The sequence below is a fragment of the Triticum dicoccoides genome, chromosome 3B (genome assembly GCF_002162155.2).
Source record: "Triticum dicoccoides isolate Atlit2015 ecotype Zavitan chromosome 3B, WEW_v2.0, whole genome shotgun sequence".
NCBI classification, from domain to species: Eukaryota; Viridiplantae; Streptophyta; class Magnoliopsida; order Poales; family Poaceae; genus Triticum; species Triticum dicoccoides.
In genome coordinates, this window is record NC_041385.1 from 842,766,828 (window position 1) to 842,830,456 (window position 63,629).

The following is a 63,629-nucleotide window of genomic DNA, read 5'->3' on the forward strand; positions in this document are numbered from 1 at the left end:
ACGATCCCCACATCTCTCTCCCCTTCCCCGATCCAGATCGGGATCGGGGGAATGAACCTCCCCACGGCAACCCGACCCCGTCGACCATCCCGGCCGCCTCGACGCCGCGCGGAACCGCCCCGCCTCCTCCCCGACGCGCTCCACCGCCTCGACGCCGCGCGGAACCGCCCCGCCTCCTCCCCGACGCGCTCCACCGACCTCGACGCCGCCACGAACCGTCGTCGCCGAGCGCCATTCGCCGGAGCTACTCCGTCGTCGCCGGAACGCCGTCCCCGTCCTCCTCCTCGACCCCCACTGCCCTGTGCCCTACGTTGCTCGGTGAGGCCCCCAGCCTCTTCTCTTTCCCTCGTCACCGACGCACGCGCTCCGTCGAACCCCCGCGACCGAGCTCGCGCTCGCCCTACCCGAAGTTGCGCCTGCTGTAGCCCGCGCGCGCCTTCACCTCCCCCTGCCCCTGCTCGCCGGCCAACGTCGTCAACTGCGGCCCCGCACCAGCCTGCTCGTCGCCGTCGCCCGGTCCGGTTCCCACCTCCGGCCGCGTCCGGTGCCGCTTAGCCGCCTCCCGCTGCCGCTCCGGCCATCCCGAGCTGCTCTCTGGCCGCGTACTTGCGGCCCTGGCCATGCCCCCTGTCGCCGGCCGGCGCCTTACGCCCCTCCGTGGCCTCGCCGTGGCCACGAACCACCACCGCATCCTGCTCCGGCCGGCGCCCCATGGCCCCGTGCCCCGGCGGCCTCGTCCCGCCCTGCGGGCGAGTGCTCGCTCGGGTGCGCCCGCACCCGCTGGACCAAACCTGCCAAGGCCCCTGGGGCCTATGACAGATGGGCCCCACGGCCCCAAAACGTTTAAAAAAAAGAATATCAAAATAAATAAATAATAATAATAATAATAAAATTAATTAATTAATTAATCAATTAAGGAATTAATTAAGTTAATTAATTATAATTAGGTTAACCTAATCACTAATTAACCTAATTAACTGTTAGTTAACTAAAACAGTGTATGACATGCGGGACCCACACGTCAGATTGACCCAGTCAACTCCCTGTTGACTGCTGACGTCATGCTGACGTCATGCTGATGACGTCAGCATGCACTATTCTGGATAATGTTAGAATTGAATAGTTAAATAAATTCTAAAAATTAATAAAATCTTTAGAAAATCATATCTTTTAATCCGTAACTCGGATTAAAATATTTTCAACATGAAAGTTGCTCAGAACGACGAGACGAATCCGGATACGCAGTCCGTTCGTCCGCCACACACCCCTAACCTATCGAACTCACAACTTTCCCCCTCCGGCTCCTCTGCCCGAAAACGCGAAACACCGGGAATACTTTCCCGGATGTTTCCCCCCTTAACCGGTACCACCTCATACCACGTTAGGGCACACCTAGCACCGCTCATTGTCACGTCACGCATCGTCGTGTTTATGTTTGCATTGTATTCATTGTTTCTTCCCCCTCTTATCTCCGGTAGACTACGAGACCAACGCTGATGCCACCGAGTACGACTACGTCACCGACGACCCCTCCTTGTCTGAGCAACCAGGCAAGCCCCCCCTTTGATCACCAGATATCGCCTACTCTTCTCTATACTGCTTGCATTAGAGTAGTGTAGCATGTTACTGCTTTCCGTTAATCCTATTCTGATGCATAGCCTGTCATTGCTGCTACAGTCATTGATACCTTACCCGCAATCCTAAATGCTTAGTATAGGATGCTAGTGTTCCATCAGTGGCCCTACACTCTTGTCCGTCTGCCATGCTATACTACTGGGCTGTGATCACTTCGGGAGGTGATCACGGGCATATACTATATACTTTACACTGTTACACTACCTGTGATACTGTTCGGAGTTGGGGGCTGAAAGGACAGGTGGCTCCATCCCGGTAGAGGTGGGCCTGGGTTCCCGACTGTCCCCGACGGTTACTTTGTGGCGGAGCGACAGGGCAGGTTGAGACCACCTAGGAGACAGGTGGGCCTGGCCTTGTTCGGCATTCGCGGATACTTAACACGCTTAACGAGATCTTGGTATTTGATCTGAGTCTGGCTACTGGCCTATACGCACTAACCATCTACACGTGAGTAGTTATGGGTATCCCAGCGTCGTGGTATCAGCCGAAGCACTTCACACGTCAGCGACGCAGCGGCGCGCGCCGGATTGGAACGTAAGCCTGCTCTTGTATTAAGGGGGCTAGTTCTGCTTCCGGCCGCCCTCGCAACGTGCAGGTGTGCTATGGGCGATGGGCCCAGACCCCTGTGCGCTTAGGTTTAGACCGGCGTGCTGGCCTCTCTGTTTTGCCTAGGTGGGGCTGCGACGTGTTGATCTTCCGAGGCCGGGCATGACCCAGGAAAGTGTGTCCGGCCAAATGGGATCGAGCGTGTTGGGCTATGTGGTGCACCCCTGCAGGGAAGTTAATCTATTCGAATAGCCGTGATCTTCGGTAACAGGACGACTTGGAGTTGTACCTTGACCTTATGACAACTAGAACCGGATACTTAATAAAACACACCCTTCCAAGTTCCACAGACAACCCGGTGATCGCTTTTCCGCAGGGCGACGAGGAGAGGATCGCCGGGTAGGGTTATGCTATGCGATGCTACTGGAGATGCTACTTGGAGATGCTATTTGGAGATGCTACTTGGAGATGCTACTTGGAGGACTTCAATCTACCCTCTTCTACATGCTGTAAGGCGGAGGCTGCCAGAAGCGTAGTCTTCGGCAGGATTAGCTATCCTCCTCTTATTCTGGCATTCTGCAGTTCAGTCCACTGATATGGCCTCCTTACACATATACCCATGCATATGTAGTGTAGCTCCTTGCTTGCGAGTACTTTGGATGAGTACTCACGGTTGCTTTTCTCCCTCTTTTCCCCCTTTCCCTTCTACCTGGTTGTCGCAACCAGATGCTGGAGCCCTGGAGCCAGACGCCACCATCGACGACGACCCCCTACTACACCGGAGGTGACTACTACTACGTGCAGCCCGCTGACGACGACCAGGAGTAGTTAGGAGGATCCCAGGCAGGAGGCCTGCGCCTCTTTCGATCTGTATCCCAGTTTGTGCTAGCCTTCTTAAGGCAAACTTGTTTAACTTATGTCTGTACTCAGATATTGTTGCTTCCGCTGACTCGTCTATGATCGAGCACTTGTATTCGAGCCCTCGAGGCCCCTGGCTTGTATTATGATGCTTGTATGACTTATTTTATTTGTAGAGTTGTGTTGTGATATCTTCCCGTGAGTCCCTGATCTTGATCGTACACATTTGCGTGCATGATTAGTGTACGATTGAATCGGGGGCGTCACATAAGTGCTTCATTAAAATCTCCGAGAACAATCCATGGACGATCGTCTTGTCTTCGGAGGTAACGGAGTGCTTCCCAGGATTTAGATCTTAGCTCCATTATAGGCTCCCCATAGAATCCAGTGATCCTATAGGATCGGCCTTCGAACTCCACCGCTGCATCAATGAAATATTGGCACCAAGGCGAACCGTCACTTGCACATTATCCCTCCACCATAGAGCCGTGCCACCACTTCTCCCCTTACAATCCATAGCCACTCCCTCTCTGAAACCAAGACTCCATTTTAGTTTCTCCATAGCCCGAGCCTTCTTTTTCGTTTCGTTCAAGAAAACCACCGCTGGGTTGTGGGACCGTATCAGGTCATGGAGTTCGCCTACTATCGATTCCAACCCCAGTCCTCGATAGTTCCAGGCAGGGAGATTCATTGCTCCCGGCGGGCCCGGCTGTCCGGGTCCGCCGATCCATCATTCTCAATGATGCGGTCAAACACTGAAGACGTCTTGCGCCTTGTATCACGAATGAACATATCACTGCCCCCCTGCTTGTCATAGTCCCCCTTTGCTACCCATAATTGCTTTGGCCTTCTTTTCCTATTGTTTGCATCCGACCTTTGCTGAGACGAGCTGCCATGTAAGTATTCAGTCTCCATACGGTGCTTCCTTACATAGTGGCCCTTTTGACGTCTCCTCTCCCCATGCATATCGGATCTACCATGCATAGCGGGTGCACCCATGCTGTCATAGTCGTGAACCCGGTAGCTCTGGTGCCTCTTGTCGTAATTTTCAGGTTGCTGGGCATAGAGGTGGCCCTTTCCCCTCCTGTCATAGCTATCCTCTCTATCAGCTCCTCTATACCGCCCCCTATTCTACTCGATCAGTTTCTCTCTGAGATCTCGCTCTTTTTTGTGCTCCAGCCCCTGCCTCAAGTCACCCTGCTGCAAATATGCATATCCAGCCTCCCTAGGGTTCTCTTCGATGCCTCTTCCCTCTTCTTGTCTGTTGCAGCCGCCAGTGCGGACTACAGCACAGGAAGTAAAATCAGTTGCCAGATTCCGCTTGGTAGGAAGATCTCTCACCCGCGAATAACCTTTCGTGGTAGCGTGCCCTTTTGCTTCCCGCGAGCTCGCAAAACTGTTACTGCTCCTGGCCGCTCCACTTGTCACACCATCCTTCACGGGGTAAGGTTTCCCCGGTGAGGCACGCAGCCATTCCCCCCAATGAACAGAGGTGTCATTCGGAGGGGTACAGACACCCCCCGCATGAACAAGTCTTCCACAATCAAAACAGAAATGAGGGATCTTCTCGTAGTGGAAATCATACCATGTGCCTTCCGTATCTTCCTTAGACTTCTTCAGGTTGAAGCAGCAAATCAGAGGATCGAAGACAGAGATTGAAGTACGAACTCTGAGATTCTGTCCCCTGCAATACTGTCAGCATCAACATCCACTTTTACCACTTTCCCCAGCCAATTTCCTAGTGCTCTCCCAAACTTCTCCGTCCTTTTGTCTGGCGGTAAGTCACACACCCGAACCCAGATATCAATCCTATCGAACACCATCTCCGATGGCCTCACCTCACGCCACCCTCATAGTCTTTCATGATTAGTACAGAGAAATCAAACTGCCAGGGCCCGTTGTGAAGAACATGTCTCCAGTCGCCCTCTGACCCAAAGTGAACTACAAAAATATTGGAACCCATGTCTCTGAACTTCGCCGCCTTGTGTAGGCCCAAGGCTCCGGGCATGGTTCTCTCCAACACAGATTTCTTCAATGGCTTTAGCGAGCATACCTTCCCGACCGCCGACCATCTTGGTGTTGGGGAACGTAGTAATTTCAAAAAAATTCCTACGCACACGCAAGATCATGGTGATGGCATAGCAACGAGAGGGGAGAGTGTTCGTCCACATACCCTCATAGACCGTAAGCGGAAGCGTTATCACAACGCGGTTGATGTAGTCGTACGTCTTCACGATCCGACCGATCCAAGCACCGAACGTACGGAGCCTCCGAGTTCAGCACACGTTCAGCTCGATGACGATCTCCGACCTCCGATCCAGTCGAGCTCCGGAGATGAGTTCCGTCAGTACGACGGCGTGGTGAAGAAGATGATGTTCTACCGGCGTAGGGCTTCGCCTAAACTCCGCGACAATATGACCGAGGTGGAATATGATGGAAGGGGGCACCGCACACGGCTAAGGAACGATCCGTAGATCAACTTGTGTATCTATGGGGTGCCCCCTGCCCCTGTATGTAAAGGAGGGAGGGGGAGGCTGGCCGGCCCCTTTGGGCGCGCCAAGGGAGGAGGAATCCTCCTCCTAGTAGGAGTAGGATTCCTCCTTTCCTACTCCTACTAGGAGGGGAAAGGAAGGGGGAGAGGGGGGAAGGAAAGGGGGGCGCCGCCCCCCCTCCTAGTCCAATTCGGACCAGAGGGAGAGGGGGCGCGCGGCCCACCCTGGCCGCCCCTCTCTCTTCCCACCTAGGCCCATGTGGCCCATTAACTCTCCCGGGGGGTTCCGGTAACCCCCCCGACACTCCGGTTTTCTCCGAAATCACCCGGAACCTTTCCGGTGTCCGAATATAGTCGTCCAATATATCAATCTTTATGTCTCTAACATTTCGAGACTCCTCGTCATGTCCGTGATCACATCCGAGACTCCGAACAAACTTCGGTACATCAAAACTTATAAACTCATAATAAAACAGTCATCGAAACGTTAAGCGTGCGGACCCTACGGGTTCGAGAACTATGTAGACATGACCTAAAACCATTCTCGGTCAATAACCAATAGAGGGACCTGGATGCCCATATTGGTTCCTACATATTCTACGAAGATCTTTATCGGTCAAACCGCATAACAACATACGTTGTTCCCTTTGTCATCGGTATGTTACTTGCCCGAGATTTGATCGTCGGTATCCAATACCTAGTTCAATCTCGTTACCGGCAAGTCTCTTTACTCATTCCGTAATACATCATCTCACAACTAACTCATTAGTTACATGCTTGCAAGGCTTAGGTGATGAGTATTACCGAGAGGGCCCAGAGATACCTCTCCGACAATCGGAGTGACAAATCCTAATCTCGAATTATGCCAACCCAACATGTACCTTCGGAAACACCTGTAGAGCACCTTTATAATCACCCAGTTACGTTGTGACGTTTGGTAGCACACAAAGTGTTCTTCCGGTAAACGGGAGTTGCACAATCTCATAGTTGCAGGAACTTTGTACAAGTCATGAAGAAAGCAATAACAGTATACTAAACGATCAAGTGCTAGGCTAACGGAATGGGTCATGTCAATCACATCATTCTTCCAATGATGTGATCCCGTTCATCAAATAACAACTCTTTGTCCATGGTTAGGAAACATAACCATCTTTGATTAACAAGCTAGTCAAGTAGAGGCATACTAGTGACACTCTGTTTGTCTATATATTCACACATGTATTATGTTTCCGGTTAATACAATTCTAGCATGAATAATAAACATTTATCATGATATGAGGAAATAAATAATAACTTTATTATTGCCTCTAGGGCATATTTCCTTCAGTCTCCCACTTGCACTAGAGTCAATAATCTAGATTACATAGTAATGATTCTAACACCCATGGAGTCTTGGTGCTGATCATGTTTTGCTCGTGAGAGAGGCTTAGTCAAGGGTCTGCGACATTCAGATCCGTATGTATCTTGCAAATCTCTATGTCTCCCACTTGGACTTGGTCCCGAATGGAATTGAAGCGTCTCTTGATGTGCTTGGTCCTCTTGTGAAATCTGGATTCCTTTGCTAAAGCAATTGCACCAGTATTGTCAAAGAAGATCTTCATTGGTCCTGATGCACTAGGTATGACACCTAGATCGGAAATGAACTCCTTCATCCAGACTCCTTCATTTGCTGCTTCAAAAGCAGCTATGTACTCCGCTTCACATGTAGATCCCGCCACGACGCTTTGTTTAGAACTGCACCAACTTACAGCTCCACCGTTTAATATAAACACTTATCCGGTTTGCGATTTAGAATCGTCCGGATCAGTGTCAAAGCTTGCATCGACGTAACCATTTACGACTAGCTCTTTGTCACCTCCATATACGAGAAACATATCCTTAGTCCTTTTCAGGTATTTCAGGATGTTCTTGACCGCTGTCCAGTGATCCACTCCTGGATTACTTTGGTACCTTCCTGCCAAGCTTATTGCTAAGCATACGTCAGGTCTGGTACACAGCATTGCATACATGATAGAGCCTATGGCTGAAGCATAGGGAACATTTTTCATTTTCTCTCTATCTTCTGCTGTGGTCGGGCATTGAGTTTGACTCAACTTCACACCTTGTAGCACAGGCAAGAATCCTTTCTTTGCCTGATCCATTTTGAACTTTTTCAAAATTTTGTCAAGGTATGTGCTTTGTGAAAGTCCTATTAAGCGTCTTGATCTATCTCTATAGATTTTGATGCCCAATATGTAAGCAGCTTCACCGAGGTCTTTCATTGAAAAACTTTTATTCAAGTATCCCTTTATGTTATCCAGAAATTCTATATCATTTCCAATTAATAATATGTCATCAACATATAAAACTAGAAATGCTATAGAGCTCCCACTCACTTTCTTGTAAATACAGGCTTCTCCAAAAGTCTGTATAAAACCATATGCTTTGATCACACTATCAAAGCGTTTATTCCAACTCCGAGATGCTTGCACCAGTCCATAAATGGAACGCTGGAGCTTGCACACTTTGTCAACACTTTTTGGATCAACAAAACCTTCCGGCTGCATCATATACAACTCTTCTTCTAGAAATCCATTCAAGAATGCAGTCTTGACATCCATTTGCCAAATTTCATAATCATGAAATGCAGCAATAGCCAACATGATTCGGACAGACTTAAGCATCGCTACGGGTGAGAAAGTCTCATCGTAGTCAACCCCTTGAACTTGTCGAAAACCTTTCGCAACAAGTCGTGCTTTATAGACAGTAACATTACCATCAACGTCAGTCTTCTTCTTAAAGATCCATTTATTCTCAATGGCTTTCCGATCATCGGGCAAGTCAACCAAAGTCCATACTTTGTTTTCATACATGGATCCCATCTCAGATTTCATGGCCTCTAGCCATTTTGCGGAATCTGGGCTCATCATCGCTTCCTCATAGTTCGTAGGTTCATCATGGTCAAGTAACATGACTTCCAGAATAGGATTACCATACCACTCTGGTGCAGATCTTACTCTAGTAGACCTATGAGGTTCAACAGAAACTTGATCTGAAGTTTCATGATCAATATCATTAGCTTCCTCACTAATTGGTGTAGTTGTCACGGGAACCGGTTCTCATGATGAACTACCTTCCAATAAGGGAGTAGATACAGTTATCTCATCAAGTTCTACTTTCCTCCCACTCACTTCTTTCGAGAGAAACTCCTTCTCTAGAATGGATCCATTCTTAGCAACGAATGTCTTGCCTTCGGATCTGTGATAGAAGGTGTACCCAACAGTCTCTTTTGGGTATCCTATGAAGACACATTTCTCCGATTTGGGTTCGAGCTTATCTGGTTGAAGTTTCTTCACATAAGCATCGCAGCCCCAAACTTTAAGAAACGACAACTTTGGTTTCTTGCCAAACCACAGTTCATAAGGCGTCGTCTCAACGGATTTTGATGGTGCCCTATTTAACGTGAATGCGGCCGTCTCTAAAGCATAACCCCAAAATGATAGCGGTAAATCGGTAAGAGACATCATAGATCGCACCATATCAAGTAAAGTACGATTACGACGTTCGGACACACCATTTCGTTGTGGTGTTCCAGGTGGCGTGAGTTGCGAAACTATTCCGCATTGTTTCAAATGTAAACCAAACTCGTAACTCAAATATTCTCCTCCACGATCAGATCGTAGAAACTTTATTTTCTTGTTACGATGATTTTCTACTTCACTCTGAAATTCTTTGAACTTTTCAAATGTTTCAGACTTGTGCTTCATTAAGTAGATATACCCATATCTGCTCAAATCATCTGTGAAGGTGAGAAAATAACGATATCCGCTACGAGCCTCAACATTCATTGGACCACATACATCTGTATGTATGATTTCCAACAAATCTGTTGCTCTCTCCATAGTTCCGGAGAACGGTGTTTTAGTCATCTTGCCCATGAGGCACGGTTCGCAAGTACCAAGTGATTCATAATCAAGTGATTCCAGAAGTCCATCAGTATGGAGTTTCTTCATGCGTTTTACACCAATATGACCTAAACGGCAGTGCCACAAATAAGTTGCACTATCATTATCAACTCTGCATCTTTTGGCTTCAACATTATGAATATGTGTATCACTACTATCGAGATTCAGTAAAAATAGACCACTCTTCAAGGGTGCATGACCATAAAATATATTACTCATATAAATAGAACAATCATTATTCTCTGATTTAAATGAATAACCGTCTCGCATCAAACAAGATCCAGATATAATGTTCATGCTCAACTCTGGCACCAAATAACAATTATTCGGGTCTAAAACTAATCCCGAAGGTAGATGTAGAGGTAGCGTGCCGACCGCGATCACATCGACTTTGGAACCGTTTCCCACGCGCATCGTCACCTCGTCCTTGGCCAGTGCTCGCTTATTCCGTAGTACCTGTTTCGAGTTACAAATATTAGCAACAGAACCAGTATGAAATACCCAGGTGCTACTACGAGCTCTAGTTAGGTACACATCAATAACATGTATATCACATATACCTTTGTTCACTTTGCCATCCTTCTTATCCGCCAAATACTTGGGGAAGTTCCGCTTCCAGTGTTCAGTCTGCTTGCAGTAGAAGCACTCAGTTTCAAGCTTAGGACCAGACTTGGGTTTCTTCTCTTGAGCAGCAACTTGCTTGCCGTTCTTCTTGAAGTTCCCCTTCTTCTTCCCTTTGCCCTTCTTCTTGAAACTAGTGGTCTTGTTGACCATCAACACTTGATGCTCCTTCTTGATTTCTACCTCCGCGGCTTTTAGCATCGCGAAGAGCTCGGGAATAGTCTTGTTCATCCCTTGCATATTGTAGTTCATCACGAAGCTCTTGTAGCTTGGTGGCAGTGATTGGAGAATTCTGTCAATGACACTATCATCAGGAAGATTAACTCCCAGTTGAATCAAGTGATTATTATACCCAGACATTCTGAGTATGTGTTCACTGACAGAACTATTCTCCTCCATCTTGCAGCTATAGAACTTATTGGAGACTTCATATCTCTCAATCCGGGCATTTGCTTGAAATATTAACTTCAACTCCTGGAACATCTCATATGCTCCATGACGTTCAAAACGTCGTTGAAGACCCGGTTCTAGGCCGTAAAGCATGGCACACTGAACTATAGAGTAGTCATCAGCTTTGCTCTGCCAGACGTTCTTAACGTCGTCAGTTGCATCAGCAGCAGGCCTAGCACCCAGCGGTGCTTCCAGGACGTAACTCTTCTGTGCAGCAATGAGGATAATCCTCAGGTTACGGACCCAGTCCGTGTAATTGCTACCATCATCTTTCAACTTTGCTTTCTCAAGGAACGCATTAAAATTCAACGGAACAACAGCACGAGCCATCTATCTACAAACAAACATAGACAAGCAAGATACTATCAGGTACTAAGTTCATGATAAATTTAAGTTCAATTAATCATATAACTTAAGAACTCCCACTTAGACAGACATCTCTCTAGTCATCTAAGTGATCACGTGATCCAAATCAACTAAACCATAACCGATCATTACGTGAGATGGAGTAGTTTTCAATGGTGAACATCATTATGTTGATCATATCTACTATATGATTCACGCTCGACCTTTCGGTCTCCGTGTTCCGAGGCCATATCTGCATATGCTAGGCTCGTCATGTTTAACCTGAGTATTCTACGTGTGCAAAACTGGCTTGCACCCGTTGTAGATGAACGTAGAGCTTATCACACCCGATCATCACGTGGTGTCTCGGCACGACGAACTTTGGCAACGGTGCATACTCAGGGAGAACACTACTTGATAGTTTTAGTGAGAGATCATCTTAAAATGCTACCGTCAATCAAAGCAAGATAAGATGCATAAAGGATAAATATCACATGCAATCAATATAAGTGATATGATATGGCCATCATCATCTTGTGCTTGTGATCTCCATCTCCGAAGCACCGTCGTGATCACCATCGTCACCGGCGCGACACCTTGATCTCCATCATAGCATCGTTGTCGTTCACGCCATCTATTTCTTCTACGACTATCGCTACCGCTTAGTGATAAAGTAAAGCAATTACAGGGCGTTTGCATTTCATACAATAAAGCGACAACCATATGGCTCCTGCCAGTTGCCGATAACTTCGGTTACAAAACATGATCATCTCATACAATAAAATATAGCATCACGTCTTGACCATATCACATCACAACATGCCCTGCAAAAACAAGTTAGACGTCCTCTACTTTGTTGTTGCAAATTTTACGTGGCTGCTACGGGCTTAGCAAGAACCGTTCTTACCTACGCATCAAAAACCACAACGATAGTTCGTCAAGTTGGTGCTGTTTTAACCTTCGCAAGGACCGGGCGTAGCCACACTCGATTCAGCTAAAGTGAGAGAGACAGACACCCGCCAGTCACCTTTAAGCACGAGTGCTCGTAACGGTGAAACCAGTCTGGCGTAAGCGTACGCGTAATGTCGGTCCGGGCCGCTTCATCTCACAATACCGCCGAACCAAAGTATGACATGCTGGTAAGCAGTATGACTTGTATCGCCCACAACTCACTTGTGTTCTACTCGTGCATATAACATCAACGCATAAAACCTAGGCTCGGATGCCACTGTTGGGGAACGTAGTAATTTCAAAAAATTTCCTACGCACACGCAAGATCATGGTGATGGCATAGCAACGAGAGGGGAGAGTGTTCGTCCATGTACCCTCGTAGACCGTAAGCGGAAGCGTTATCACAACGCAGTTGATGTAGTCGTACGTCTTCACGATCCGACCGATCCAAGCACCGAACGTACGGAGCCTCCGAGTTCAGCACACGTTCAGCTCGATGACGATCTCCGGCCTGCGATCCAGCCGAGCTCCGGAGATGAGTTCCATCAGCACGACGGCGTGGTGACGAAGATGATGTTCTACCGGCGCAGGGCTTCGCCTAAACTCCGCGACGATGTGACCGAGGTGGAATATGGTGGAAGGGGGCACCGCACACGGCTAAGGAACGATCCGTTGATCAACTTGTGTATCTATGGGGTGCCCCCTGCCCCCGTATATAAAGGAGGGAGGGGGGAGGCCGGCTGGCCACTTTGGGCGCGCCAAGGGAGGAGGAATCCTCCTCCTAGTAGGAGTAGGATTCCTCCTTTCCTACTCCTACTAGGAGGGGGAAGGAAGGGGGAGAGGGGGGAAGGAAAGGGGGGCGCCGCTGCCCCCTCCTATTCCAATTCGGACAAGAGGGAGAGGGGGCGCGCGGCCCACCCTGGCCGCCCCTCTCTCTTCCCACCTAGGCCCATGTGGCCCATTAACTCTCCCGGGGGTTTCCGGTAACCCCCCCGGCACTCCGGTTTTCTCCGAAATCACCCGGAACCTTTCCGGTGTCTGAATATAGTCGTCCAATATATCAATCTTTATGTCTCGACCATTTCGAGACTCCTCGTCATGTCCGTGATCACATCCAGGACTCCGAACAAACTTCGGTACATCAAAACTTATAAACTCATAATAAAACAGTCATCGAAACGTTAAGCGTGCGGACCCTATGGGTTCGAGAACTATGTAGACATGACCTAAAACCATTCTCGGTCAATAACCAATAGCGGGACCTGGATGCCCATATTGGTTCCTACATATTCTACAAAGATCTTTATCGGTCAAACCGCATAACAACATACGTTGTTCCCTTTGTCACCGGTATGTTACTTGCCCGAGATTTGATCGTCGGTATCCAATACCTAGTTCAATCTCGTTACCGGTAAGTCTCTTTACTCGTTCCGTAATACATCATCTCACAACTAAATCATTAGTTACATGCTTGCAAGGCTTAGGTGATGAGTATTACCGAGAGGGCCCAGAGATACCTCTCCGACAATCGGAGTGACAAATCCTAATCTCGAATTATGCCAACCCAACATGTACCTTCGGAAACACCTGTAGAGCACCTTTATAATCACCCAGTTACGTTGTGACGTTTGGTAGCACACAAAGTGTTCTTCCGGTAAACGGGAGTTGCACAATCTCATAGCTGCAGGAACTTTGTACAAGTCATGAAGAAAGCAATAGCAGTATACTAAACGATCAAGTGCTAGGCTAACGGAATGGGTCATGTCAATCACATCATTCTTCCAATGATGTGATCCCACTAATCAAATGACAACACATGTCTATGGTTAGGAAACATAACCATCTTTGATTAATGAGCTAGTCAAGTAGAGGCATACTAGTGACTATAGTTTTGTCTATGTATTCACACATGTATCATGTTTCCGGTTAATACAATTCTAACATGAATAATAAACATTTATCATGATATGAGGAAATAAATAATAACTTTATTATTGCCTCTAGGGCATATTTCCTTCACTTGGAGCCTTGGGAAGAGATTGATTTGTCTCCTCAAAGACCAGTCCGTCGGCTTCCTTGTCAAGAAGAACCATCCCACCCATCCTTGCAGAGAGGCTTGCCACCGGGTCCGGGGTCTTGCACTCGGCCGGGGACTTGGACGCTCCCCGGCTTGCAGATGTCCCGATCTTCTTCGTTGGAGTGGCCTCCACCACCGCCGTCGCCGAGTCCCGGGTTGCCTGGTCCCCCTTGGCGGCCGCAGCCCCCTCACGCACCCTCTCCTTCATCAGCTCCGCCCCTGGCAGAAGACCGCGTCGCCGACCCGCTCCTAGGATGCGCCGTCGCTGGCCCAGTCGCCATCGGAACCGCTTCACCCCCAACAGAAAAACCCTAAACCTAGCGCTGGAGCACGATCGCCTTGCGGTCGCCTCCAACAGCCTTAGCGCTTTCCCTATGGTGGACCCCCGGCTCTACGGCTGCTTTTGTTTGTTTCCACTTCTTTCTTCTTTGGAAGGCGTGATTTGAGTGGCTGGACCGTCAAGTAGGGTGTGCCTATTTGAGTGTTTGGAGCGTCAAATAGGGTCTGCCTTCCGCTCCTCCTTTGGAAGGTGCGATTCGTACCGACAAATGTGGCGTTCGGTCAACATTTCCTTATTTTATGGCTTAAGGCTTTTTGGAAAAGAAAAGAAAATTCCCGACCGCCCTCGACACCCATGCCGCTACACAAGAAAGAAACACTTCAAGACCGCCCTCGACACATGCTTTCTGGAACTGAACCAGAAAAACAACAAGAGCGCATACACATCGAGCCACATGACGAGGAAAGCAGTCCAACACGTAGCACTGGCCGTTGAATAATGCTGCCACCTAGAACTATCTTTGTGCTGTTGCTAGTCTATCTTCTTGTTGTAGGGCAATTGCCTTCTTCGAGATGCCACGACGCGTGCGTCACTGCGTACGTACTAGCTCATACTATATAGTCTATAATGACCGGAGTCCTCCGTTGTAATGCAAGCAACCAAGGCTTCGAGCCTGTGTTATACCTATACGTGAGCTTCAGTGTCGAGTGAGCCGTAGTAGCCTAGCTAGCTGACTCCCGCGATGAGCTGGTGGTGGGCAGGCGCGGTGGGCGCCGTCAAGAAGAGCCAGGACGAGCGCGCGGCATCGTCCTTCCAGAGCGTCGCCCTCGTCGTCGGATCCACCGGCATCATCGGCACCTCGCTCGTCGACATACTCCCGCGCCATGACACCCCCGGCGGCCCCTGGAAGGTGTACGCCGTCTCTCGTCGCCCGCTCCCTCCGTGGTCCCCGCCGCCCTCACCTGCCGTCACGCACCTGCACCTCGACCTGGCCGACCCTGTCGCCGTAGTGGAGGCCCTCACGCCGCTCACCGACATCACCCACGTCTTCTACGCCGCGTGGTCGAGCCACCCGACGGAGGCTCAGAACCGGGAGGCCAACTCCGCCATGCTCCGCAACGTGCTCTCCGTCGTCGTCCCTGGCTGCCCCGCGCTCGCCCACGTCTGCCTCCAGACCGGCCGCAAGCACTACATCGGCCCGTACGAGGCTATCGGCAAGATCCCCGTCCCAGACCCGCCGTACACCGAGGATATGCCCCGCCTGGATTACCCCAACTTCTACTACGACCAGGAGGACGTCTTCTTTGAGGAGGTCTCCCACCGCGACGGCGCCGTCAGCTGGTCTGTGCACCGTCCCTCCGTGGTCTTTGGGTTCTCTCCCCGGAGCGCCATGAACGTCGTGGCCAGCCTGTGCGTCTATGCTGCCATCTGCCGCAAGGAGGGCGCCACGCTGAGGTGGCCTGGGACCAGGGTTGCCTGGGAGGGCTTCAGCGACGCCTCCGACGCGGATCTCGTCGCCGAGCAGGAGATCTGGGCAGCCGTCGATCCGTTGGCAAAGAACGAGCCTTTCAATTGCAGCAATGGAGATTTATACAAGTGGAAGCAGCTCTGGCCGATGGTGGCTGACCGATTCGGGGTGGAGTGGACGGGGTACGAGGGAGAGGACAGCCGGTTCATGCTCGCCGACGCCATGGCCGGGAAGGAGGCGGTGTGGGCAGAGATCCTCCAAGAGAACGAGCTTGTCACGACAGAGCTCCAAGAGATCGCCAATTGGTGGTTCCTTGATGCCGTGTTCAATGTCAAGAGTGAGCATCTGGATAGCATGAACAAGAGCAAGGAGCATGGATTCCTCGGATTCCGTAACACGGCTAAGTCCTTCAACGCATGGATTGATAAGATGAAGGCTTTGAAGATTGTTCCGTGATGTCTTTATTGTCCATATCTACTCCCTCCTTTCGGAATTACTTGTCACAAAAATGGATAAAAATGGATGTATCTACAACTAAAATACATCTAGATACATTCATTTCTTGGACAAGTAATTCCGAACGGAGGGAGTATTACTGTATTTACAGCATGCATGCTGCCGCATCCCATTTTCATTCTTTGAAGTTAGTTTCATTACATCATTTCTGCGTTTGGGTTTGGGAAGATGGTATAATGTAAAATGTTATAATCTAGAATAAAGTATGACGACCAAATAAATCTCCGCGTGAATGAATAATTCGTTCTCATCATGTGTTCAATACGATTTTGAACGTCAAAATCATTATTTTCCATACAATTGTTCATTCTTGTAAGGCACTAGTACTCGTGTCTGTTGCTTTTGACTTCAGAATTGAGATAGCCCCCGAAAGCCGGCACATCTGGTTGATTGTTCTAATTGATTGCTGATGTTGGCATGTTTGACAACTGTCACCAGTTTGCGTATCAAAATCCGACTTGGAATTGTGTTTTCTGACTCTAGTTTTGAGATGGATGTGATGCCCTAAAAGCTGAACCACTACTTTTCCATCACAAAAAGACTCCAATGGCGACAACAGAGCCTTGTTCTCAATTTGCAGTCTCTTCCTCATGACATCACATGTAGTCGCTTTCTCATGGCACCACAAAGTAAGCCCTATGAAGACGACTAGTGGTTGGGGGCCGTCACTCTGGGCCGCTTGAGAGAAATGTGTGTGTGTGTGTGTGTGTGTGTGTGTGTGTGTGTGTGTGTTTCTCCATCTTAAAGAAAAATGAAACAAAACCTCACCTTCACCTCAAAACTCGAAAAAAAAATCTCGTATCACGCGGACATCACATCCATATCAAAAAGAAAAAAAATAGAAAAACTTCTCTCAAAAAGAATAAGGGAAAATGTCACACTTACATGTTCCCCCAAAAAATCAAAAAAATTCTCATCGCGGTCAACCAGCATGCACCGTGTAGCATAGCTGGCGGGCCGGCGTTTCACTCTGCCTAATGTGTTTGATGATGGGCACCATCATTGCCATTGTGTAATGTGTTAATTGTACACTAGCGACGGCATCAACTAATGTAACTGTAATATGAGATTGCCCTTTATGCAGAGTAGTTCCAGATGTTATTGTCAAGATGTGCATAATTATACTGTAATCCATGAAGATGAAAGAAATGCTCACCTGTGAATGGGGCACAGTTTCGACTGCCAACTAATGCATGCCTCTTTATATAAAACTAGCAAAACAGCCCGCTCTACCCGTGGGCCACATCTTTTTATCCCTCCCTCGTAAATTGTGCAAATGACCCTATATAAACCACATGGTCCGAGGAATTATCTTTCTTTAGAAAAGGAGGATGACCCCCGGCCTCTGCATCTGGGAGATGCATACGGCCACTTTATTGATTATTCTCGAGGACCTTACAAAGTATTACAACAATAAGTCTGAATCCACCATCTTGACAACACATGTCACTACTCCTATCCAAAATGATGAAGGGGTGCTAGCTGGGCCACTACCCAAACCACTCACCTAAGCCTAACATCAAAAAGCCGGAAACCGAAACATATTCGGAAGCCCCGGCCGAGCCACATACCGGGTCTGGGGCAGAATCCGGTCAGACGCACTCGTGTGTCGTCGCCACCATCTTCCGCAGGTCCGTCTTCAGATCATATTGAGGCTTCTACCTTGTCTGGCCACTCTGCCATCGACGTCACCATGACGCCAGACAACAACCTCCTCCTGCGCGAGTCCATCTCCGCGCATCGGACGGCGAACCTCCACAGCGCCATGCGCCGATCCTCGCCGCCATCAATGAGTGAGATGAAGTACCGCTCCACCACGGCAAGTACAGGGTGGGAAAGGGCGAGGTCCCCATCGGAGACACGGTCGGAAGGGCCGCCACCAGGAACCAGACAAGCTCGCAATACACACCCAGCATCCCCATTCCCAAGTCGGCGCCTTCAAGAAGGTGACGACGCTGTGGTGCCGCCGCCGCTTAGCCACCGGGGCTAGGGTTTTCACCCGGGCGCAGGGGAAGGGGGGAGGCAGGGGATGTTTAGCCTCGGCGCCGCCGCCAAGGAGGGAATGACGTCCGGGACGCCATCGACGCCGTGACCGCCACCGGCGGCCAAGGGTTTCCCCCGGCCAAGCACCCTGCCGCCACCTCCGAGCCAGCCACCACATCCGTAGGCGCGAGTACGCCAGAGATCCAGGCCGGCCGGAGGTCATGCATCACGAGCGGATCAGGATCGCCTCCGATCTAACGCGGGGAGCCCGGGGCCTCCATGCGCCAAGACCTTCGCCCACCGGGACCTCGCTGCCCGCGCAGCCGAGGGGAACCAGCCTACCTCACCGACGAACACTCCCCGCCGCCGGGGGAGCGCTGTCCACACCAGCGAGGCCGCCGCCTCAGATCTGGACACCACCGAAAGGGAGCGGTCTCCGCCGCCACCATTCCGGGGCATCCCCGCAGCCGTGGCCGCGCCCAACCCCATCGGCGCGCAGCCAAGGGCGTGCGCAGCAGGCGTCGGACGAGCACGCAGCCAGGCGCACAGATCCCAGACTCCAGAGGGTGCCGGCGGGTCAACCCTCACGACGCGCCAGACTGGCCAGGGATAGCGCCCCGCCGCCGCCTTCCTCGGGGCCGGCCCGGGCTTCGCCGGTGGGCGCCCTCTGGCGGCGGCGAGACATGTGAGGGAGGGGGCGAGGACTGTGGCGGCGCTAGGGTTTCTACCCCCGTGTCGCCAGAGCTAGGCGACGCGGGGGTCGGGGGCCGGCTTAGAATAATTAGCTGCTCCTTTGACTCTCTCCGCCAGGTGCTCCGGGTAGTCGTACCGGAGAGGACCGAGCCACCGCGCTCCGAGGAATTATCTAGAATGAGTCACATGAACATAAGGAATTTCTTGACTCAACATTGAAAAGACAATGCACGTAATTGGCTTGTAAAGTACTCCCTCCGTCCCGAAAAACATGTCGCGGGGGTAGTACATTTGATTTTTTGCATTTTAGTCCTTCCACTTTCAAAACCCTAGAAATTAAGCCCCCATCTCCCTCCTCCCGTCGCCCGCGTCGCCACGGCCAGCCGTCTCCAATCGCCACGGCCGGCCGCCGCAGTTCCTGAGACACCGACGAGCCCACCCACGAACAAGACCTCCGCTGCCCACGAGGAGGATCTCCGCCGCCCGCCCACGAGGACTCCGCCGCCCGCCCAGGAGGAGGATCTCCGCCGGCCACCGACGAGCGGGTCCTCCGGCGCCCACCGACGAGCGGTTCCTCCGGCACCCACCGACGGGCGGGTCCTCCGGCGCCCACCGACGAGCGGCCTCCACCACCGACCGCCGCGCGCTGGTCCACTCCGCCCACGACTCCGCCGCTCACTGCCGCCGCGCTGGTCGCCGTGCTGGTCCACTTTGGCTCGCCGGCTGGTTGAGGTGGTGGTGGCAGGCGATGCCTCTGCTGCCGTCGCCCTCCGATCCCCGCCCCCGACCCCCGAGGCCTCCGGCTCTACCTCTGCTACTCCGCTCTGATCCTGCAGCGGATACAGAGTGAAATTGATCCATAGCTCGCTTGTCAGTGCTCCTCTGTTGATACAGAGTGAAATTGATCCGCAGCTCGATATTCGTGTTGACCAGCAGCAGCAGAGCTCTAGTAGCAGCTGCCCTATGCTCCTCTGGCCTGCTCCTTGTGTTCCCGCCAGAGCTCGTGTTCCTAAGGAAGGAAGAAGGTAAAATTCAGTTTAAATGTCAGGTTTTAGTAAAATTTACTATCAATTTTCATGGTGAAACTGGTAGTCATGTGAAATTGAATGTTTGTCTAGATCAATTATTGCTAGCATTGTGGAATTAGAGCAGATAAGCCAATTTTGAACATACGCAATCACTATACTTTGCTAACTGTCAAACTGTTATGTCAATGAGCATATGCAGTCACTAATCATATGCAAATTTGGAGTACTGCTGGAATTACTCTAGTTTGGAGTACTCTAGAAATCAAATTTGGAGTACTGTTGGAACATGTTTGCACTTTTTGTTTAATCTCTCTGCAGGACATGTGTAGGCAAGTGCCCTATTTTACTCACTGTCAAAAAGTGCCCTATTTTACTCACTGCAAAGCAAGTAATCCTTCTGCCCTGTTTTACTCACTAGAGCAGATCTTCTCAGCTGAGGTCCCAAAGAATACCCAGCATGGATGTTCTGCTGCCATGACCTGTGTTTGCAAATGTTTTAGTACACATGATACTCCCTAGAATTCAGTTAAACTACTGCACAAAAAATTCAGTTATGAGCCTATTTGTGTAAATACATTCACAGGAATCTAGCTCACCTTGTGGGAAAATCTAGCCAACCTTGAGTAAAATCCACACCAAAATAAGCAAGCAAGCAAGAAAGGATCAAGACATGGTCAAAATTCAGTTAAGATTCAGTTAAGATACATACAGTAAAATCTAAGTTGGATATTGACACAGTACAACTGAGTTGATCCAGACTCAAATCTGGGTTTTTAAATGCAAAATATGGATGAACATTGGTGATTACCACTACACTACATCCAATTGTATTGTGTTTAGAGCAAAGTGTTTGGCTACAAAAAATGGCTTATGGTTATGGTTAGAGCAAAGTGTTTGGCTGCCATGGCAGCATTCCTTGTTTGGCTACCGTGGCAACCAAACTAGAAATGGTGCCATGGCACCTATTTCTTGTTTGACTTGCATACTCATTTTGTGTGTGTATATTCTCGTTATGGTACCATGGTGTACTCATCTTTTGTCATTGATGGCAGGAAACATAACTACGGATTTGAACTTGATGCCTCAAAAGGAAGAACATGAAACTATTGATTTGAACTTGATGCCTCAAGAGGAAGACGATGAAGGTATTAATTTGAATTGGATCCCTGAACAGGAGGAAACTCAAGTGGCAGAGAGTGGAACTATGGATTTGAACTTGATGCCTCGAGAGGAAGACGATGAAGCTATGAATTGGATGCCTCCAGAAGATGAAGGGAAAGAGGGCGAAGCTCGAGAGGAAGAGGATGAAGATATGAATTGGATACTTCAAGAGAAGAGAAGAGAATTGTCAGATAAGGAGAGGCATGGTGTTTACTTCGCTTTGCTGGTAATCGAGCTCAGAGATGGGTCTGTTCAACCAGACGACAAGCTGCTAGTATCAAACCTGTTGGACATAAGTGTACGATCTGTTGAAAGAATCTGGGAAGAAGCCAAAAAGCAAATTGCCGATGGCAAAGAAGTAGATGTCTCAAGCAAGAAGCCAGGAAGATCTGGCCGAAAGAGAAAGGAGCTGGATCTAGAGAGGACCTCAACAATCCCACTAAATAAAAGAAGGACAATTCGATCTCTGGCACGGTCTCTAGGTGTGGCCCGATCGACCCTACATAAGAGGTTCCAGTTGAATTAGCTCAACCGCATCACAAGCACCATGAAGCCTCACCTCAAGCTAGAGAACAAGCTTGCGAGATTGAAATTTTGTATGTCCATGGTCGATGACAATTCAATCTCAACTTCTACGGCTATGTTTAAACCAATGACGAATATGGTTCACATCGATGAGAAGTGGTTTGACATGACGAGAGTGAAGAATAGTTACTATGTACTTCCAGGAGAACCTGAGCCGAAGCGCACCGTGTCAAACACTCACAGCATTGGGAAGGTGATGTTCCTAACAGCTGTTGCCAGGCCTCGATATAACAATGAGGGGGAGCTAACATTCGACGGGAAGATTGGCATTTGGGCATTCGTTGAAGAGACTGAGGCGAAGCGGACAAGTCATAATAGAACAAAGGGAACAAAAGTGTTGACATCAGTGAAAGTAACAAGGCCTGTGTGCAGAGATTATCTAATCAATAAGGTTATCCCGGCAATTCAGGATAAGTGGCCTGACGATGACGAGGGAGCAACAATATTCATCCAACAGGATAATGCAAAGCCCCATGTCCTTCCCAATGATGTAGCTTTTCGAGAAGCTGTAGAACAAACTGATCTTGACATCCGATTGCTACAACAGCCCCCAAATAGCCCTGAGTTAAATTGTTTGGACCTCTGCTTCCATACCTCTCTCCAGTCTCTAACCGACTGCAGGTCACCTGCAAACATCCAGGAACTGGTACAGGGTGTGCAAGAGGAATTCGAGAACTACGATCCCGACAAGTTGCACAGAAGCTTTATCACATTAGAAGCAGTTATGTTTGAAGTTATGAAAGACAAAGGAGGAAATCAATATAAGTTGCCCCACTTGCACAAGGATCGCGTTCAGAATGCTGGAATGGAAATAACCGGTGCATATTGCGATAGTCGGGTAGTTGTTGATACTAGGGCCATTATAGAAGAAATGGAAATTGCAATTGGAAAAGAAAATGAAAGGAAAGAATTAGCTAGAGAAGGGAAAATAAAGAAAAGTAAAGGGAAGGGAAGGGAAGAAGTGGCCAGAGAAAGGAAAAGAATGTAGTCAAGAGGGGACAAAGAGGCCCTTATGTCATGTAGTCAGGTGCTCCTTTTGTATGTCTTGTGTAATCTTGTGTCAAGAGGGGACAAAGAGGCCCTTATGTCATGTGTAATCTTGTGTCAAGAGGGGACAAAGAGGTCATGCCCTTGTGTATGCCTTGTCTAATCCTTGTATATAAACTCCTTGTTGGAATTTATTGGAATTTGGGTTATTTGGAATTTGAATTGATTTGGATTAATTTTAGTTATTTAAATTAATTTAAAATATTTGGATTAATTTGAATAATTTGGATTAAAACTGAATATTTGTGCTAACATAATGTTTTCCATTTTAGAAATGCACTAATTAAATTTCTAAAATGAAGCCATAGATATATAGTGTTCTATTCTGACGGTAGCTAGGTAATGTAGATAGGATAGTTGAAGTTTCAAAACTGAGGAGAAGGAAGAAGTAGGAGTATCTTTACGTTGCAATCCTTGGGTTTACAAAGGAGCAAATGGGACTTGAAGAGCACTTGCAGTAAGGGAAATTCAGTTAAAAAAGGCCTTGAGTAAATTCAGTTAAAGATGCATTAACAACAAGGCCTTGAGTAAACTTAGACTTCCTAACAGCATGTTTTGATCCACTAAGAGCAAGTCTAAGCTTTTTCCTACACCACACACACACACACAACACAGGATGTCAAGATGACCCAACTTTTTTTCATGTCATGGCTTTGATGAATGATGCCCCCACATTTCATGATCAATCTGTGAGAATAAAACCATTAGTCTGTGGAGGTCCAGTAAAAAAGAAAATGTGGAGGTCCCATGCCCAAACTGAATGAAACTAAAGGAAGGCTGCTCTAGGAAAGGGGGAGGCATTCTCATCTTATCATCTTGGCAGAATTCAGAGTAGTTCAAACAAGATCCACTCTACTGTAAAAATCAGATAACTACTGATTCTTGTGTACACCATTTAAAATGAGTGTATTGACTGAATTCAGTGAAATTTGTCAAACTGAAAATGGAAAATACACTTCTGTTGTACTACAGTTTTGCAAACTGAAAATGCTCCAAGCAGATCTTAGTTTCAAAATGGAAAATATTCCAAGCAGGAGTACTCCAGGAGTACACTTCTCAGTTTTGTCAGTTAGTGATCAGGTATGAACCTAAGTTTTGTTAAATGGACAGTTTGTTACAGTTTGATTAACTAAATTTTGATAGCTAGGGATCAGTTATGAACCTAACTTCTGTTAAATGGACAATTTGGCTGAATCTCTGGATCAAACTATAAATGCTCACATCAAGGAGAAAATTGACAGTTTTGACAGTAACTTTAGTCTGAATCTTAGCATCAAGTAGTTTCAGTACTCATCTCTGAATCTGAAATCTTGACACAGGGTGGACGGCGTCTTCTACCTACTTGAAGAAGCCAATTGTCCTGTATAGAAAACAAAACCGAAATCAAAATCAATGCATGAATATGCTGTCAGTTATCAAAATCAAAATGTACTCCAGTTTAAAGTGTACAAATGCACTAATTAAATTTCTAAGATGAAGCTAGTGTGGAATGTGCTGCTCGGAATTTACACTGAATGCATTTCGCACTGAATCTGTGAGTATTTACACTGAATGCATTTACACTAAATCTGTGAGAATTTACACTGAATATGCTGCTCGGAATTTACACTAAATTTGTGAGAATTTACACTGAATGCATTTCTCTGAATGCATTGCTCGGAATTCAAATCTAGTCTGACTTTACACTGAAAAAAAGATTTATAGAAACCTTGTATGGAGTTAACTGAACCAAATTTCTAGCTGAGACTAGTTCACTGAAACCTGGGCACTTTGAAAGGTTTGCACATGATCTTGGGACACTGGGTGGCCGGTACTTGTTTGTGATCAAAAATGATTCCCAAGAAGAAGTTAAAGCAAGATCATTAAGAATTTAATCTAGCACTTCCTTGATTTAGTTCAGATATGATGACACTGTAGAATCCTTTAGGAAAAAACAGAGCACTTGATCTGCTTTTGCTTAACTTCACAAGGAAGATATAGCTGCATCACAACAACCAGTACCTAGGATATTTTCCTAGTACCAGGAAATAAAGCCTCTATTTAAACCGGGATTCAACTCTCCGAACCAAATTTAGACCAAAACTATTACTGGTGATAGGAGATGACCACAGAGGCTTTATGTCAAATATCTCAATTCAAAAAGGGAAAACCATGACTTGTTGCACTATTAGGGCCTGATGTGCAGATGCCCAAAAAACAAACATACATGACCTTTGAAGAAGCACCAAATCAGTTAGACTCTGACATAGCTAGTTCAGATCAAAACATCTCAAACATCTTTCAGAGTATTTTGTCAAGTTGTTGTAACCTAGCTAGTTCAGATCAAAACATCTCACATTCATTAAAATTCAGTAGATCTTCAGTGTTATAAGCATGATTCAGCTTCATACATGCTGATACACAAATTTGCAGTTAAAATTTAATTTCATTTTCACATATACTGGTAGGAAGAACAGCAGAAAGAAGAGCTTTCTCAGAACATTACTCCTGTCCCAGCCTGCTTGCAGTTTGTTGACAGCAAGTCTTGGGCGGCAGAGTTTGGCCGAGCAGGCGAGCAGCACCAGGATTGGCCGGAGCAAAGGGCCAGAGCCGGCGCGGCAGGCGGCGGCCCCGGGCTGGAGCAGGCGCGGAGCAGCACGTCCCTGGCGACCAGGCAGAGGGCCGGGGACGGCCGAGGAGCGCCGAAGCAGAGGGGCTAGGCGCAGTCCTTGCGGAGGGCATTCACCGGCGGCGGACGCGGCGTACTGGCAGGACCAGTTGCAGGGGGCAGGAGATGGGGTTGGTCGCTGGAGGCTGTGGAGATTGGCAGGGGCGCCGACCTTGGTTCCCTCCTCCTCTGGTGGCGCGTGGGTCATCGAGCTTAAGCTGGGGAAATCGAAGATTTTTATGAGGAAGGGGGGAGCTTGGGGAGGCAGGCGAGCGGAAGCTGCGGTGCCGGAGCAGGAGGCAGCTGCGGCGAGGGAGCGGGGGAGCCGTGGCGGCCGGGAGCAGCGCAGCTGCAGTGGGGGAGCGGGGAAGCGACGGCAGCGGGGAGCAGCGCAGCTGGGGATTCTGTCGGAGGAGGACGAGGAGGAGTGCGAGTTTGGGGAGAAACTGAAGGTTTTTTTTGTAAAATTGCCCTCGCGACATGTTTTTCGGGACGGAGGGAGTACATCTTAACACACGAGTTCAAAATAAACTTGGAATATATTACTATGCCGGGCGTGCTATGCGTCAGCGGGCTGATCTTTTGAATAGATCGGATGGGTTGCAAGCTATAAGATCTGACGCCATTGAGCGGCTGACCGGTTCCCTCCACCATTGCAAAAGAGCTAATGTTGCAGAAACCTTTGCAACAAATGTTGTGTTACATTTTTTTGCAACGGAAATCATGTTCCAGGAATTGTTGTTGCAGCGGTACCATGCGCGCCAGTGCCCCTCTAGGATGGCGATACTCATGAACATAATAGACTTTGCCTCCTAGTTGTTTAAGCAATATAAAAAACTTCTATCTTGAGCCAGTGGGCTACTTTAGGCACCTGAAGATATCTTGGGAACAGAGCCAATCGCGTACACTCGGACACCTACGCCATCCATGATCTTTCAGAGCTCAGCATCTTTGAGGTCACAAATTGTGCTGAGGATGACACCATATGAACACCTTGATTATTCCACAATGCATTCTAGGCAGGTGGACATCATTTCATATGGAGTTGTGGTTGAGAAGACCGTGTCTCGAAACCAGAGTGGTGTAGATCTCCAGTGGCATATTCAGTTGCGAGCGTCTGAATTTAGATAACAATATTCTCAACTGTTGAGTGACGTATGTGAGGATGCATCTGCATTATTAGGAAACTAAGAAATATAAATATGTGAGTCTAGATTATAATTAATGTTATTGTGATTGCCGTCTGTTGTAGTACATGTTTACAAAACGTATATGAGGATGCATGTGCGTTACTAGGAAGCTCTTTTTACTTTGATTTGTCTACTCCATCTCAATGGTGGTCACTCTATATATAATCTTACATGCAGTTGCACTCGACTCCATGTGCTATCTATATTTATTTTATGACTCATCCTTGGCTCTTGCATTTAGTAGAAATGTTCTATATTCCCTTTCAACAGATTCTTGCTCTATTTTATTTTTTTGATTTCTTGATTGTTTGCTTACCCTTTATTTCCAAATTTAGTTGCACCATAGGATATGCTTCTAGGTTCCCGCTACTCGTTGCCGAAATGCAAGCGACTATCTTTTTTATAGTTTTGCTCGGTTTATGAGTTGTTCGATTCTGCCAAAAATATATACTTCAATCATCAATTCAATGATTTCGGACTGGCCCATTATTCCAATGACAAGTTATGGCTTTTAGCACAGCACCTCAGTTGAGGGAGGTCAGCCCACTTGTATGCATCTCTAATGCCTTACATTGATGTGAGCTAAAGTAGTATATATCTTAATTTCTCTATTTCCATAAAGAAACATTAATTATGTTTGTGTATTAAGAATTTTGCAAAGTAAATGCTAAAAAAGCATTGCTATAAGTTGATCATTTAACTACACAAGTTGTTCCAACAGGTCATCAAAATTTGTTTCATGGAAGCGAACTTTTTTGGTTGACAACCATATGGCTTTCGGAAATGTGCCACCAAATAAAGAAAACAATTCCAGTTACTGACTTATCCATCTCACATCAGGAAATGTAATGCTAGTTCAAGGAAAATGTTCACCAATCTCAATAGAATTGTAAACATGCCATTAAAAATTGTGCTGCAAGTTCAACAAAAAAGTCCCAGCTATCCATCCAGCATCATGGAAATGTCTAAGAAATATTTTATAACTATTTAAGACACATCCAAAAGCATTCTACAAATATATGGAACGTGAAAGTCAATTTTTTTGCTCGAGGGCCCTATGGAGCAAAAACAAATCGAAAATTCAAAAATGAACTTTCTAAATTAAAAACCAAATCTGAAAATAAATGCACAAGTTCTTGTAGATGTATACAAGATGCGTGTGAAATTTTATCATGAAATATCTTTCGATGTGATCTGTACAAAAAAACAAAATCATGTACTTTTATAGTGAATAGTACATGTGCTAGAAATACATGATTTTGTCTTTTCTGTAGCTCACTAGAAAAATATTTCGCCATGGACTTTGCAAAAAAATGCTGTATACATCCATATTGTGCTTGGATTTTTTTTCATAATTTTTTAAAACCTATTTTTTTACTTTTCCAAAAAGGGCTTCATGCAGCTCGAGCTCTTTTAGTAATTTCTTCTGGAACATCACATAAAAGAAAAGACATGACTCAACAGCGACAAAATAATAATAAAATAAAAATGCATGCATCTAGACGATTATGTTCTTACATTAGTGCAGTGTCATGAATCTTCATGATTCCCCTAAATTTATATGTCACCTCTCCATCTAATGCGATGGCTTCCTACTGTATACTCAACTAACTCAACATTTTATTTTACTCGCTTGAAGAATAGTTGTCTTTTAATATTGTGCCATCCATGTTCTTCACATCATCTTACATTTAATACTTCAACTTATTAGTGCTATGGTGGAATTTTTCTCGGTTGCCAGATATTATATGTTAATGAATGGAATATCAATTTGCTAGTTTCTAAATATTTGCAAAGTTTGAGCAAGTTTATAGAAAAAATTATGAATGACTACAAACTAAAAATATCTAATATGATTTCTTTTATTATGTATTTAATGGTACTAATTTGGTATGTAGTTATTGATACTTCTTCAACTTTGCACAATTTGACTTCAGATTAAATAATTATAGATCTTATTTTTAAGCAAGATGAAGTGTGTTATAACTCTAATAATGTAACATAAATAATATTATGTGCTAAATGAAATTATGCAGAAGTTGGCAGAAATGTATTAAGCAATATGTAAGAGTTCACTCATATGCCAAACAAGTCCATTTACGGGAACAACATTCCAAGTTTTAGGAATGAATTCATATGAAAATACAAAACAAGTCACGTCTAAATGGAAGAAGGTAATGACATTATAAAATTCACTAACAAATTGATTCTAGTTTTTGAAGAGCCTCCTTTCTTCATACACTGGGTTGCTTTGTCCTTGAGATCATTTGCCCTCTGCCTCATCTCTCTACCTTCTTCCTGGCAAAACAACTTTCTAACACTCGTCTCAATCTTCCCCCTCTCCAACTTTCCCTCTAACTGAAACCCTATCTTCCAGAATTCTTGGACATACCTAGCATTAATCATCTGATCGACAAAATGGGGTCTACATATCATTGGAACACCCTCACATATGCTTTCCAACGTCGAGTTCCAGCCGTTATGGGTCCAAAAGCCACCAACCGCTTGGTGCCCAAGGACTTCTTGTTGAGGGGCCCAGCTCACCACCATTCCCCTACCGCATGTTACCTCCTCAAAGCCTTCAAGTAGGCCTACCTTCCTTGAACACTGAACCAAGTTTTTCCTAATCACCCAAAGAAATGGCATGCAGCTATTGGCTAAGCCCCATGCGGTCTCCACGAGCTCTTCATGGGTCATGGATGCCAAGCTCCCAAGGCTCACGAATAGAACGGACTTCGCCTCCTGCTTGTCCAGCCAATTCAAACAAGTTTTATCAGCATCCAATAGGCTGCTCTGGGCACCTGAAGATATCTTGTGAAGCGGACCAACCGCATACACTGGGACACCTACACCATGGATGATCTTCTGCAGGTCGGCACCTTCAAGCTCACTGAAGGTATTAATGATGACACCAGAAGAATACCTAGCAGATTCCATAATGCGCTCAAGGCAATTGCACATTGTTTCATGCGGAGTAGTGGTTGAGAAGACCATATCTCCCAATTGGAGTGGTTGGAGATCATCCAGTTGCATGTTCAATTGCGCATGATCTGAAAAAATTGGTGAAAAAATTGGCCAGTCATTGGTTGACTATGTGAGAATGCACCATTAGGAAATTAGGAACCTTAAATATGTGAGTCAGGTTTTCAACAAATATTGATACTTGTAGGTGATTGTGATTATGTGTGGTAGTGTACATATGTTAATGTGAGTAATAATTTTTGTTTATAAAATGCTATATATTCACAAGTAGCTACGTTTACTTTTATTTTTCTTCTTCCATCTTTATGCAAGTCACCCCATTGATATACTCTTAACATGAGTCTTATCAAATACCAGTTGTGTTAATGTGAGGAAGAAAGTATGTCTCCTACTGCATATTATTTTAATTTTTGAGCATGAACGGACGGTTAGGGTACTAAGGCTTATGCCACTAACAAAAACATGAATACAACAGAAGCAAATCAAATCATATCAAACAAAGGAATCAATCTAGCGAGTTGTGTTAAACTGAGGCAACTCTTTTGCATGCTATTGCACTTCACTCCATGTGCCATCTACTTTTCTATGCGACTCGTTCTTGGAGCTTGCACTATCTCCCTTGCAATTGGTGCTTGGTTTAGTGTACTTTTTGTGTTTAGCATTTTTTCTAAATTTTATTGCACCACAGGATACGTTGCTTGGCTATTGTCACTTGTTTGTTGGAGCTGCACCTCGGTACTCGGTACTTTTCGAATATTCAAGCGATTGTCTATTTCAACCACAGTCAAATTTATTAGATTTATCATTTTTCTTGAGAAAACATTTAGTTATAGTTGTTCTTACCTTGTGTGATTAGTTTTTTATGGTAATTTTATTTAATTAGCTACCGTGGGTAGTACTGGTTGGACGCACATTGCGTAAAATTGTTGCAGTTTTGCAAAGAGCTCACCTAGTTCCTTTTATGGCGGACCCATTTAGTCCACATGGATATCGGTTTTTAGAACCTTCTCGAAGATTCATGGCCGTTGTTATATATATATATTTTATTTTATATGTTGTTTCTTTTACCAGTTTTCTATTGTTTCTTTTTCTTGTTTACAAAATCCTTTTTAAAAATTCAGAAAATCATTTGGAATTTTGAAAAATGTAGGACAATTAAAATAATTATTCATGTTTAATTTTTTACAAATTTAAAAATGATCATGTTTTCGAAATTTCTTCATAAATTTTTAAAAATATCCAGGAATTTTAATAAAAAATGTTTTTCAAGATCATCTGTGTTATGAAAATTCATTCACACATGTAAAAATATTCATGTTTCAAGTTTTTTTGGAGAATTTTCAAAAAATATTCGTGTTTTTGAAAAACGATTGAAATTATAATGATTGTATCGAGTTCAAAAATTTGGACTTTCAAAAATTCCATTTTCCAAAAAATCGTAGATATTTCAAAAATAACTGTGTTTTCAAAATATATTCGTTTTTTTAAGAAACGTTCATATATTCAATAAAACAAAAAAAATGGAAAGAACATAATGAACCAATATCTATAGTTATCAGGTCGGTAAAGTGACCGGTTCACTATGGTGATAGTTACTGCAACAAACATCTTGATATGGTGCACCAGTCAGTACATCGGTCGCTACAAATACGCATGAAGTGGGAAGGACTAGTTGTGGCCTCGCATGTGTGTTGGATCCTTATTTGAGGCAAAATGCGTCATATAGGAGCTTCCACTACCTTTGACAAAACAAACGCTTCCATGATCATGTCTGAAAAAACTGGCTTGATATATTCCTTACTTTGGGCCGGGCCCCTTGATTGATAGGCCATGGCTTTGTTGGCACGAGAGCCATGAAATCAATCAATAAGGGGTAACCTTTCTAAATGTCATTCCCACCTTATCTGGCGGTGACAAGTGATGCACTGCAGGTGCCCCACTTGTTGCAAACTAGGATTTTTTTCCTTTTCTTGATAGGTTCTTTTTTTACAAAACGGTTTATCTCTTGAACCATGCATCCACAGCTCTAACCATTTTCATCGTTGGATTTCTCGATTGAGATATTCGAAACTAGATCACATGTTGATAGGTTTCTGTAAACTTAAAAAATGAAATATATGAAATAAAACCACAAAAATCAAAAAATGGAAATAATAAAGGACGAACAAAAAATATACAAAAACAAAGACCAAAAAAATAAGAAAAAAGGAAACTAAATAAAACACATAGTTGTGCTCCGCTGGTAGCATAGGTTGTATCTTCCTGAATAATCAATTATGAGCCCAGGCTCGTCTGCTCCGGTGAATAGTAAGTTGAATTTTTTTACTGAAAATCCAAAAAAAAGGAATTCTTTTACATGGAAGATGTTGGGTTATGTGATGTCCGTGTCAAATTTCAGCTCGTGGTAAAAAAGACAAAATTGGCCCAAACAGTGCGCAAACAGTAAGCTTTCTAACATACATCTAATTTGTCTTTTTTACCGACAGCTACTGAAATGTCCAACCTCCACGAAATTCGGTACAGATTGCACGCATATGAGTCACAAATAAAAAACTTAGTTTTTAAAAAATTACTATTTTAAACAAGTTTATCTTCCATCCTCGGGTGCAGACGCACACGAGAGCCAAAACGTCGCTTCCATGTTTTCCCCTTTTTTGTGGAAGCATAGCTATGCTTCTCAGAAAAAAGATTTGCTCTTCCAAAAAAATAATCCTCCAAAACCTAGGGAAAACAAAGAAAAAATTACTAAGACAAAAGAGCCAAAAAAACACATAAAACCCAAAAACGTGTGAAAAAACCTGAAAACCCGAGGATATGCCCAACGCGTGAGACGTGACGGAGGTTGAGCATATCACTTGACACGCTCCCAATACAAGAAAGAGACCTTTGTAGGAGCCCTCCAAGGGATAACCCTTAATTAGTTACTCCGCAAGAGTTGTTGGGTTTTTTAGTGGAAGGAGAGACGTAGCTGAGGGACCCCGATGTTGAAATATATTGCCCGTCTCCCTCCATCAGTTCGGACTTTTGGATGAGTTGGCTGGAGCATGAATTCAATATGGTATCCGAGCCAAGAGGTCTTGAGTTCAAGACCCTGCCAACGCAGTATTAAAATAAAAAGATCCTGCGGCCTACACCGATCCCACGTCTAAGGACTAAAATAGCTTAAACGTGAGGGGGAGTGTTGAAATATATTGCCCGCCTCCCTCCATCAGTTCAGACTTTTAGATGAGTTGGCTGGAGCATGAATTCAATACCCGATAGCGTTGCTCACTTGGGCCGGCTCACGATATGTTTCTATGCAGCATCTCTAACGCTTTACATCCATGTGAGCTGAACTAGGTAGCCAGTCTGCAGTTTGCTAAAAAAAGGTAGCTACTCTGCTCTAGAGTTGTATCTTAATTTCTGGATTCCATAAAAACCTAAATTATATTAGTGCACTAAGAAATTCGGGGAAAACACAAACAAAGCATTAGTGCAGATTGTTCTGATAGGTGATTAAAAAATTGTTACGTGCAAAGGAACATTTTCTTTTGACAAATGTCGCATCATTTCTTTAAAAAAATCAAGGTCGCAACAAAAGCGTTCAGCTGGTTTTCGAAAATGGGCCTCTGGTTGAAGAAAAAATTCCAATGATTAGCATCATCTCACATCAGGAAATGTAATACTAGTTCAAGAAAAATGTTCAACAATGTCAATAAAATTATAAACATGCCTTAAAAAATGTGCGCTTGTTCAAGAAAAACTTTTCAACGGTAACATGAAAATGCTTGGCGGTTTTGAAAATGATGTGTTCACCTTAAGTTAGAAAATATGTCAATAGTTAAAAACAATGCTCCATATATTAAATGATTTTTTTTCATCCAGCGCCATAAAAATGTCCACCAAAAATGTTGTGACTATTCAAAACACATCCAAAGGCGTCGTAGGAAATTTCGGGCACATCATATGTAAAAGGAAATTACTTGATGACTCAACATTTGTAAAACACATAAAGGAATGTAGTAAACTAGGAAAAAAATGCCATGCATCTAGATAACTACGTTGTACTTGTAGCATCGCTTACAATGTCATGCATCTCAATGATGCCTCTAAATTGCTATGTCACCTCTCCGTCTAATGCAATGTTTGCTATTGCATACTCATCTAAATTGCTAAACATTTTATCTCACTCAGTGAAAGCATAGCTTATTTTCCATATTACTGCATAGATATAGATGGGTGTATTATGTTTACTTAATATATTAGACAAAAGTATTTCGTATTAAGGTTTTATATGGTGTCTATATACAAAATTTATAGTTTTCTGAATTTTCTACTTTTTCTGTATTAAAAGTCCAATTGAAGTAGGCATTCTCAACGGGAAAAAAGGTAAATTAAACGTGTGAGACTCATAGTAGCCGGAAACGGGGAGCGGTAGGTCGTCCCTCGATCTCGATTCATCGACCCGGAATCGGATTTGGGAACGAGGTCCGATTCGGTACGATTCGATGAAGATTCGGCGTCCCCGCAGCCTGCTCCTGGATTCAGGTTCGAGGATCCAACAGCCAAAACGCGATCTCATAACAGTACCCCTAATTAAAGGCTAAAGTTTTACTAATTAACAGTACCCCTAATTAAAGGCTAAAGTTTTACTTGCATCGGCTAAGAAAAAGTTGCAGTACTACTTGCATGTCAACTGTCCCGATGCAGAAAGTGATCTGAACTGTTTGTGTTGTTAGGTAGGTGTGGTGGTAGTACCTTGTAGCGGGAGGAGGCCCTTGTCGCAGAGCGCCGGGAAGGCCATGTAGGCCGCGAGGCAGGCCGCGCCACCCGTGCGAAGCACCAGCGTCGGCACGCCGAGCCGGTCGGCGACCACCTGCATGCCTCGGAGGTTGGAGTCCAGCACCAGGCACGCCGGCCGCGCTCCCTCCTCCTCCTCCAGCACCTCGCGGAGGCTGTCGTGGAAAGCTCCTTGCAGGCGCTCGTTGAAGCGCAGCAGCGCCCCGACGAAGTCAGCGTCGCTGCCCGTGGGCACGAGGTCGGCGGCCGGCACGCCGGCCCCGACGGGCACGAAGCGGTACCCTGCCACGGGTTCCGGCGCGTTGAAGGCGGCGCGGAAGAGGGTGACGCGGAGGCCCCGGGCGTGCAGCACGTCCGCCAGCTGTAGCATCGGGTTCAGGTGGCCCTGGAACGGCAGCGGGAACATGAGCACGCGCCGGCCGGGGCTCGCCGGAGCCTTCCCCGCCTCGCTGGCCATGGCTTTTGTTGAAAGAGGAGGGGTGCCTAATTGGTGATGGAGATATCGATCCGTATAGTGTTTGGTTCCTAATCATTAGTAGTAGCGCAATGAATCGGTTAGAGCGGGAGAGAGCGGATGGATGGATGGATGGATGGATACGGGATGCCAGCACCAGGATTCGAGTGCGTGCTTTGTTTAGGGACAAAACGATTGCAAATGTCCGGACCAGGCCGACCGTCCGGCGACCCGAACGGACGCGAATATTGTCCATTCATGTCATTCGTCGAACACCTGGAAGGCAGGGCCGACGCCAGCGTCAATGACGAGCATGCTCTCCGACGTGGCGGACCTGATGTCGTTGTTGTTGAGCGGGACAATTTTCGTGTTTTGACCCTTTTAACAAAGTTTAGTCGGATCTGACCCTTATTAAAAAATATTTCGGGATCTGACCCTTTTCCCTACCGCCATAGTCCTTGACGGTAAGGTTACACAACCTACCTACCGTCACGGTTAATGGCGATAGGACTTAACTGTGCCATTTCATCTATTCAACATCGAAAATACCCTATCGTCAGAGTCTTCGGCGGTAGACTGTGTAACCCTACCGCAGTAATCCTTGACGGTAGGCTCTTGGAGACCGGCTACACATGCATGCATGGCTATTCCTGCATGCCTGGGAGTGAGATAATTAACTCTAGCCGTACCTTGCATGCACGACGCATGCATGCATGGCTATACTTCACGTCTTGTCCCACTTACCCCAGCCTATCTACTGCTTCCTAGGCCACACACGTATGGCTACACATGCATGGCCTAGCTTGCACTCTTGTGCTTCCCTAGGCCACACATGCATGGCTAGCTTTTACTTTAGCTGACGAACACATGGCTGCCGCAGTGCAATATATGTCTGACCGACTGCTGCAGGGCAGAGCATGGCTAAGAACCTGCCGCCAAACTCTATGGCGGTAGTTTTTTTTAATATCAAACGGATGTAGCGGCGCAGTTAAGTCCTACCGCTATTAATCTTTACGGTAGGTTATGTAACCCTACCGCCAAGGACTACGGCGGTAGGAAAAGAGTCAGTTTTCGAAAAACTTTTGGATGAGGGTCAAATCCGGCTAAACTTTGTCAAAGGGGTCAAAACACGAGAATTGCCCGTTGAGCGCGAGGGAGAGCGCGCTGTTGTGGTCGGGTGTGGCCCGTCGCAGCACAGGCGCATCAGCTGCCCCCCTCCCTCTATTGCTGCTGCTCTTGGTGGTGATTTGGTACGCGGGAAATCCTACCGGCAGCCACTGCTTGCCCAAATCTTCCAGGCAGTAGTCCTCGCCCGAGACGAGGCCCGGAAGCATCTCGTCAAAAAGGCGTGAGGCGGCGAGTTGAGGTGGTGCCAGCGGTGGGTTGAGGTGTCCGCTGGAGTTGCCCGAGTTACATCGGAGCTGCACGCCGGAGTGGTCGCGAAACTACGCACCAGGAATTCCGTGGAGCTGCACGACAGAGTGGCCTCGAGCGCTCGCGCCGCCGCCCAACCTTGCGTTGCCCCACCTTGCCGCATGTTGGCACGCCGCCGTTGGAGTCGTTGCGCCCATCGGATCTTGGGAGGAGAGAGTGAAGGTGAGATGTGTGGGGTTGGTCCCCCTTGTATCAATGCCGGATGGGTCCGTGCTCGGATGCTGCGGACGCGAAGGACACAGAAAACATCCGGTTTGTGTCCGCTACGAATGTAAAACGCAAGCAAATTCGGGACAAAAATGAGTCCGAACGAATAAGAAACGAATAAAAAATTAGAATGGCTCGATACGTTGGGCCATCATTTTTTGTTAGTTTAGACCCGAAAGGACGTGCGTGAACCAAATGGGATCATGCATTGGAGTTGGCCTTAGCCATCCAATGTGGATCATCAAATTGATCCGGACTGATATGGAAATCGGAAATCCTGCGGCCTGGCTCCAGATTGAGCGCAGTTATAAGGACCCCAGACATCCTTCACCTCATACTTCGACACTTCAGACTATCCAAAAATCCCACCCGGAGCCCGCATATTTTCACAATAATAACCTTCTCCTTCATTATCTGTCTCCTGGTCCCAGAGATGCCGTTGTACCCCCCCGAACACCGTCCAAGCCCTCTTCCACAACCCCATCTGGAGCCCGCATATTTCCATAGTACTGCCCTCCTCCTTCGCTCTCTATAGCACGCTCCCGACGACCGCCGCTGTAGCCCCCTGGACGCCACCCATGCCTTTACCGGAGCCCTATTGGAGCCCTGCGGTTGCCGCCCATGCCTTGCCGGACACCAACAACGTACCCCCTGGATCCAGTCGCCACACAGGTACCCTCCGCCCCTGTAGACACCGTCCTGGTGCACACCGCACCCGACAATTGTTCAGTTAAAGGCCATAGTGCAATATTTTGATGTACTCGTTGTTCACTTTGAAACAAACACGATGGATTCAAAATGAGTACTACTACGCCTAGTTAATAGATTCGTGTTTATCGGACGATGACAAAGATGAGGATGAAATAGCGATGATGACATTTATTCTTGAAATACCATAGCGAACATGTTTTTCAGTTCAAGGGTTCAACAAGGGGACATCAAGTGCTGAATCAGAACAGGGCGCAAGGGCATATGTCTACGAGGACTACTTCGCCTCGATGTGGCATTCAAAAAAATATTTTCCACATTGATTCCAAATGCAGCAACCATTGTTCATGCGCCTCTACACAAGTGTCACGGCTATGATGATTACTTCAAGCTGAAGAAAGATGACATTGGCCTCATTGAGTTCTCAGGTATACAGAAGTGCACGACTGCCATGAGGATGCTTGCATATGGCAAACCGCGGATTTGTGGGACGAGTACATCATGATGTATGAGAGCACATGATTGGAGGCCATGGTCAGATTTGCTACATTAATGGTCAACGTATTTGGATCAGAGTAGGTGTGAGAACCAAATGATGAAGACAAAGCAATACTCATGGCAGTTGGAGAATCAAGAGAATTTGCTTATATGTCGGATCTCTAGATTGAATGAACTGGAAATGGAAGAACTGCTCATATGCTCAAGAAAGACAATACTAGGGCCATCATAAAAAGCCCAACATTATGCTTGAAGCAGTTGCATCAAAAATCCTCTGGATTTGACACTCTTGCTTTGACATATCAAAGTCACATAATGACATGAACATGTTTGCAACAGTTTTAATTGTTTGCAAGGTTGTGTGCGGGCAAAGTTCCTACGTGCAACTATATCATCAATGGACATGAGTACAATGTGGGGTACTTCTATCCCTCGTTGGCGACTGAGGGAGTCCTGGACTAGGGGGTGTCCGGATAGCCGAACTATCATCATTGGCCGGACTCCAAGACTATGAAGATACAAGATTGAAGACTTCGTCCCGTGTCCGGATGGGACTTTCCTTGGCGTGGAAGGCAAGCTTGGCAATACGGATATGTAGATCTCCTACCATTGTAACCGACTCTGTGTAACCCTAGCCCTCTCCGATGTCTATATAAACCGGAGGGTTTTAGTCCATAGGACGAACAACAATCATACCACAGGCTAGCTTCTAGGGTTTAGCTCTTTGATCTCGTGGTACATCCACTCTTGTACTATCCATATCATCAATATCAATCAAGCAGGAGTAGGGTTTTACCTCCATCGAGAGGGCCCGAACCTGGGTAAAAACATCGTGTCCCTTGTCTCCTGTTACCATCCGCCTAGACGCATAGTTCGGGACCCCCTACCCGAGATCCGCCGGTTTTGACACCGACATTGGTGCTTTCATTGAGAGTTCCTCTGTGTCGTCGCATATAGGCCCGATGGCTCCTTCGATCATCAACAACGACGCGGTCCAGGGTGAGACTTTTCTCCCCGGACAGATCTTTGTATTCGGCGGCTTTGCACTGCGGGCCAATTCGCTTGGCCATCTGGAGCAGATCGAAAGCTATGCCCCTGGCCATCAGGTCAGATTTGGAAGTTTGAACTATACGGCTGACATCCGCAGAGACTTGATCTTCGCGGGATTCGAGCCACAGCCGAGCGCGCCGCACTGTCACGTTGGGCATGATTTAGCTCTGTTGCCGGACAGTGCCCTGGAGGCCACACATGAGTTCGCTCCGACCCTTAATTCGGAGCCGACTGCGCCGATCGAGGATGGGTGGCTAGACACCGCCTCGGGGGTTGCTACCTCTACCGCGATGGAGCCGAATACTGACCCTTTCCCTTGTGAAGATCGTGACTCCGAGGTGCCGGATTCCTCACCGGACTCTGAACCTCCCGCGCCCCTGCCAATCGAATCCGATTGGGCGCCGATCATGGAGTACACCGCTGCGGACATCTTTCAGCACTCGCCTTTTAGCGACATCCTGAATTCGGTAAAGTATATCTCGTTATCAGGAGAGCCCTGGCCGGACTACGGTCAGGACGGTTGGGATGCGGACGACGAAGAAATTCAAAGCCCACCCACCACCCACTTTGTAGCCACTGTCGACGACCTAACCGACATGCTAGACTTCGACTCCGAAGACATCGAGGGTATGGACGATGATGCCGGAGACGACCAAGAACCAGCGCCCACAGGGCACTGGAAAACCACCTCAACTCACGATGTATACTTGGTGGATACACCAAAAGGAAGCGATAACGAGGAACAACGGGACGCAGCAAAGGATAATTCCCCCAAAAAACAGCCAAAACGGCGACGCAAGCGCCGCCCGAAGTCCCGCCTCGATAACAACAGCACCCACACAGACCCAGCCGTAGAGCAGGGCGAACCAGTGGACGAGGAATATGCCACCAAGCAACCGTCCGAACAGGATGAATTGGACGAGCAACCCATCCCCGGCAAAAACGACAGTCCAGATGATCTCACGCCGGACACATCACCGGAGCATATGAAACTCCACAAAAAGCTCATCGCGACTGCAAGAAATTTGAAGAAGCAGAAGCGGAAGCTCAAAACAGCGGAAGATGTACTCAGAATGAGATGGAGCAAAGTACTCAAGACCGCAGACAAATACGGCGATAGACACCAAGCAAAGAGCTACCCGAAGCGCAAGCTGTTGCCCGAATTTGACGAGAAGGCCGTAGAGCCCCCACAGTCAAAAAATAAAGAGGCCGACTGGTCGGATAGACGACCAGATGACAAGCCAAGAGTGGCAAGCGGCGCCGCACACAAGCCGGCACACGATCCACATAAGGATCCTCGTAAAAAGGATGGCCCGGTCAGGTCCATCTATGGGTCAAGAAAGAAGGCTCCAGGAAGCAACACAACACGTGGAGTGTTCAAAAATAATGGCACACCTAAATACAGGGGCGCCGCACACCCCCTATGTTTCACCGATGAGGTACTGGATCATGAATTTCCAGCGGGATTCAAGCCCGTAAACATAGAAGCATACGACGGAACAACAGACCCCGAAGTCTGGATTGAGGATTATATCCTACACATACATATGGCTAGAGGAGACGATCTCCATGCCATAAAATACCTACCCCTCAAGCTCAAAGAGCCAGCTCGGCATTGGCTCAAAAGCCTCCTAGAAATTACTATTGGAAGTTGGGAAGAGCTCGAGGATGTGTTTCAAGCAAATTTTCAGGGGACTTATGTTCGCCCTCCGGATGCAGACGATTTAAGTCACATAACTCAACAGCCCGGAGAGTCAGCTCGAAAATTCTAGTACAGGTTCCTCACCAAAAAGAACCAAATAGTCGACTGTCCGGACGCCGTAGCCTTAGCAGCCTTCAAACATAACGTCCGAGACGAATGGCTCGCCAGACACCTCGGCCAGGAAAAGTCAAGGACAATGGCCGCACTAACGAGCCTCATGACCCGCTTCTGCGCGGGGGAAGATAGCTGGTTGGCAAGATGCAGCACCAGCAACCCGAGTACATCCGAGGTCAGGGATGGAAATGGGAAGCCACGAGGCAGAAAAGACCAGCGCCGGACTAAGGAAAATGGCCCAAAGAGCATGGCGGTCAATGCCGGGTTCAAAAACTCTCGGTCGAACAACAAAACACTGCCTCTTAAGGACAACAGTGACGAGCTATCCAACCTAAACAAAATCATGGACAGGATATGTCAAATCCACAGTACCCCCAGGAAGCCTACAAACCATAGCCACAGAGATTGTTGGGTCTTCAAGCAGTCCGGCCGACTTAACGCCGAACACAAGGGGCTCGACACACCAAGCGAAGACGATGATGAACCCCACAAGCAGAGCGCCGGAAAACAGAAGACTTTCCCACAAGAAGTCAAAACAGTGAACTCACTTCATGTGATAACACGGAAAAATAGTGCGGCACCTACTAAAGTACGCGCCGCACGGTCCACCCCAGCGGAGTCCCAAAATTGGATGTCAAAACCAATTACTTTCGACCATCAGGATTACTCCAGAAGTATTCGAAACGCAGGAGGGACTGCTTTGATATTGGATCCTATAATCGACGGACTGCAATTTACACAAGTCCTAATGGATGGCGGCAGTGATATAAACCTGCTATATCAGGACACCATCCGCAGAATGGGGATAGACCCTACCAAAATTCGCCATAGCAACACTTCCTTTAAAGGAGTAACGCCAGGCCCTTATGCCAATTGTACGGGCTCTTTACTATTAGAGGTTGTGTTCGGATCATCCGACAACTTCCATCGCGAAAAGCTAATCTTCCATATTGCCCCATTCAAAAGTAGCCATCAAGCACTATTGGGACGCGAAGCTTTCGCCCGCTTTAACGCGATACCGCATTACGCGTCTCTTACACTTAAAATGCCCGGTCCACGCGGTATCTCTCATTGAAGGGAAACTTCGAGTGTCCCTCGACCGTGGAAGAACGTGAGATTGCCTTGACAGGCGCACACTAATACGGCTTTGCTGATCAAAGCTCCTAAAACAGGTCATTCAGACCCCGGACACGGTTAAGCGAGTCCGGTATAAATAAACAAGGGGCTTATTAGCCGCATACCCCTTTACAAGGGGCTGCACGCATGAACAATGAGAGCCAATAAAGCTCAATTTCATTCATCTTTTAAACCATACTCTGTCTTAAATACATTTTTCGCACGATATTTTTCCAAACTAAGTTCCTCTCTTTTGTTACAGATGAACAACGTGCTACACCCGTCCAGGATACAGCACAACGGAGACACAGGCGCAGACGTGCAGCAGGGACTCGTTACAAGGATTCTTTTTCGATTAAGAACCTGCGTAAACCTTTTTTACTGTCTCTTGTTGACACACATCCCCCGGTTTCTTACCATAACCGAGGAGGAGGCTGGCGTTTTGGCATCGGCCGCATCAGAAGTTTTCGCGCGTACCTGGACACTAGGGGCATAGGGCATTATTCTGCCCATTATCATAAAGACCGAATACCTCAGGGAGTGTTCGGCGTCTCGAGTTAGGCCTTATATGCATCAGCTCCGAATCATGTCTTTGGTCAAATGTTGGGTTTGCCCGGCTCCTGTGTTTTGCTGCCTTACGTTCCGCTCTATCGGCTAACACGGCACTAGGAGAACTACTGCGATTGGTGCCCCGGTTCGGCCGGGCGAGCACCTCATTAGAGAAAGCCGAAAACTAACTGTCATGATATAGCGAGAGACTGGTCAACCACTCGATCGACTACCGGAATGTCTAGAATTCCTCCGCTTTGACGAAGGACCGTTTCCCGGTCAGCACACACGCGCCCCGAATTCGGAGAGCGCGGTGCCCCTAGGGGCTATATCGTAGCCCCACCTTCGAACTCCTATGGCTAAGTGAAAGTGATAAAGCACTATAGTCCGGTTGCCTAGTTTGCTACGCTACCATCTCCTTCACAGGACCAAAACGTTGGATTAAGTGTGAAAATGCGCTTTTTTGCAAACACCCCCGCACCATGTGCGTGGGGGCTGAAGCCGAAGACTGCCATCTTTCAGGTTATATATACATATACATTAACGGCCGCACAGGAGATATTTCAATACTTGAACGCACAAGTATAAAAAGCCCTTAAATCATAAATATGGTTTTACAAATCATACATGTCATTTGAACATAACATTTTTCGAGCACTGCGACTCTACTAAACGAGCGCCCCGCGGGACTTCCTCAAAATAGTGCTCAGCCGGTAATCGACTTCTATCCGAATCCCGGGACGCAACATCGGTGGCATCGATCTCTGCCCAGTATGTTTTGACACGGGCGAGAGCCATCCGTGCACCCTCTATGCATGTCGACCGCTTCATCGCCTTGATATGCGGCACCGCATCAAGGAATTGCTGCACTAAGCCAAAATAACTCTTCGGCTTGCGCCTTTCCGGCCACAGATGAGCCACGACATCCTTCATGGCAAGTCCAGATAGCCTATTCAGCTCAGCCCACTCAGCCAACCGATCGATTAACGGAAGGGGACGCTCCGGACTATGGAATTGAGACCAAAAAACACTTCCATGTCGTGATCCTTTTGGCTTCGGAAGTGCACGACTGCGTGTGCCGCACTCGCCGCCAAATTCAAATAAGCATCCTTCGCACCCCACAACTGGCCCAACTGAGCATACTTCGGATCCATGAACTTCCTATGCAGCAGAAAGGGCTTTTCAGCCGCAATGTCTCCGGCCTGACGCAACTCCTTCTTTATAGCCCTCATCGCAAAGCGGGCATCCTTGGCTTCGGCGGTGGCCTTCTTCTGGTCCTCTTGCCCCACTCGGCGTTCTCTTTCGAGAACCTCACAACGGTCGGTAGCATCCTTCAGCTTCACGGCCATTCCGGCCATCTCCTTCCTGCTTCGGCAGTGGGCCGCCTTTTTGGCTTTTAGCTCTTCGGCTGCCTTCGAGGCAGCCGCATCACTCTTCCTGGCTTGCTCCTTGGCTCGAGCAAGCTCTGCCCGAAGGTCCTCCATAGCAGCAGCGCCATCTGCATCAAAGCATACATGTGGTAAGGCGTGGGCATTAGCTCCCTTACCGGGTGACCGCGGATAAACCACCTACCTTGTGGCTCGTCAAGTCATTTATTGACCAGCGCGATGTCCGCATCCGCAACGTCGAGTTGCCACTTCAGTTCGGCAACTCTATCAGTCCGGCTGGCCACCGAACGTTCCACCACCTGAATAGGAAGGGCGACATCTTACAACTGAGATTATGATCCCCGGCGCGCTGTCGCTTTCGACAACATACCGAGTCTCAGGGGCTACTATCTATACAGGGCGCACTCTATGTGCAAAACTGTCAAAATGTATGTCATTTTTACGTACCTCAAACCCCGTTAGTAAACTTCTGACGGCCTCATGCAACCCGCTCTCAGCGGATGAAATCCTTTCAATCACCGTACTCATTCATGTACGGTGATCTTCTGAGATAGACGCCCTCTCGAGCAAGTCCTTCAGCTCCACCGGCCGTGCACCAGTTGGTGCCGAACGCTCCGGCCCCGCCAGACTCGGGGAGACCCTCCGTGACGACACCTCAGGGTCGTCCGCCCCGCCTGACGGTGCGGCAGATGGAGGCGTTTCGCTCTCCATCATTTCTGGACGAAGGTCCCCCGAAGATGAGCTCTGCTGAGAAGGGCTGAGATCCGAACTACAAGGTAAAAACTTCGGTTATCCTCAGAAATAAAAACAGGGATGTCCCTTATTACAAAAGTCACCCTTTTTCTACTTACGGCTCGCTGGAGGGCTGATTCCCTTGGGGAAATAGTGCGGCCGGGGTTTCTCCTGGCGCAGGACCCTCCGGTGAAGATTTCTTCCCCCGCTTTGAGGCCTTGGCCTCCGGATCTTCGGAAGCGGTCCTCTTCTCCTCCTGAAGGGAGGGATTCTCGATGCCCCCTTTCTTGAGAGCCTCCTTAGCAGATGCGGTAGTTTTCCTGTTTTCCCCTTCGCCCTCTTCTGAAGGCGCAACCTCCAGCATCTTGACTAACACGGGATCCGGCGTGGTCTACGAGAGGGGGGGCGGACACTGTATCAGTTTTGCTTGCGCTATCCACTCCTGTTCAAGGGATAGCTGGTTAAAAGGCAAATCCATGGTAAATAAATGGACGGTATGTCCAGATACAGGACTACTTACTTGAGTATCTGGACGATTGCAGCTTAGGCCGGCCTCCTCGGTCAAGTCCGGACACATCTCTTGTGATCCGAAGAACAGTTTATACATCTCCACGGGTGTCGTACCCATGAAGTGTTGAAGAGCTCGCGGTCCCTCCGGATTGAATTCCCATAGGCGGAGGGGGAGACGTTTGCAGGGCAGAAGACGCTGAATCAGCATAACCTGCGTCACTACAACCAGATTGATCTCCCTCTCTTGGAGGTCTCGAATCCGGCTCTGCAATATTGGTACGTCCTTGGAAGGCCCCCAGTCAAACCCTTTGTTGACCTATGATGCCAGCCGTTGTGGAGGGCCTGAGCGAAAGGCGGGCGACGGCACCTGCCTGTTGCCCCTGGGAGCGGTGATATAGAACCACTCCTGTTGCCACAAGCCGAGCTCCTCTTGAAAAGAGCCCTCGGGCCAGGGAGCACCGGCCCTCTTACTTATAACCCCCCCTCCGCACTCTACCTGTCGCCCCTCGATCATCTTCGGCTCCACGTTGAAGGTCTTGAGCCACAAACCGAAGTGAGGGGTAGTGCGGAGGAAGGCTTCGCAGACAACAATGAACGATGAGATGTGGAGGATGGACTCCGGAGCCAAGTCATGGAATTCCAGCCCGTAATAAAACATGAGCCCCCTCACGAAGGGGTCCATCGGGAAGCCTAAACCCCGACGGAAGTGAGACACGAACACGACGCTCTCACCAGGCTCGGGAGTGGGAATGACTTGCCCTTGGGCAGGCAACCTATGCGAAATCTCGTAGGTTAGGTACCTGGCGTCTCTCAGCTTTAGCACGTCTTCTTCCGTGACGGAGGAGGGCATCCACCGGCCCTGTAGGTCGGAGCCGGACATATTCGGAGGTCCGAAGCGCCCGAATCTAGAGCCTTGGGTGTTGGAACTCGGGGCGAGGGGCGGATTCGATCGAGGATCAAAGAAGAGGGACAGGCCTTGGTCTCATTATAAAGGGGGAGAATACCAAGAGTCGTCCCCGTGACCGTTTGAAACTCGCCTTCGATGGAGGGGGCGGGGCAATGGGCGCGGTTGGGTTACCCACGTCCGTATTGATGGGAATCCCGGAATAAGGGGAACACGATCTCTGCTTCGACAAAACGTGCCAAGGAAACCGCTTCGCTAAACGCGCTGAGGTGGTATGATAAAAACGATTCGAGTAAAGGCTTGGTTGTGGTGTGACGTCACGCCACAAAATACGTTAGCAGATTGAACTTGTGTGAATATTATTCTCTCTATGGTGGTATGTGGAATTTATTTTACAGAGCCGGACACTATCCTGGTGTTCACAATCTTCTATGAATTATTCGGAGGAAGAACCCGCGTTGCAATGCCGAAGACAATATGCGCGCCGGACTCGTCGTCATTGAAGCCTAGTTCAGGGTCTACTGAGGGAGTCCTGGACTAGGGGGTGTCCGGATAGCCGAACTATCATCATTGGCCGGACTCCAAGACTATGAAGATACAAGATTGAAGACTTCGTCCCATGTCCGAATGGGACTTTCCTTGGCATGGAAGAAAAGCTTGGCAATATGGATATGTAGATCTCCTACCATTGTAACCGACTCTGTGTAACCCTAACCCTCTCCGGTGTCTATATAAACTGGAGGGTTTTAGTCCATAGGACGAACAACAATCATACCATAGGCTAGCTTCTAGGGTTTAGCCTCCTTGATCTCGTGGTAGATCAACTCTTGTACTACCCATATCATCAATATCAATCAAGCAGGAGTAGGGTTTTACCTCCATCGAGAGGGCCCGAACCTGGGTAAAAACATCGTGTCCCTTGTCTCTTGTTACCATCCGCCTAGACGCACAGTTCGGGACCCCCTACCCGAGATCCGCCGGTTTTGACACCGACAACGACCTTTGTCAAGACCATCTCCAGGCCATAAAGTAAAAAAAAATGCCACTTCGCTACAACATAAGAAGGTGCTAGTAAGGATGTGAAGAGGAAATTTGGAGTGCTTCAAGCCTGTTTTGCAGTTGTTCGGGGACCTGCTAAATAATGGGATCCAGATACTTTGTGAGAAGTGATGACAGCTTGTGTGATCATGCATAATATGATTGTGGGTGATGAGAGTGAGGGTGTATTCCTTGGTTTGGAATTTCAAAATATGGGCGATCCTATATAGCCTCCAGAGCAGAACCCAATGACAATTGAGGAATTTCTTGAACTACATCATCAGATTGAAGGAAATATGCCCCAGAGGCAATAATAAAGTTATTATTTATTTCCTCATATCATGATAAATGTTTATTATTCATGCTAGAATTGTATTACCCGGAAACATAATACATGTGTGAATACATAGACAAACATAGTGTCACTAGTATGCCTCTACTTGACTAGCTCGTGAATCAAAGATGGTCAAGTTTCCTAACCATAGACATGAGTTGTCATTTCATTAACGGGATCACATCATTAGGAGAATGATGTGGTTAACTTGACCCATTCCGTTAGCTTAGCACTTGATCGTTTAGTATGTTGCTATTGCTTTCTTCATGACTTCTACATGTTCCTATGACTATGAGATTATGTAACTCCCACTTACCAGAGGAACACTTTGTGTGCTACCAAACGTCACAACATAACTGGGTGATTATAAAGGTGCTCTACAGGTGTCTCCAAAGGTACTTGTTGAGTTGACGTATTTCGAGATTAGGATTTGTCACTCCGATTGTCGGAGAGGTATCTCTGGGTCCTCTCGGTAATGCACATCACTATAAGCCTTGCAAGCAATGTAGCTAATGAGTTAGTTGCGGGATGATGCATTACGTAACGAGTAAAGAGACTTGCCGGTAACGAGATTGAACTAGGTAATGAGATACCAACGATCGAATCTCGGGCAAGTAACATACCGATGACAAAAGGAACAACTTATGTTGTTATGCGGTTTGACCGTTAAAGATCTTCGTAGAATATGTAGGAGCCAATATGAGCATCCAGGTTCCGCTATTCGTTATTGACCGGAGACGTGTCTCGGTCATGTCTACATAGTTCTCGAACCTGTAGGGTCCGCACGCTTAAAGTTAGATGATAGTTATATTATGAGTTTATGTGTTTTGATGTACCGAATGTTGTTTGGAGTCCCGGATGTGATCACGGACATGACGAGGAGTCTCGAAATGGTCGAGACATGAAGATCAATTTATTGGACGACTATATTTGGACACCGGAAAGGTTCCGGGTGAGATTAGGACAATATCGGAGCTCTGGGAGGTTATAGGAACCCCCCAGGAGGTATATGGGCCTTAATGGGCTTTAGTGGAAGGCAGGGGAAAGGAGCAAGGGAGGGGGCGCCCCCCCAAGCCCAATCTGAATTGGGAGGGGGCCCGGCCTCCCCTTTCCTCCCTCCCTCCTTCCTCTTCCTTCCCTCTCCCTTTCCAAATAGGGAAGGGAGGAATCCTACTCCCAGTGGGAGTAGGACTCCCCCCTTGGGCGTGCCTCCTCCCCTTGGCCAGCCCCCTTAAGGGAGTCCTGGACTAGGGGGTGTCCGGATAGCCGGACTATCATCGTCAGCCGGACTCCAAGACTATGAAGATACAAGATTGAAGACTTCGTCCCGTGTCCGAATGGGACTTTCCTTGGCGTGGAAGGCAAACTTGGCAATACAGATATGTAGATCTCCTACCATTGTAACCGACTCTGTGTAACCCTAGCCCTCCCCGGTGTCTATATAAATCGGAGGGTTTTAGTCCGTAGGACAACAACCATTACAACAATCATACCATAGGCTAGCTTCTAGGGTTTTAGCCTCCTTGATCTCGTGGTAGATCCACTCTTGTACTACCCATATCATCAATATCAATCAAGCAGGAGTAGGGTTTTACCTCCATCGAGAGGGCCCGAACCTGGGTAAAAACATCGTGTCCCTTGTCTCCTGTTACCATCCGCCTAGACGCACAGTTCGGGACCCCCTACCAGAGATCCGCCGGTTTTGACACCGACATTGGTGCTTTCATTGAGAGTTCCCCTGTGTCTTCACCGATAGGCTTGATGGCTTCTTCAATCAACAACAACGCAGTCCTGGGTGAGACTTTTCTCCCCGGACAGATCTTCGTGTTCGGCGGCTTCGCACTGCGGGCCAATTCACTTGGCCATCTGGAGGAGATCGAAAGCTACGCCCCTGGCCATCAGGTCAGATTTGGAAGCCTAAACTTCACGGCGGATATCCGCGGAGACTTGATCTTCGATGGATCCGAGCCGCAGCCGAGCGTGTCGCGCTGTCACGATGGGCATGATCTAACTCTGCCGCCGGATAGTACCTTGGAGGCCGCACACGAATCCGCTCCGACCCATAGTTCGGAGCCGATCGCGTAGATCGAGGACGGGTGGCTGGACACCGCCTCGGGAGCTGCAAATTCTACGGCGATGGAGCCGAACACTGACCTCGTCCCCTATAAAGCTCGTGACTCCGAGGTGCCGGACTCCCTGCCGGACTCCGAACCTCCCGCGCCCCTGCCAATCGAATCCGATTGGGCGCCGATCATGGAGTTCACCGCTGCGGACATCTTTCAGCACTCACCCTTTGGCGACATCCTAAATTCCCTAAAGCATCTCTCGCTATCCGGAGAGCCCTGGCCGGACTACGGCCAGGATGGTTGGGATGCGGACGACGAAGAAATTCGAAACCCACCCACCACCCACTTTGTAGCCACTGTCGACGATCTAACCGACATGCTAGACTACGACTCCGAAGACATCGACGGTATGGACGACGATGCCGGGGACGATCAAGAACCAGCGCCTACAGGGCACTGGAAGACCACCTCGTCATACGACATATACATGGTGGACACCCCAAAAGATGGGGACGGCGAAGAAGCAGCGGAGGCAGATTCCTCAAAGAAACAGCCCAAGCGCCGAAGTCAGCGGCGCCGCTCTAAATCCCGCCACAGCAAGAATGGAGATTCTGGCACAGGAGATAATAACGCCCCAGAAAGTGCCGAAGATAACCCCCTCCAGCAAGATTCAGCGCAGGAGGACGCAGAAGCCAGCCCTCACGAGAGAGCGGCAGGCGAAGAGGTCGAGGATGATAATTACATACCTCCCTCCAGAGACGAGGCAAGCCTCGACGACGACGAATTCATCGTGCCTGAGGATCCCGTCGAACAAGAGCGTTTCAGACGCAGGCTAATGGCCACAACAAATAGCCTAAAGAAAAAGCAGCAACAACTTCAAACTGATCAAGACCTGCTGGCCGACAGATGGACCAAGGTCCTCGCGGCCGAAGAGCATGAACTCGAATGCCCCTCCAAAAGCTACCCAAAACGCAAGTTGCTCCCCCGACTAGAGGAGGAAGCATACAAACCTTCATCACCAGCGCACAATACGGCAGACTGACCACCTCGTGGCCGTGACAGAGAGGCATCTAGGCCCTCCACCAGAACCGTACCCCGGCACCGCTCAAAAAGTACGAAGCCACGGGGGAACGTGCCGGACTTGCGGGATATATTGGAGGACAAGGCAAGACAATCTAGATCTATCTACGGATCACGTGGGCGCCCCACGACCCACGACGAATACCGTCGCGCCGGATACAGCAACTCCGGCCGGGCCGAACACAGCAGACAACGCTCTCTTGAGCTACGTCGTGACATTGCTCAATACAGAGGCGCCGCACACCCACTATGCTTCACAGACGAAGTAATGGATCATCAAATGCCTGAAGGGTTTAAACCCGTCAACATTGAATCCAACGATGGCACAATAGACCCCGCGGTTTGGATCGAGGATTATCTCCTTCATATCCATATGGCCCGCGGCGACGATCTCCATGCCATCAAATATCTCCCGCTCAAGCTTAAAGGACCAGCTCGGCATTGGCTTAACAGCCTGCCCGCAGAATCAATTGGGTGTTGGGAGGACCTGGAAGCCGCATTCCTCGACAACTTCCAAGGCACATATGTGCAACCACCAGACACCGATGTCCTAAGCCACATAATCCAGCAGCCAGACGAATCGGCCAGACAATTCTGGACATGGTTCTTAACAAAGAAAAATCAAATCATCGACTGTCTGGATGCAGAGGCCCTCGCAGCCATCAAACATAACATCCGCGACGAGTGGCTGGCCCGGCACCTAGGACAGGAAAAGCCGAAATCCATGGCAGCCCTCACATCACTCATGACCCGCTTCTGTGCGGGAGAGGATAGCTGGCTAGCTCGCAGCAACAACCTTAGTAAAAATGCTGGCAGTCCGGATACTAAGGACCACAATGGCAGGTCGCGTCGAAACAAAAACAAACGCCGCGTTAACGGTGATAACAATGAGGATACAACAGTCAACGCCGAATTCCGAGGCTCTAAACCCGGTCAGCGGAAGAAGCCATTCAAAAGAACCACTCCGGGCCCGTCCAATTTGGACCGAATACTCGACCACTCTTGCCAGATACATGGCACCCCCGAAAAGCCAGCTAACCACACCAACAGAGATTGTTGGGTATTCAAGCAGGCAGGCAAGTTAATTGCCGAAAACAATGACAAGGGGCTACACAGCGATGACGAGGAAGAGACCCGGCCGCTGAACAGTAGAGGACAGAAGGGCTTCCCCCACAAGTGCGGACGGTAAACATGATATACGCAACCCATATACCCAAGAGGGAGCGGAAGCGTGCACTAAGGGACGTATATGCGATGGAGCCAGTCGCCCCGAAGTTCAATCCATGGTCCTCTTGCCCGATCACTTTCGATCGAAGAGACCATCCGACCAGTATCCGCCATGGCGGATTCGCCGCATTGGTTTTAGACCCAATCGTCGACGGATTTCACCTCACGAGAGTCCTGATGGACGGCGGCAGTAGCCTGAACCTGCTTTATCAGGATACAGTGCGCAAGATGGGCATAGACCCCTCAAGGATTAAACCTACAAAGACGACCTTCAAAGGCGTCACACCAGGTGTTGAGGCCAATTGTACAGGCTCAGTCACACTGGAAGTGGTCTTCGGATCCCCGGATAATTTCCGAAGCGAGGAGTTAATCTTCGACATAGTCCCGTTCCGCAGCGGCTATCATGCTCTGCTCGGACGAACCGCGTTCACAAAGTTCAATGCGGTGCCGCATTATGCATACCTCAAGCTCAAGATGCCAGGCCCTCGTGGAGTCATCACGGTCAACGGAAATACGGAACGCTCCCTCCGAACGGAGGAACATACAGCGGCTCTCGCGGCAGAAGTACAGAGCAGCCTTCTAAGGCAATTTTCGAGTCCGGCCGTTAAACGGCCGGACACGGCCAAACGCGCCTGGAGCAACATCAATCAAGACCACCTAGCATGTTCCGAGCACGCGTAGCAATGTGGCCCCAACCCCAGCCCTCGCATGATTGCAAGACCAGCTCTCCGCGTACATCATTACGCTCTGGAGATACCATGGGCATAGGGGGAGGGGCACGACCACAACAGGCCCAGAGTACGGCTCGACCACACCAGGGGCTCCCAAGTGTGTCGCTCTTTTCATTTTTATTCTTTTTTCCTTCTTTTTATACACAGGACTCCGTTCACCAGAGGCCCTGTCCGGCGGCGAACCTGCCAAACTCACGATGCAACAGCCAGGGAGGGACAAAGGTTGCGGCGAACACTCAGGTGGTCTCCATTATGAGCATTACATTCATTAAATACATCAGTTCGCAGCCCACCCCTGGAGGGGAACACGCTTAATTAGTCCAATCCCTTGCTTACCGCACTATTTGTATCGCTCTGCACTAATAGCAGAATTTCTTGAATAAACAATGCAACACTTTTTGCCTATAATTTCATTACCTTACATATATGTTCATCAATGACATCTCGCATCCGTATATTTTGGTACGGCCGAATACACCAGGGGCTTATGTTCCCCGCATCATGGTGTGATAAGTCCTCACAAGTGCGGCACCCCGAACTTATAGCATTATATGAATCGGCTCTGAATCATGTCTTGGGTCAATAGTTGGGTTTGCTCGGCTCCCATGTTTTGGTACCTTACGTTCTGTTCTGTCGGCTAAGGTAGCACTGGGAGAACCACTGCGATTGCGCCCCGGTTGAGCTGGGCGAGCGCCTCAGTGGAGAAAGCTAAAACTGACTGTCATGATAAGGCGAGAGACTGGTCATTGTTCGAGAGGTCTTTTTGAGTCCCTAAAGACTTATGCCGCTTCGAGCGAAGAACCGGATAATGTCCGGCCAAGGCGTGGATAGCGCCCCGAACTCGGTCTTCCGAATACTAGGGGCTTCGCCGAAATTTAAAATTATAGAATTCTATGGCTAAGTGAGAGTGTTCAAGCATTATATGTCCGGTTGCCTTGTTCGTTGTGTTGAGCGCCTCCCTAGATGGACCCAAAAATGGGAACAAGAGTGCTCAAGTTTATCCCGAACACCCCAACACTCGTGGCATGGGGGCTGAAGCCGACGACTTGCCATGTCTCAGATTTAATAAACGGCCGCACAGAAGGTAATATTTTAAATCAATAAGCGTTGCTTAGCGCATATGAACAAAGTTTCTAGCGCACAGGATAACACATTGGAGTTTACTCAATAATTACATCTCTGGGGCACTCATCCGCAATCTTGCGGGCACCCTTCAGGACAGTCGTATAGTACATCTCGGGCGTACGATACTCCTTGCCCGCTGGCGGCACGTCAGTGATAAGCCTCTCCGCATCCAGCCTGCTCCAATGCACCTTTGCGCGGGCAAGGGCCCGACGAGCACCTTCAATACAGGCGGAGCGCTTGATGACCTCCACCCAGGGGCACGCATCCACCAGCCGCCGCACGAGGCCGAAGTAGCTCCCAGGCATGGCCTCTCCAGGCCACAGCCAGACTATGAGGCCCTTCATGGCCTGCTCGGCTACCTTGTGGAGCTCGACCAGCCGCTTCAGCTGGTCGCTAGGGGGCACCGGATGGCCGGCCTCAGCGTACTGAGACCAGAAGACCTTCTCTGTTGAGCTCCCCTCCTTGACTCGGTAGAACGCGGCGGCATCGGACACGCTGCAAGGCAGATCTGCAAACGCCCCTGGAGAGCTCCGAATTCGGGTAAGTGTCAGGTAGTTTACATTAACATGCTTACTTTGCATGAAAAATGCCTTACCCGCCGCTATTTTCTTCACCGCCTCAATCTCCTGGAGGGACTTATGGGCCTCGGCCTTAGCGGCTTTGGCACTTTCAAGAGCCGAGGCAAGCTTGGACTCTCGAGTCTTCGAGTCACGCTCCAAACTCTCATGCTTCTCCATGAGAGCCTGGAGCTCTTGCCGCACCTCCGCCACCCGCGCCTCCTGCTTCTCTCGCTCCGTCCGTTCCGCGGCCGCATTGCGTTCGGCCGCGGACACGGCCTCCTTCAGGGTTGCCACCTCGTTCGTGGCCCCTGCAGTACCCACGTTATCCTTGTTATTTCTATTGCAACCAAAATCCTTTTCTGTAAGGTATATATATTTAAAAAGTGGTGTTACGCACCTTCTTTATCCTCGAGCTGCTTCTTGGCAAGGCCGAGCTCTTGCTCGGACCGCTCGAGGTCCTGCTTCAAAGCACCGACCTCCGCAGTCAGTGCGGAAGAGGTCAGCAGCACAACCTGCAAACCCATATTGACATAATTCTTAGCACTCCTGCGTATATCTTTTTTAGATCCTCAATCCGGTTTTTCTTTCCGAACACCGAACCGAGCATCAGGGGCTACTGTCTATGCGGTATATACATTACATATTTTTAACTTCTTACCTCAAAGCCTGTTAGAAGGCTACTGCAGGCTTCGGTCAGCCCGCTCTTGGCGAGCTGAACCTTCTGAATCACCGCACTCATGATAGTGCGGTGTTCTTCCTTGATGGAAGCGCCTTTGAGCGCCTCCAACAAGTTGTCCGGCGCCTCCGGTTGGACGGAGCCGCCGGAGTCATGGTCTTGCCCTTCTTGCGAAGGGGCCGCCTACCGGACTCCGGAACCACTGCGGGTTCCGGCGTGGAGTCCGGCGCAAAGTCCGGGAGCCTGCCTTGTGGCGCCTCCGGAGCCTCCTCCTGATGGGTCCCTTCCTGGGATCCCACCTCGGCGTCCTCAGCGTCGCGAGGGGTGGAGGTAGTCGGGATGGAATCTACATCCGACGGAGCCAACGACCCGCTCGATGAAGCGGGGAGATCATCATCGACCGGACTGCAGGCAGTGTGCGGCATTAGAAGGACACTATGTGACACAAAAGAGAAATTATAAATCATTCAGGAATCCGGATACTTACGATCTTGCCGGAGGCCTGGCCCTTGAGGGCCACTCTTCGTCGCCAACGTTGGCGTTGGCGGAGCTGTCCGGGGGAATAGTCCTTCCCCTCTTGGACCCTTCGGCCTCCCCTGTTGGGGAAGCCTTCCTCTTCCTGTCTCCTTCCTCTGGGAGAGAGTCCTCTTTCTCCTCCTCGTCTTCGGGGGAGGAGTCCACCTCGGAGCCATCGGACGATGAGTCTGATATCGCCTGGCGCCGGGAACTTCTTTGAGACAGGACTGGAGTCCTGTCAGCTCCTCCGAACTACCCCATAGCAAGCCCTTCTCTTTCCAGGAGGTGAGCTGCATAGGGATACCAGATCTGAGCTCGGGGGCTGCCGCCCATTTAGGGTCGCGCGGCTCGGTGATGTACAACCACCCTGATTGCCACCCCTTGACGGACTCCACGAAGGCCCCTTCAAGCCAGATGACGTTGGGCATCTTGCCCAACATGGCGCCTCCGCACTCCTCTTGAGTGCCCTTCACCACCTTCGGCTTGACATTGAAGGTCTTGAGCCACAAACCGAAGTGGGGCTGGATGCAGAGGAAGGCCTCGCACACGACGATAAACGCCGAGATGTTGAGGATGAAGTTTGGCGCCAGGTCGTGGAAGTCCAGGCCGTAATAGTACATGAGCCCCTGGACAAAGGGATGCAACGGGAAGCCCATTCCGCGGAGGAAGTGGGAAAGGAATATGACCCTCTCATGGGGCCTCGGGGTGGGGATGAGCTGCCCCTTGTCGGGCAGCCGGTGCACGATGTCGCCGGAGAGGTATCCGGTGCTGCGCATCCTTGCGATGTGCTCCTCCGTAACGAAGGAGGCCAACCATTTGCCACCCGCTCCAGACATGGTCGGAGAAGGTCGAGACGAGATGCGCGGACTTGGGCGCTGGAGCTCGAGTGCGCAGAGATGGATAAGCAAAGGAGGAAGAAGGCGTAGATAAAAAGGTGGATCCTTATCCCCTTATATATGGGCGGACGAAAACTATGCGTCCCCACCGGCCTAGTAAAACTCGCTTATCTCCCAAGCGCCACCATCAATGGCGTGGTTGGGTTACCCACGTCCGTATTGATGAGAATCCCGGAATAAGGGGAACACAATCTCTGCTTCGACAAGACGTGCCAAGGAAACCGCTTCGCTAAACGCGCTGAGGTGGTATAATAAAAAACGATTCAAGTAAAGGTTCAGTAGTGGCGTGATGTCATGCTACAAGATACGTCAGCAGATTGAACTTGTGTACATAATATTCTCTCTACGGGGAAATGTGGAAATTATTTTGCAGATCCGGACACTATCCTGGTGTTCACAATCTTCTATGAATTATTCGGAGGAGGAACCCGCCTTGCAATGCCGAACATTATGCGCGCCGGACTCATCGTCATTGAAGCCTGGTTCAGGGGCTACTGAGGGAGTCCTGGACTAGGGGGTGTCCAGATAGCCGGACTATCATCGTCAGCCGGACTCCAAGACTATGAAGATACAAGATTGAAGACTTCGTCCCGTGTCCGGATGGGACTTTCCTTGGCGTGGAAGGCAAGCTTGGCAATACGGATATGTAGATCTCCTACCATTGTAACCGACTCTGTGTAACCCTAGCCCTCCCCGGTGTCTATATAAACCGGAGGGTTTTAGTCCGTAGGACAACAACCATTACAACAACCATTACAACAATCATACCATAGGCTAGCTTCTAGGGTTTTAGCCTCCTTGATCTCATGGTAGATCCACTCTTGTACTACCCATATCATCAATATCAATCAAGAAGGAGTAGGGTTTTACCTCCATCGAGAGGGCCCGAACCTGGGTAAAAACATCGTGTCCCTTGTCTCCTGTTACCATCCGCCTAGACGCACAGTTCGGGACCCCTACCCGAGATCCGTCGGTTTTGACACCGACACCCCTCCTCCACTCCTTTATATACGGGGGAGGGGGGCACCCCATAGACACAACAATTGATCATTGATCTCTTAGCCGTGTGCGGTGCCCCCCTCCACCATAGTCCTCCACAATAATATCGTAGCAGTGCTTAGGCGAAGCCCTGTGTCGGTAGAACATAATCATCGTCACCACACAGTCGTGCTGACGTAACTCTCCCTCGACACTTGGCTGGATAGGAGTTCGAGGGACGTCACCGAGCTGAACGTGTGCAAGAACTCGGAGGTGCCGTGCTTTTGGTGCTTGATCGGTCGGGCCGTGAAGACGTACGACTACATCAACCGCGTTGTGCTAACACTTCCGCTTTCGTTCTACGATGGTACGTGGACACACTCTCCCCTCTTGTTGCTATACATCACCATGATCTTGCGTGTACGTAAGAAAATTTTGAAATTACTACGTTCCCCAACAGTGGCATCCGAGCCTAGGTTTTATGCGTTGATGTTATATGCATGAGTAGAACACGAGTGAGTTGTGGGCGATACAAGTCATACTGCTTACCAGCATGTCATACTTTGGTTCGGCGGTATTGTTGGATGAAGCGGCCCAGACCGACATTACGCGTACGCTTACGCGAGACTGACGTGCTTTTGCACACAGGTAGCTGGCGGGTGTCAGTTTCTCCAACTTTAGTTGAACCGAGTGTGGCTACGCCCGGTCCTTGAGAAGGTTAAAACAACACTAACTTGACAAACTATCGTTGTGGTTTTGATGCGTAGGTAAGAACGGTTCTTGCTTAGCCCGTCGCAGCCACGTAAAACTTGCAACAATGTAGAGGACGTCTAACTTGTTTTTGCAGGGCAAGTTGTGATGTGATATGGTCAAGACGTGATGCTATATTTTATTGTATGAGATGATCATGTTTTGTAACCGAGTTATTGGCAACTGGCAGGAGCCATATGGTTGTCACTTTATTGTACGCAATGCAATCGCCCTGTAATTGCTTTACTTTATCACTAAGCGGTAGCGATAGTCGTAGAAGCAATAGTTGGCGAGACAACAACGATGCTACGATGGAGATCAAGGTGTCGCGCCTGTGACGATGGTGATCATGACGGTGCTTCGGAGATGGAGATCCACTAGTAGAAAACCACCCATTAGACCCGGTTCGTAAGGGCCTTTAGTCCCGGTTCATGAACCGGGACTAATGGGTCGTTACTAATGCCTCCACCCATTAGTCCCGGTTCAAACACGAACCGGGACCAATGAGCCTCCACGTGGCCCTGTACGCCGAGCCCAGTCAGGGGGCCTTTGCTCCCGGTTGGTGGCTCCAACCGGGACCAAAAGGCATCCATGTGTCTGCATTCCAGTGGCTGGTTTTTTTTGAAAGGAGGGGGGTTGGGGGTTTAATTTAGGTGTTTCGTATATTGTGTTAGCTAGCTAATTAATAGAGAGAAGTGTCCTCTCTTATGTCCGTGCTTGGTCGACGCTACGTAGTATATATACATAAGTGATCGAGAGAACCATTCAGTACAGAAGTTCGTCATGCATACCGAGAGAAGATCAATCGACCTCTCCTTCTCCGAGAGATTGGTCGAACAACAAGTTTTTTACTGGCTACATACATGCATAAGATCTCTTAATTACAAACCACTAGCATTTCAAATGAAGTTCCACATGGTATTCTCCGGCTTTACTGATGACGTGTTCAAGAAAGAATCCCGCCAATTCCTCTTGAATTGCTTTCATGCGATCTGGTTCTAGGAGTTCATCCCGCATCTGCCACGTCTTATTAATTTGAAGAAGGGGGTTAATTAATACATATATATGAATGAAACTCAACATAAATGATGGTGTAATAAAATGAAATTGTGAATATTGCTTACGCACTTCATATTGTCTTCTAGAGTAGCCCCGCTTGTTTTTCAAAGTCGCGTTGTGGATGAACTCGCACACGTAGTATCCACAGAAATCATTCCCTTCCTCCTGCCACAAGCACTTTACGAGAAATAGAGGTCAATCAAACTGATAACGAAGCATTATATAAATGGCATTGATGAAAGTATAGCTATAGAATCAACGGGAGATGCACGCCAGTAATACTTACTTTCGGGTATACATATCGTAGCTCCTTCGGCAGTCCCGGATCTTGTGCGGTGAACTGTTTCCAAACCCTGCAAGACAAAGAAAATAATTATTATTACTTGAGATGTCAGGAAATGAACAAAAAGTTGCCGATATGGTGCAATAATGATCGATTGAACTTACTTGCTGAGCATTTCAGTCATGTCCGCATAGGTGCTGGGATCTTTCCGTCTGGAGTCTAAGACGGTTACTAGTCCACGCTCAAGCTTAATCTCCAGAAGAATATAGTGGTACCTGCACACGCATGCATAACTCATCAATTACATTAACCTCGCTCGAGTAATAAGGAAAACCGAATATGCACACGACAGTAACACTCACGGGCCGTTGTAAGGAAAGAGTATGGTATCTTTGTTTTGATTTTTGATCAACGATTGTAGCAAGTTGTCCTCGGCCTCTTCGACGCGCTTTTTAACCAGAAATACATCTATGATATTTGTGTTAATGAACACAATATCATAGATTTCATTTTTTTGCACTCGACGATCTTCAATCTGCATAATATATTGAGGATAATTAATTATAAATACATGCAATGAAAGAGCCAAGCTATATATACAGACTAATGACAGAAATAGTACTTACAGGCAGTAGCAAAAGACCATTAATTTATCGAGGGCCTTTTGATTGAAGAACTCGAAGAACTCCTCAAATGGAATAGCCAACACATCATTTGAAACGAGGTCATGCTCCTCTTTAATTTTCAGATACAAAGTGTTCGTCCCCTCAGACTCTCTGCAGGTTTTCATGTACCAACTATCGAATCTTCGCATCATTGTTGTCAGAGACTTTTCATCTTTGACGAGAGGCTTCCCGTACTCGTATCTGAATAAGTCCACCTCCATGAAATCAGGAAGTACATCGTCAGGCAGGTAATCTTCAAAATTGCCATAACCGGCCACCGTCCCCGGAGGATTAGACACATTGAGCGGGGCGCACGATTGCTGTGCTTGTTCACCGAGCTGGGCAATTTTTTCTCCCTTTGCTCGTTGTTCTTTTGACCTTTTATCACTGACAGTAGTTCCCGACCGCTTGGCTTGGAGATATGTCTGTTCAGTAATGCGCTCATAGTTGGTTCTCAGCGGAGACTTTGGTGGTTTCCTCAGGGCATCGAGAGTGCGCTTTGCTTTCACCGGATCTACCTTCTCCTCTGGAGGTGGATGTATCTTTGCTTTCACCCCTTCAAAGAACTCCTTCACTTGGGCCTGCACGATCGTATTGTTTTCCTCCTTGGTCCTCTCGCACGGTAACTTCTCTACAGGCTTTAGAGGTGGACCGTATCTGTATTGCCTCCCTTTTCTTGTGCTGCTAGACGCCGGAGTAGACGGAGCGGCTGCGGCGTCTGTCTTCTTTCGTGCTTGCTTACGAGGCGGAGGAGAAGGACTACGACGCGTCGGAGCAGCCGGGGCGGCGGCGGGTCTCTTCCGCCCTTGCTGGCGAGGCGGAGAAGGAGGAGGCGGAGTGCCGCCACGCGCCGGAGAAGGAGGCGGAGTGCCGCCACGCGTGCCCTGATCGTCACTCGCCGGAGGAGGAGGCGGTGGAGGAGGCGGAGTGCCGCCACGCGTGCCCTGATCGTCACTCGCCGGAGGAGGAGGCGGTGGAGGAGGCGGGGTGCCCTGACTCGCCGGAGGAGGAGGAAGAGGCGGAGGCGTCCAGTTCAGAAGGTCGATGAGCTCCTTCCGCCATAGGCATGGAGTCTTCAGAGCAGAACCCAGCCTAGTCTCCCCTTCACCACTAGGGTGCTCAAGCGCGAGGTCCTCAAATCCCTCCGTTATTTCATCCACCATCACCTTAGCAAATCCTTCTGGAATCGGCTGGCAGTGATAAGTTGTGCCGGGTCCACTAGGATAAACTTGGCCAACAGCCGCCTTGACCTTCAAATTCATGCATCGCGCCATAATATGGCAATTTTGAGACTCCGTGATACCATCCACGGGATAGCTGGCAGGAGCCGTCAAGACATGCTCCGGCTGAAGCAGCTCGGTGGAAGCAACGCTGCTTCTCCGCTGAGATGGCGGGGTAGCTTCGGGGGAAGCTTCGGCATGTCGTTTGTTGCGATCTGCTGCTTCTCATTCCTCTTCTCGATCCTCTAGCCCCATTACCCTTCCAAGCACCGCCTGCATTTGGTCCTGCTCCAGTTTCTTCCTCCTCTTCTGGGTTTTGTAACCCCCTGCGTCCGGAAAACCAACCTTCCATGGAAGGGAGCCTGGCGTGCCTCGTGTCCGTCCAGGGTGCTCGGGATTCCCAAGGGCCATTGTGAGCTCGTCCTTCTCCCTGTTTGGAAGGAACGTCCCTCGCTGCGCTGCATCGATATAGTGTCGAAGGTTCTTGACTCGTGTTTGCAGTTGCTCGTCCGTCCACTGACACTGCCCTGTTACAGGGTCCAAGGTTCCGCCAGCCCCGATGAACCAAGTCCGGCAACGGTCTGGCCAGCGCATTGTCTCTGGTTCGATCCCTTTTTCAAGCAGATCATGCTCAGCCTTGGACCACTTAGGCCGGGCTTTGAGGTAGCCACCTGACCCCGTGGGATGGTGAAGCGTCTTCTTTGCATCATTTTTCTTGTTTGTCTCCGACATCTTCTTACTCTTTTCCGATGTCTTGTGGTCCACAAATGCGGGCCAGTGATCTTTGACCTTCTCATATTTGCCGACGAATTCTGGTGTCTCTTTTTTCTTGACAAACTGGTTCAGCTCTTTCCTCCACCTCCTCATTAGGCCTGCCATCTTCTTAAGAGCACAAGACTTGATTAATTGCTCTTTAGCTGGCTTCTCTGGATCCTCCTCTGGCGGTAGGGTGAAATTTGCCTTCAGCTTAGTCCAAAGATCTTCTTTCTGCATATCATTGACATAAGACACGTCAGCGTCTTCATCCTTAGCAGGCTTATACCATTGCTGGATGCTGATCGGGATCCTGTCCCTAACAAGAACCCCGCACTGAGCAGAAAATGCCTTCTTTGTCCGGATGGGTTCAATCGGTTCGCCGTCGTGCGCGATTTCTATGATCTCAAACTTTTCATCCGAGCTCAACTTTTTCTTCGGGCCTCGTCTCCTTACCGAAGTTGTGCTCGATCCGGAGGGCTAGAAATTATAAGGAAGAAAGACGACAGTAATTAATATGTGTACATATACCAAAACAATGGATGCACCAATTAACTTGTCAGCAGGGGCTTAACTAATATATATATACCTGGCCGGACTCGGTTCGGTGACCGGAGCAGTCAGCACGGTCTCCTTCGTCTTGTACCTCCATTGTGTCACCGGAGCCATCATGAACATAGTCCTCCTCTTGTACCGGCATTAATGGGTCGAAGCCATCATAATCATAGCCCTCTTCTTCATCCAGCTGACCAACGGTGTCGATGAGAAATGACGCAACATCATCACTTCCATTTGCGATTATTTCCCCCAACATCGCTTCTGTTTCTTCGTCTCAGGAGTGCTCCATAGTTTCTGCAAATATTGACAACATGTCAATTATTATTCAAACATGGTACATAGTGGCAAACGTAGAACTAGCTAGCTAATCACAATAAGGAATCATGTTAGTGGCCTCGACGCTGCTTCTCTAGGGTTTGGGGTCGCCTCGACACAAAGCTTCAAGGGTTTGGGGTGGCCTCGACGATAACGCTCTTTTAACTTGATAAATTTGGGTGGCCTCGAGAGAGTTAATTTGTCGGGTAGGGGCGCGGCGGGAGGGGGTACGTAGGAGACCTGCAACATCATTTTCTCTCTAGGGTTTGGGTGTCCTCGAGAGTTTTGGTCGAGCGAGAGGGCCGAGGGGGGTGCTGCAGTTGTATCTAGAGGGGGTTATATCGACAACGACGCGACATACATATACATGGGAAAATAATGTTATCGGGGAGGGGGTATCGGTACCACCCCCTCGTGTTGAACTTTCTTCTTTCTCCTTTCCTTTCTTTCTTCTGCTCCTCTTCTTTTTCTTCTTCTCCCTCGAGAAAGGAAAATAATTAAGGAAAAGGAAGAAAAGAGGAAGAAGGAAGAAGGAAGAAGAAGAAGAAGTAAAAGAAGAAAAAAAAGAGGAGAAGAAGAAAGGAATAGAGGAGAAGAAGAAAAAATATAATTTCTTCTTTCTCCTCTATTCCTTTCTTCTTCTCCTCTTCTCTTTCTTCTTTTTTCCTCTTCTTATTTATTTCTCCTCTTCTTCCTCTCCTCTTTTTCTCCTTTCTTCCTCTTCTTATTTTCCTTTTTTCTCTCATTCTTTTAGTATTGCTTGTTTTAAAAAAATGTTCAAATAGAAAATTTCGAAAAAAACAAAGGTTTTGCCTAATGCATTGTTCATATGAATATACAAACATTTGCATATTCTACAATAATTAATATCAACAAAAAAAATCTATGAACAGAAAAAAACCTAACTTTTCTAAAAATCTATCTTTTGCATATATGAAAACATTAATACAGATATGAACACTAAATACATATATCAACAAAAACATAATCTGAACAATTTTTGAACATTACATACACATAGCCACATACATACACATATACATTGTATATATATATGCAAAACTAAACTAATAAAAGTTAGGTTTTTAGAAAAGTTAATACAGATATGAAAACTAAACTAAACTATATATATATATATATGAACAAAAAAACTAAA

At 48.1% G+C, this 63,629-nt stretch overlaps 2 protein-coding genes across 2 annotated transcripts; one reads left to right on the forward strand and one right to left on the reverse strand.

Annotated features, from left to right (window-relative positions):
* Window positions 1–14,869: 14,869 nt before the first annotated feature.
* LOC119278848 ((S)-8-oxocitronellyl enol synthase ISY1-like) lies at window positions 14,870–16,403 on the forward strand. The gene has a single exon (XM_037560181.1). The coding sequence runs from the start codon at window positions 14,941–14,943 to the stop codon at window positions 16,120–16,122; it is 1,182 nt and encodes a 393-aa protein (XP_037416078.1). The 5' UTR covers window positions 14,870–14,940; the 3' UTR covers window positions 16,123–16,403.
* Window positions 16,404–28,623: 12,220 nt separating this feature from the next.
* On the reverse strand, window positions 28,624–34,734 carry LOC119282613 (UDP-glycosyltransferase 76C2-like). The gene is made up of 2 exons (XM_037562782.1): window positions 34,236–34,734; window positions 28,624–29,566 (listed from the first exon to the last, which is right to left on the reverse strand). Exons 1-2 carry the CDS (start codon window positions 34,732–34,734, stop codon window positions 28,677–28,679), a joined length of 1,389 nt encoding a protein of 462 aa, XP_037418679.1. The 3' UTR covers window positions 28,624–28,676.
* Between the last annotated feature and the right edge of the window lie 28,895 nt (window positions 34,735–63,629).

Coding starts and splice junctions, on each gene's coding strand:
- LOC119282613 (XM_037562782.1), bottom strand. CDS start 34,734: ATGGCCAGCGAGGCGGGGAAGGCTCCGGCGAGCCCCGGCCGGCGCGTG. Junction 29,567..34,235: donor GGGCCTCCTCCCGCTACAAG/GTACTACCACCA, acceptor CAATTTTTTCAG/ATCATGCGCAATTGAACATG.
- LOC119278848 (XM_037560181.1), top strand. CDS start 14,941: ATGAGCTGGTGGTGGGCAGGCGCGGTGGGCGCCGTCAAGAAGAGCCAG.